A 59999-nucleotide genomic window follows, 5' to 3' on the forward strand; every position below is an offset into this window, starting at 1 on the left:
ATAATTTTGCTTTAATTAACTAGTAATATGGTTTCTATAGTTATTTTAATGTAACCTGCGTGTAAAGTACGTGGACTTCTCAGAGCGAATCTACATCAGTAGGCTCAGCAATGACTGAATGTTTTTGCAAGATACGTTTCAAGCTTGATTTTGGCTGGCGAATTATTTAATGATGATGATGATGATGTCATTGACCAATCTGACCTACAACCCGTATAGTCGAGGAAAGATACGCAAAAATAAAGAAATTTTTGCGTCCTGGACGGATCGGAATGCGGTTTTTTGCATTCGCCTGCAAAAATTATTTGTAAAAAAGTTACCATATTTTCATTTGGGAGAAACCTTTAGTTGCACCAGGTGTTCGGAGGGTCGTTTTCGACGTGGAATTGTGATTTAGCGCCTCAAAAAACACGCCTCCGATAATTTTCGGGTTGTTTTTGTCGATATTGTCAAGAAAGTTCTAGGGGATGACGTCCAGGTCCAGGTTCTGGTGCACCAGGTGTCCGGGGGAGGTTCGCCGATGCCATATTTGAATTCAGCGACCCAAAAAACCCCCGGATGCCGCTTGTTTTTCCTTTCCCGCATGAACTCTGGGACAGTTCCACGGAGATGACGTTCGACGGTGTTCCTGAGCCCCAAGTGGTCCGGGTGTCAATTTGAACATCATAATCGTGATCAGCGACCTCAAAAAACCCCGAGTACCCGTTCCGGGCCAGTTCTGACTCTTTTCTACAAAGTTATTACGTTTTCCAAAGGGCGTCTCAGAAATTGCATTTTCCGAGTGCATTTTGGCCTGCAGCAATGCAACTAAAGGTTTCTCCCAAATGAAAATATGGTAACTTTTTTACAAATAATTTTTGCAAGCGAATGCAAAAAACCGCATTCCGATCCGTCCAGGACGCAAAAATTTCTTTATTATGGCCTTTTTTCGCGTATCTTTCCTCGACTAGTAATAGTATTCGGAACGAATCCTGTTTGTAAGTCGAGACACCTTTGGTACAAAATGTTATAATAATGCGTGAAAAAATATGGTATTTTTGTGGGAAAACCCGAAGGATTTTGAAAAAATTACCTACTGCAGGAAAAAAACCATACAAGAAGGAGGGTATTAATTCTTTTTTCCCTTTCTCCTTCTTTTTCTTTTCAACCCTAAGGTTGCCATCCGACTTTCTTTATTCGATGGCCGATCTCTTTAAATAATTTTATCTGCCCCCAGATAAATTCTCCTGTGAGTATTCTTTTCTTGGTCCACCTCTTTCAACACGTCTCAGTACTAATCCTTCTATTCACGTCACTCGGAGCGGCATTGAAGCTGACCAAATATTGTGTTTATTTTTTTTGCTAATCGAGTTTTTCAGTGTTTTTGCCCTCCACAATTTTCATTTGTAATTCCACGTTGGTAATCTCTTTCCGAGATATTTTTAATGATCTTCTCCAGCACCACTTTTCAAAGGTCTCCAGCATTTTTTCTCTGCTTTTCTCAGAGCCCAAATTTCTGAGCCATAGGTGCATTCTGCGAAGGCACATTCTGCGAACAAATGTTCCAATAAATTCTTTCCGGGTAAGAAAAGAAATATTTTTTGAGGTTAAGAGAGCTTTTTTCTTCACAAAAGCTTGTTTATCTTGTGCCATACTATTTTTCAAATCCTCGGTGAACCTTTGAACCTACCATCAGATGTGATACAGCTGACTAGATACTTAAATGCTGTAATTAGCAGGAGTTTTTCTCCATCTAGATATTCCCCGGCTTCCTCCAGTCCAACTACATGAATTAATTTCAGTTATTTACTGAGTGTGGGATATAATCAGGGGGCGTGGCAATCTATTTGCCGGAGCGCTTGACTCCAAATGAAAACAGTAAAAAAATTAAAACCACGCGAAGCCCATGTGCAAGCCCGAGGAGTATTTCAGACGCGGTAACACGATGGGCATTACTTAGTCATGTAATCAACTTATCTGCGAAAGGGTTGAGGCCGTAAAAAAAATTAATTTAGTGGAATAAAATCTCCATAATCCGGCAATGCGATAATCCGACATGTCCAGTAATCTGGCGTTCGCGGCTGGTGTCCTCCCTTCGACCAATATAATTTCGTATTTAAAAAAAATAATTGAATGTATAGTACTTATCTTTTTTTATTTTGCATTTATGTGCCGTGACTCACTCCCTAAGAATTAAGGCCTGGTCACACGATACATTAACACGTACGGGTTAACGTGTAAATGTATGAACGCGAGAATGAACGCCAAAATACACCGTGTAACCACCCAACTTGTGCGAATGCATGAACGGAAAATAGAACCTGTTCTAATTTGGTTCATGCATTCGTACATGTTCCGTTCCGGTCCACCAAAATCATTCACGCAAACGTACATTAACTTGTACGTGTTAATGTACCGTGTAACCAGGCCTTTAGGGAGTGTTTGAATCATTATTAATTTAATTATTAATTATTATTATATTAATTTAATTGCGAAATTATACCTTAAAAGTTTTATGTGCATTGTTTTTGTTTCCTGTAAGTTTCCAATAATCCGACGTTTTCGATAATCCCGCCATACCATTCTTATTATTCTATCGTACGGCGTACTACATATGAAAATTGAACTGCACAAAAATGTTCTAATCTTAAATACACCGCGATAATTCGAAGTAATGACAAGTATAGCCAAAAGCTTCTATGGTGGAAGTTGGTATGTTTTTACAAAAAAAGATGGTGAACCTACGAAAACTGATTTACTATTTTCTTTTCTACTGGTTCACAGTCGGACGATAATATTTTAGGCAATGTAAAAATATGCAAGAAATACTTAACGCAGGAAATGATTTTCGAAGATTCTTGCAGTTCTACTCGGCGAACACGTGAGGCGAAGGTTTCTACAATCGGAAAGACATGCAGAGCTTCTTACTTCTTACTTCCTTTAATCACCGGAATCGTGGGTGCAAGGCATCATGGTTTGCTAATAGATGACTACGATGATTTTGCAGACGGACCACTTACATACAAAAATGCTCATGTCAATGAGATAAATTTCCACTGTTATGGAAGAGGTATAAATGCACTTCACCTTGACGATGACTGCGTGCTATACTTTTGTTTCTTAAGCAAAATAATAACGTGCCTGATAAAGGCATTTGTATGAGTTACAAATTCAAGGTTACCAATAACATTTGATACCGCAACGGACGAGTTTTTTCTGTGAAGCAAAAGTTTTTGCTATATTTAATGATAGATTTTTCTCGACAACAAGTGTTGAGGCAAAAATACGTATTTGTACGAAGAACAAATAAATTTCTTTCCGTGCACGGAAGTGTCGTATTACCGAGATTGTACAGTATTCTTTGTGCTAATTTCCAAGTCCAATTATATTGAAAATCCTAAACTTTTTTCGTCTCCCTTTACCGTTCTTTAAAAGAACCGGTTCTTCGAAGAAACGGATCTTTTATAAAAATGAACCGACTCTCGTGCGAATCGGCTCTCAGCACCCGCTCAAGTACTCCGCAGCGGCGAACCAAATTCGATAGCGGGGTTGACCCTGATCGCGGAGGGGAAGCGGGTTCTTGTCTCGTGTTTGTTTTCCGTCTCCCTCCTCTCGTAGCCTTCGGCGTCCGCCCGCGAGTGATGCAACAGACCGCTCGTATCTCGACAGGCAATTGTCTGAGGAGTGCGGACGTGACGGAAGAGATTGGTTCGACCATCCATTCCCGCCCTTGGATTCGCATCCACTACCACTGCTCCATCGAAAAGCGGCTCCAAGCGCAAGACACGGAATTTTGATTTGGGAATCCACATCTACACACTCTCCATACATTGTTATACTCCTTGCGCCACAGTTACGGCATTGATTAGTTACCCTAACCATATCTCTCATAACTCTCTCTCCATAACCATATCTCTATCATAAGTGATTTTTTGTTCTAAACAGAGTTAGGTACAGCAATTAGGTAAATAAAACGAACATATCTACTAGGTATTTAGTGGTGAATTTTATTTGCCACTCGGTGTCAGCACAAAACCAAAGGGACAGCAAATAGGAACAGCCCAATCCCGTCCCACTGAAGGTTGATATCTGTTGGCACTTCGGTCGATTTTAATCTGCCTTCAAAAATGTCCGCAGCCTGGTGATAAGTGCAACGCGGTCTACTTTTTCAAATATTTTTCAATAAAAAGTTTTTAACTCTGAAGAATAGCATTGAAGAGTTGTGAATTTTATAAATAACATAATCATGAATGTAAATTTCTGTTGAACCCCTTTTTATACCTTATTTCCCCTCCAAACTCGAGTCAATGTGCCCACGGCTTCGTACAGACTGGTCCTCTAAGTGTCTCGAATCACGAATATTACAAAAGAGGATTCTCAAGTAGTCATCTAAATGTGTTGCCACCCACAGAGAATTTAAATGGGTTTATAAAGTCGCCGCTAGCGTCGCTGACGGACAAAGTGATCCGAGTTTCACATGGAAATACGGTGTAATTACGTTTGTTCACCGAAATTTATGTACATGATGATGTGATCTATCAAATTCATTAATATTCAATGCTATTCCTCGTCACGACAAAAATTATACTGCAAAATATTGGAAAAAGTGGATCGCGTTGCACTCTTCGCCGCATCTCGACATCTTTGAAAATCGAATAAAATAGGGCTAGCAGACTAGGAATGGGGCTGGCAGACTCTTTATGCATATCACAAACCCTGTTCCTTTCCTCCCCACTAACCTTAAATATTGCCCACTATATGGGATATCAGCATAATTAATGCATTCTACAGATAAAGGTAGGATTGTATGGAGCAATTGAGAATCTATCCGGCCAATCCCCTTTCATCATGGACCTCTTTCTTTAATTCATAAATAGGACAATTACCTTTCATTCCTTCTATTAATCCTATTCTCTTACTCTTCATAGCCCGCCTACCTAGAATTTTTCCCTCTTAACACTTTTCAATATCCCCTCACCGCTAAGTCTCCTCCGTACCTCACCTCTTCCCACCCACCATGTCCAGCACTATGTCGATCCTCCTACTCTCCGTGTACTTCACCTTTTCCATTCATTTCCACACCCGCATCTCGAACGCCTCCAGCCTTCTCTTATTCTCCTTCATAAGTTTCCACGTTTCCGCACCGTAGAGCGCTACTCTACAGATCAGACTTCACTGACCTTTTCGTTAAGCACCTACACAGCGATCCTCTAATGAGCTCCCTCCTATTCATGAACGCCTCCTTTTCGAGCGCAATTCTCTACCAGATTTCCGTGCTACCATAAGCAAGACAAATTTAGTTAATCGATTTCGGCCATGGGCGTACCCAGGAGGGGGATGCTGCCCCCCCCCCTGGAAGAAGAACTTAATTTATTTCAAACTGAAATTTTTGAGCAAATTTCATTTAAATCCGAGAAAATTACTATGAATACAAAGCATGTAATCAAAATAAATATTTTTTTTTTCGACCAAATACTTTTAAAACCCAATTAAGCGCTGTTATAATGTTTTTGAAATGTTGGTTTCGTAACCTTTTCTGTGTTATAACTTGAACGACCACGGCTTACCCCCCTCTAGTTTTATCCTAGGTATGCCCTTGATTTCGGCACTCAAGGTTTACTGATCTTAATCTCTTATGCGTACCATGCTTAGCAATAACTTACGAAATATTATTTTAAAGTAATCAACCGATTGAGGTAAGTTTGCATGAATTATTTAAGAAGTTTGCCTGCAGTCTCCGCTCCCTTCATGGACTTCCCTCTTCAATTCATAGTAAGGCCTAGTTCTTTTCATTCAATCTAAAAATCCTATTCTCTTCCTTCCTCTCTTTCATTTACCCAACATTCTACAATCCAACAAAGTTTTCAAAATACCCTCCCCGCTAAGTACTCGCTCGATATACTTCCTTCTGTCTCCTCCGTTCCTCACCTAGAAGCTGCCTCTCCTCAACCACCATGTCCAGCACTTCGTTGTTCCTCCTCCTATCCGTCCAGTTCACCTTCTCCATTCTTCGCATCACCCACATCCAGAATACGTCCAGTCTTTTATCGCCCTCCTACTAAGTGTCCAAGTTTCCGCATCGTAAAGACATGTACTTCAGAAAATAATCTCATTTAGTCATTCCTTTATCTATTCTCTCAATTGCTGTTTCCTATTTATGATTAATTATAAACAATAAATCTCAAACATATAACTTCACCAAGTACCATGGTTTTGACACTACGTCATTTTCATATTTAAGGTGGTCTATAGTGGCCTACAGTGGAATTTACCATTTGTTTTTTATGTTTTATGATAGATATATCGCATTTCCACAACGTCAAGCCTAAAAGCTTTCATATTTTCTTCACAATTCATAAACGACTACCCTGAATAAAGCTTTTCTCTTCTTTGTAGTCTTTAATTCGCCAATTCCTACCCATATGCTAGCCAAAAAGTCGAACAATTCCATGAGTTCCTGTTTGTAATCGCTCTCTTATATTTTTATCATAGCGTTCCTGGTTCTCAAAGATGAACTTAGTGCGTGACATTGGTCTTCTTTCGATTAATCTTCATGCCATGATTAGTCATCAGAAACTCAAATAGAGTGGATAGCCTTGAGATTGGAGATGGCGCAGAGGGTAAGGACAGACATGCCGGTCCCCTAAATAGCTTATCTTTTCGAGCGCCTTATCTGTACACCATTATCATTATTTACCTTACGCACATTTCTGGTGATATGATTAAACCGCTCGAAAATCCCCAGTTAATTACCGAGATAGTTTACCATTTTCAGTCGTTTAAATGCTGGCCGCTATATTTTGGAAGGGGGTCCTGCGTCGCGTTCCGCCATAAAATATCAATTTATAAAATTGGAGGGGAAAATATAAAAGCGATATAATTTCAAAAATGGCCGTATATACTGCATGATTAGTATTCAAGACGAAATTTCATTTAAAACATCGTACTGATGATCATGCTTACGAGCCATACTTTTTATCACTACTCGCAGAATAATTGAACGACGATGTGCTGGACATGATGGGTGAGGAAAGAGCAGCTTTTGGATGAGATACGGAGGAGGCAGAGAGTATGAATGGAGCGAGTACTTAGCGGGGGGGGGAGATGTTGAGAACAGTTTTAGAGGGCGGAATGCTGGGAAAAAAGAAAAAGAGGAAGGAAAAGAATAGGATTTTTAGATAGAATGAAAGGGAGTAGGCCTTATTATAAATTGAAGGAAGTTCATGAAAGGATGGGAGACTGCCAGAATATTTCTTAAATACTTTATGCAAACCTACCCTAATCGATAGAATAATTCAATAATAATACCGAACAATTACACCGTTGAACTCCTCTTGAAGAGGTCATTTTATGAAATTCCCTTCAACATAACTGTCACACTTAAATCAGTATCTATTACAGATTCATCACAATTTAAATTATTTTTATATCTCCTCACTCAAAATGTCGAAAAGAGTAATAGCTGTTAGCTATATCTATTGGGTTACCCATATTACAACTCATCTCAACCACATATTTCATACATGTGTTCAAATTTTTGTGACCCATCATTTACAATAAAATTATACTTCTTTTTATTTATAATATTTTTTATACAATTTTATACAATTAAATTTTACTTTATTTATATTTCATTGATCACGAATGCATTTATTTGGGTAAGTATTAATATTATTTTTTGGCAAGGGGAATGTTTTTTTCAACTCGATACTAATTCTGTTTTATTAACGTACTAGTGTACTTAAGACCTAATTTTTGCAATTTATATCGTAAAATATATCGTCTTCGGACTCTTTTATAAGCTGGGAGATATAATATTCCATGGTCTAATTTTTTTTAAATTCTGTGTTAACTAGGCAACGAAACTAGTATTTGATATGTTTTTGTTATGGTGAAAAAGAGATAGGAGTAAATTTTTCCGTTGGACTAAAAGAAAGCTAATGTTTCTCCCCAATAGATATGTTGATTTCACACGGAATTCACGTTTTGAATTTCTATGTACTCGTAAAAAGTAACCCTCAAAAATTTCCTTCACATGTAAACCTTCGCGCTTATTCATCGCGAGGCATATATAATACGATAAAGCACTTGATTCCTCTGAAACAAGGAGAACCACATCGTCATAGTCCTTCACTAAAAGACAAAATAATTTTTAAGTTCTGTTTCCTACATCATAGTTTGAAGCCCAAATGAAACTGTAATTACTGCATATGTTCCCATGAGCCTCACAGCTTTACAGTACGAAAAAAACAGATTTATTCAAAACCTAACACATCTTCATTATACGTCAATATGCTTGTTACCTAATGTATCACCGTGTTAAAAGGTTCTATGAAGCCTACTTTTACGCATGGAAAATAGTAAATTATTTTAAAGTTATGTCCCATAGTTTTATGGAGCTCATAAACTTAAAAAATGTTCCTGTATCTCATTTTTGTGTTTATCGTGAGCTAAGAGCCTCATAATCTTATCTATCTATCATTCTTGCAACCGGCCATTGTGCTGTGCCAGTACGTGGAAACGTATACTTAAGTTGATAATTGAGGAACAAAAACTTGTAAAACTTGTCCGCGTTCAAGACGTTCGATACGACTATCATTTACCGTTAGTTGCGATATCAGGGTCACATTACTTCCCACGTGGGATAAACGGTTATCCAGCACCCATATCCATCAAAGTATTCTACCGATTAAGGTAGGTTTCCATTGAGCGCTTATGAAAAATTCTGGCAGGTTGCCCTTCCTCCATGTACTTCCCTCTTCAATTCACAATATAGCCTACTCCCTTTCATTCTATCCAAAAATCCTATTCTCTTCCTTCCTCTCCCTCGTTTACCCAACATTCTTCCCTCCAACACTGTTTTCAACATCCCCTCCCCTCTAAGTATTCGCTCAATCCATACCTTCTGTCTCCTCCGTATCTAATGTAGAAGCTGCCTTCCTCACCCCCCATGTCCAACACTTCGTCGTTTCTTTTCCTCTCCGTCCACTTCACCTTCCCCATCCTTTTCCACATCTCGAATGAGCTGAAAGGAGATTATGAAGCGAAATAAAACACTTTTTTGCCTAAAAAATATACTTTCTTCGAAAAGTTATATCAAACCACCCTCACAATAATGCATTCTACCGATTAAGGTAGGTTTGCATGTAGAATTTGAGAAACTATCCGGCCTATTCCCCTCCCATCAGAGACTTTCTCCCTCTTTAGTTCATAACTAGGCCAATTTCCTTTCATTCTACCTATAAATCGTATTCTCTATAGCCCGTGTACCAAGAATTTTTCTCTCTACCATGGTTCTTAATATCCCCTTCCCGCTCAATACTCGCTTCATCCGTACCATCTGTCGCATCCGTATCTCATGTAGAAGCTGCCTTCCTCACACACCATGTGTAGCACTTCGTCGTTTCTCCTCCTCTCCGTCCACTACACCTTCTCCTTTCTTTTTTACATGTCGAATGTATCCAGTCTTCTCTCGTACTCCCTCATAAGTGCTCATGTTTCCGCAACGTCGAGCGCTACACTCCAGAACAGAATCTTCGCTAACCTTGTCTTTAAACTCTTACATAACGATCCTCTCATTAGCTCCTTGCTGTTCATGAACGCCTGCTAACGCGATTCTCTTTCGGATGTCCTTACTGCTATATCTGTTTTCATCTGATGTGCTGAGCCGCCAGAAAACATCTGGGCGCTGGGGACTATTTTGCGAAGATAGTCAATAGGATCGTTATCTGAAACCCAAAATCGCAAATATTTTTTTAAATCTTAAGATGGAAAGGAGTAACATGTTATCATGAAAAATATTTTCCCCCATACATTCGCTCGTAAGTGTAAAATGCGAAAACGCGAAAGTTATCGCCCACTTATCAGGAGTTGTTGACGTCATTAAGAGTTTTGGTTTATTTGCCTTTCATCGGGGGATGAAATCGCTCGCAAAATTGTAATAAATAACATCGAACCACTTGAGGACGGTGCGCAAGGCATGTGTGTAACAGGGATGCGGAGCTGCCCTCGGCATGAGCTCGTGACGTCATCAACTTTTCTGCGGAAGGTTTAAGACCGCCGTATTTTGACGTGAATAGCTTGCAAAGTGGGCGAAAAATGTCAGAACGGAAAAATACGTGTCTCCTTGATTCTCAAAATCTACCACAATCGACAATGAAATAAAATGGGCCAACGAGTCGAGTTCACTTGCATGAAAGTTACCAACATTCACTTGCATGACTATCGTGGCACATTATATTTCATATAAGCATAGAAAAAGTGAGTTGTTACAAAAAATTTGGATTTGATACTTTTAACAAGCCCATTCCCATCAAAGAGTGTAGGTACCTTTTTGTGGCTATTCCCGTTCCCATATTTTACGATTAAGGAAGTAAGTTTGCCACAGCGGGACTTAAAACAGATCCCTTTCGATTAATTTCTTTACGAAAATAATTATTAAGATGACTAGGAAGATGTTATGATAAAAGTTAAGATGTTTATAGAAAGAAAAAAAATAAGATAAAGGAAGTAAGTTTGCGACTGCGCGACTTAAAACAAATGCTTTTCAATTCATTTCTTTAAAAAAATATCTTGCCATCACAGAGATGACATCAATCGCTGTTAAAAATCAAAATAAGGATTAAGATAATGAGGATAATTTATTGCTTAAATTTATAACTTAACACTTTTTTCTACCATTTGAGCATATGGAAGCTCCATTTCATTTTAATTGAGTGATTTTTGAATTTCATGACAGTATACATTTGCTTTTAACCCAAAAAGCAGTCTGGTGACTAGTATGGGATGTTCACTTTCCATTTAATGTCGATTATTAAGCCATTTAAAGCAATATATCATTTTTTGCCATGACGATACACATTATCTTCATTAAAAAATAATTTTGCATGCTTCTACCAGGGTAACCATGAAAACCTGTGTAAAAATGGAGATTTCCGAATGCATATTCCAGAATATATCGCACGGAAAGACTATTCTTTAGTCAGTGGATGAGATACAATTACAAGTGCTCATATTAAACATCTTCGTGAAAATTACCTACGTTTATCGGACCAACCTTCTTTACAATCGTGGAAAAAAGTGTGGAACTCCTAAAACTAAAGACCTGATTACACCCTCTTCCCGATGCGGCCAAGTCAGGAGCCTGGTATCTTCCAAAAATACACATGTCACACCAGTGGTGTAACTAGGAATATGCCTTGTGGGAGGGGAGGGGAATGGGATGACGACCCCCCAGGCAAAATCTGGTAAAATTTTTGAAAAATGATATACCAGGAAATGCATTTTACATAATTTTCGCACTAAAAATTTAACTTTAAGCAGATGAAGTTATTACATGTCAGAACTAGACAATAGTTTTAAATATTTTTTCATATCTCTGAGGCTTTTGGGGGGTTTCTTTCCCCTCATCCCCCCACCATAGTTACGCCACTGTATCACACGATAGCATATCTCATAAAATAAACCACTAGTAAGCTGTATTTCAATCAATTCTTGCCATGTTAACATCACTAAATCATGTTAAGAATAATTGATTCCATAAAATGGTACATAAAAAGCTAATAAATTATTCTAAAAACTTTCGATCGAAAGAATAAACAGTAAATGCACAAATACATCTACTCATCCACAAAGTTTACTGTACAATGGTGAACAGTGATACTTTTTTAACATCCTATGAATTTCGCTGTGTATACCCATTCCAATGGTGCCTAGTTACTAAATAACACCCAGTAGCACACCCACTGATTAAATGTGGAACAGAAATTTGAAAAAAATGAAATGATGAAAACTAAACGCAGTCAATTTTAATAAGCTACTAGCAATTATAATTAATTTTTCTCGCAACAAATCAGGTAGAGTAACTAAGGTAACATATTGTCTACATATGTCCACCACAAATAAGACCGAAATGAGAGAGGAATGGGAATTATGGAATTCTCCCCGCCGAAGTTATGGGTATCTACAGGCTTGGGAATGTCCTCTCCATTCTCCAAAAGAACCCCCTGATGTACATTTATCCCTTCAAAAACCTCTCGAAATCATTTTTCTTGCTACGGATTTAACCAGACACTCTTGAAAGTTCATGGGCCAAGATTGCCTTCATCCTGAGCGTAATGAAAAGACTTCACATATTTCAAAAGTAATATTATGATCCCTCATTCTATCTGAATTTTTAAACTAATTACGGCAAGAATGAAGAAAGGTGGTGTCCATTTGACAAAATTAAATTCTATATACATAGGTGAAAGAGGCAGTACATTTAAATTTCGGGAAAAAGAACACAAAAAGCAGAGAATTACAGCAATAATGGTGTATAAAAGTGGTCCATGATAAATTAAAAAAACAAATGGTAATTTCCATATTTTAATATATAACCTACTAACCAAGTCACCTAGGCAATGGAATAGTGTTGAAACCATGGTCGGTAGTGGAGTTATATATTAAACTGCCGGAATTACCATTCGTTGTCTATATTTTATCATGGACTAGCTGGCCCGGCAAAAGTTGTTTTGTCATATAAATTATTTCTAGGGATTATTTTGGTGGTCAAATAAAAAATAACTGATTTATTATAAGTGTGTGGGAATTTAGTATATGACTTAAAGAGGAATGGAGCGCTATGAACGATGACGACCTGTAAAAATAACCATTGCATAGCCGTGGTGGATTCAAATTACGAAGCAAAATAACTGGAGATCCAATCTTCAGTTGTAAACGGTGCGATGACGTACCTGGAAAATCCAATGAGTTAAAAAACTCTGCTAGATAATTTTATAGCTTCGCTGGCATCGGAAACTGTATCGATAGAAGAGATGTCAAACTACATCAACAATAATGACGGTCGTTAAGGGGACAGTAAGCCAAAAACGCTAAAATTTCTGCTTTTTTTGGATGTTTTTTTTCTAAATTCAACTTAAATTAGGAGGAAATCGAAATTAAATTGCAAAAATGAGAATGAGAATTTTTTTCCTATGGTATTTGTTTCAACTTAATGTGATCATTATTACTAATTTTAATATGCAAAAGAAAAAAGGTCTGCAGTCATTAAAAACGAACTTTACATGTATTTCTTATGGAAATTACTCAGGGCCCAAGCTATTTTTTACCTCGTGGGCCCTGGAGAAGAATGGGAAATAGTTTACAACATATTCTCAGTCCTACTGAATATGCACACCAAATTTCATAGGAATCGGTCCAGCCGTTTCGGAGGAATTTGGAAACAAAAAACCGTGACACGAAAATTTTATATATTAGAGATATATCGCATTTCCACGACGTTAAGCCGGAAACGATGTAAAACGTACAAAAGTCGTGCCTATTTGTTAAAATATGCTTTGAAAAATTAAATTACACGTTCGTTGGTGGAAAATGGATTTGATTTCCTTTAATTTGTGGGAAAAAGAGCACAAGAACAAAACAATATAATTGGAGAGAAAATCGTGATTTTCATTTAATACACTGGGTAAGGAGAATTTGACTAATTTTACACGTGTAAAAATACACTGTGACATGACAGATCTAATTTAAATTGGATTAATTGGAGAGCTATGAAAATAATAGACTGGAAGATTCGCTAAGAATATTTTTCCTGTCAACCGGTTTGCATCCAATGTTCGCAAGGTTTATATCAATGTTCGTATCGCCACCTCAGGATGATACGAACGGATTATCAATTTTCCTAAAAAACATTTTTGACTTCGACAGGTTACGATGCAGGCCGTATCATCTTCCGGTTTGTATCACGTTTGTAATACTGTTTTTAAACCTGTTGAAAATAATTTTTTTGAGAAAAATTGGCACTTTTAATTTTTTGAATACGAAACAAATCCGGCAGAATAAACACAAAACCATTCTCTCCAGTGGCGTAGCTAGGAATTTCGTTCGGTGGGGTCCAAAACCAGGGGGGAAATTTATTTAAATACAGGGTACTAAGTAATGGATTTTTAACTTATTTTAACACTTTTTATGATCCAAAAAAATCTTCATTTTTCAAAGATATATTTTGTAAATTCATGATTGTTCAATATTTTGCTTTCTTTATGATGAAAATAATTGTCATTTTTTTATATTTAGGGGCTACGCCACTGATTCTCTTCATTATTAAATTTGCTATTATGACGTTTTCGACCAGTGTTTCCAAAACTGGATATATCGTGTTTGAAAAATGCGATTCTCAATTTGGTGACTGTTCTTCATCACCGTAATTGATTTTTCCCAAATCATGTGGTCCATATATCACTAGGTCCCAATGATACCTTCTGCACTCTGACCCTCACGATTCTGACTAGTTCGTGTCTCATAAATACCAATTACGTAAACATATTCTTCAACTCTTGGCAACGAAAACTTGCGCTTTGAAAGTTATCGAGGGTTTTTTTAAAAAAAGGCGGAAAATACAAAAAATATAATTGTTTAATTTTAATTTATTTCTCACACATGATTACGTCTCAGTGATGTCACAAACACACAGTATAACTTATTGCATTTCACTAGTTGCCAGCACAATATTTTTCGACTTTTCTTTCACAAAAATATACTTTTTATGATATGTAAGTCTCACTTATGTCTTCAACGGAACATTCCAAATCGAAATAGGAGATAAAATCACAAAAACCTCTATTTATTTTTCGCTCATGCACCGGTTAAAACTTTTACCTACACACAAGTCATATCAATCTCAAGTTTAGACCCACATTTATATTCACCATTGAAGGCACACAATCGTTCACGGCAGGTAGGGCGAAGTATCCACCGAACCGTCAGGGAAAACTACATCCACAAACTCCTGTACCACATCCTGAACATGGGACAAGTATGTGGGGTCACTCGCAAGTTTCTTCCGGACAGCTTTCACATTACCGAAGTTGATCAATTCCTCGTATTTCTCCGGCGTCATATCCTCCGCGTTGTCCGGAGTGAACTCTTCCTCCAACAACATGCAAGGGCTATACACTGCGGCGAGGTAGACAGCGCAGACGATGTAAATCTCTTTCAATTCCCTAGAGAACTCCTCAAGCGTAAAAGGCGGTGGTCCAAAATCGACCGTTTCCAAGGTTTCCTCCAGAGAACTGAAGTACTCCGCGATTACGTCATCGTAGTACTTGTTCCTGAAGCTCTTCCTCGTGCTGAGGTGAATGAGATACAGGAGATCAATACTGGGATGGCAGTACTTGACGTTCTGCATGTCGATGAACTTCAGATTGACCGGTATTTTCGTGCCCTGGTCGTTGACCTCGTACCGAAACATTACGTTGTTTACCCAGCAGTCGCCGTGGCTGAGGACGTTGTGACCAGCCTGGTTCGGCTGTAACAGTTTACACACGATGGGCCAAATTCGATCTATAATGCACTGGAGCTTCCCCGTATCTGCTGCTTCCTTAGCCACTCCGGTCATCGTCTTGGCGACCTCGACCACGATTTCGTTCCCCGTATCCGCGAGTCCCTTGAACGGGACCAGGGGATCTCCGGGTTTCTGTTCGTAGTACAAGGGCTCCTCGCCAAAGACGGAGAAGGCATCGGACCAGCTCTTCTTGCCCTCTGGCAGGAACTTCTCCGCTGCGATCCCCAGGGCGTGGAAGAGTCCCATCTTCTTGGCAAGAAGTCTGGCGTGTTCCCAGTCCAAGCCCTTGGCGACTTGCCGTTTCCCCACAGTGGTATAATCAGACTCGGCCAAGTCTTCCAGGTATATGGTATCCGCGGTGCCCCCATAACTGGCGTGGTAGCAGCGTGGGATGGACACGTCCACCTTACCGGCGGCGGCTTTGTTCAACAACGGCAGGGCTTTGTCGTAGAAGACACCCTCCCTCACGAAGACATTGGTCATCTTCACTATGTTCAGCTGGAACTCATCTTTAGGAAGACACTTGACGAACATGGTTTTGCTCCGGATTTCAGGGTCATCGCCGACCTTGTAGGATGCTCTGACGCGAAGGACCAATGACAGGAAGCCTTCCACGCCGGCCGTTGCCCTCTTTACCTCGACATCTTCCAAAAGCTGGATGTCGGTCCTTCCCTCCACGGTTTCGATCGCGTGGAGCAAGTGTTCTCTTTGAATCAACGAGGAAGGGGAATCCATATCGCGAAAATTCGAATACCACTCAAAACAAACAGGCTTGAGGAGGGCGGGACCTCACAGCGCATGCGATCACCAGCAGGTTCTCCGCTGCACTGACAAGACCAACCGGGAAGGCCTTGAGAATCGCGTCACGTTATTTCCCGTCTCCGCCCGCGGAATCGGCGGTAGAAGCGGCTCATGTCTGCCAGGCAATCGCTATGCATCCGCGGCGAAATATCGGCGTTCGCTTCCTGAAGGGCGGTTACACGCCGCGGGATTATGTTTGATATTTGTCAAGGGGGGAGAGGAAATTGGACATCCCGCTTGACACGAGATATATGTCATAGGGGGTTGTGGGTGGAGCCAATCACGATAGAGGATTCTTCAGTCGGCCTCCAGGTCACCGCGCATTCAAATTTATTCGCCACTCGCGTCTCTGATGGCAGAGCGATACGAAGTTCACAAGAAAATAAGGTGTAATTGATCCATGATAAAAACTGCAAATGATAATTTGCGCACTTAGATTCACAACTCAACTACCGACCATGGTTTCAACAAAGTATGTCATTTTCAAGGTATCATAAAGCATATTATGTTATTATCATGGATATATCGAACTTCCATCAATTCAGGAAACGACTTCATAGTTGTAATTGATACTACCCACCGAAAATTATAAATTTGATGATATAATCTATAAAAAGATTTTTTTCTCCTTTTCCTAACATCTGTATTTAATAACACATTTTAATCTTGGAGTGTACGTTTAAAGTTGAAATGCAAGTTTTGCCGACGTTTCGGTTTATAATACTTTATTTTATAATAATTTGCGCCCGATGAAGATGCTGTATTTAATAAAAAGGAAGTATTATAAGTGATAGTATTTTCCTTCCAAGAAACCGTCAAATGGAATACCACACAGTTAAAAATGAGTTAGTGAATTTTATTTATGCATCATCATTATCAAGGTTTGAAATTCATAGCTTCTCGATTATTTTTCTCCCGAATTCTAACATTCTATTTCACATATTGAGAATAAAGGTATCATTTTTCAGTCATTACCACGCTACAGAAATGTTGTGAGTCAGTGAAAATGTATCCCAAGTGGTTAAATGCATCCTCTTTACATCAACAACATGCTTCTACTGAACCTTCTAGTACTTCCTTTTTACTAGCTCCTTGGGTAAACTTTTTGAAGAGTTTCTCTAAGGCGCGGAAAAAACTTATGGGGGGACGATATAATTTAATTCATGAATAAAAGTTACATATTTTCCAAAATTATACAGCTATTAGTACTGTTTTTTTTGTTTCTGCAAAGTAAGCGGTCGTCAGTGCCTCTCTCTTTCAAAATAACATTAAAATATCTTTGACGAGCAGGTGGTAGCCATTTACATCCAAATAGGGACAAAATTAGAATAAAATATTGTTAACGAAATTAATGCACTGTCCGCACAATAATCATTTAAAATAATTTAACTTGGTTTTTAAATTTTTTTTTAAATTCAGGCGTGGCTACGCCTGAATTCAACGCTCAATTTCCATGGCTGAAATAGAAAAAATTGAATGATTTTGGATCTATAAATGCATGCTGTTATGAAATAGAAAAGGAATCATTCGGAAAAACTGATCAAAAAACATCAAAAACAGCATTCATTTACCCCGTAATGATATAAATTTCCACCAAAAATTTCGAGTGCATTAACCAAAAAAAATGCAAGAGTAAAAAGGTCTCCACGGAAATTCATGCTTTTACATTGAGAGTAAAATTTTTTACATTATTGGGGGAAAAAATATCCCCAAAAATTTTTTTCTGAAAAAATCTGTTAAATACCTGCGTCGTCATAAAACGCGCGACCCACCACGGCGAGGTTGGAAATAGAAAAGGGTAACGGTAGTTGCATTTCGGGAAAACATTTTGTTTTTCTCTCTCTTTAGCATGCCAACTCAATATTTTAACCCAAATTCAATACCCGAAGCATGTTTCTTATACGTGGAATGGTTCCGACAAATATCCAATCCCAAGCATTTCCACTCGAGTAACGCGTTAAATGGTCAATTCGGTCGATCCAAAATCCTTGCTAATGTCATCAATATAGTGTTTTAGGTCATTAATGACTAGGTTCTGTGCTTAAAATGACGATTTTCAAGAATAAAGTTTCGAAAAACTTGAAACATCGACCTCGGTTACCGAGCCTCAGGGTCCCGCGGCGTGTAGCTCAGCCTTGACTCGCGATCGAAAAATCGCTCTCATTACCTTCGTCGCAGATTTTTTTCCAAGATTTCTGCTTAGTATTCTTAAGAAATCTCTACTTTACACCGTGATGTGAATTTCCTGAGTTATATATTTCGTAAACGAAAGATAATGTCTACTTTATGTCAAATTTCACGTGAAAAACGGGTCCGCCATTTTGCGTTGTAAAACCAGTCACATGAGAACCAAAATCTTCAAAATTCATGGAAAGTATAGGCAAAACATCAATTCATAGGAATATTGCGTTTTTTATTCCATAAAAATCATGCCAATGCAACACCACCTGCTTAAATTCAAAGGTTTCTGAAGAAAAACGAGACCGCGCGTGTTTTTAAAAAGTTGGTCATGTTTGGGCCACTGTATCTCAGTAACGGATCGTATTGATGTAAAATGGCACATATATCTATAGTTGGTAATCATTTATACGTATTTAAGCCAAGTTTGAAGTCTCTATCTCAAAAAACGTCATTTTGGACTTTTGTCCAGCTTTTTTCGATTTCAGCCCACTGTGCAGCGCCTAACCATCGTAAAGTGGCAACATTCGGAACTACGTGAACTATTTTCAGGACATGCATTCACTCTGCTAGTTCGGCCAACTATCGTTAGGACGATCGCTCGGACAATCGTAATCTGATCGAGGTATAGTCATTCTCCACAACAATCCCCCCTCTTCTTCCATCAACAACTCCTTGGCAACATCAACATCAGTAATTAAATAGAGCCAGTAGCCCATACTTAGGACAGGTATCTAAAACCTGAATCACACGATCGTTTTTTTCGCCATTCTCCAATGATCACTCCAGCGATCACTCGAATCATCACTCTGAAATGATCGTCGCGTGCAATTGTTTTTCGCGAACACTCCAATGATGAGGATTCACATCATTTTTTTCATCACTCGTCCGGTCGCTTTTTCCGTCGCTGAAACCGTCACTGAAACCCCATATCAGCCAATCAGAACGCATGACCGTACGGAGCGATTGCACGCAACGCTTGACAATCGTGGGAACTACATAGGTAGGTAACGACATAGAGCTGTGATATCGGAAATGATGCGAGAAGCGATGGCCGTAGGGACCAGATTTGATTCAGAAAAATGATCACTCGAGCGATCACTTTTCCGGTCCCGAAAATCGATCACTCGAGTGATCACTACGAGGGACCAAACAAATGATCGCGTGATTCAGGTTTAACTTGGAACAAAAGGGGACTTTTTCAGGTTGGCTACCATGATCTGAACAATGAGGGTGCTCGGAGTGGTATCATATTGTTGCGTAATCATTCTGTCTTCAGGGAGTAGTGTTGATTTTTTAATAAGTTCATGTTTTTTTATGCAGGTATGTTTTTTTTACTGCTAAATGTAAATAATAAACCTAATTCAGTGTCCTAATTTTAGGGTATTATAGTTTTAATGATACAGGAATTAGAGAGCACAGGTTTCCTAAGTAATTGGAGTACTTGACACAACCCAAAAAAACAAAATGAAATAGAATGGTGGATTAACAATTCCTTATTTTCAAACTTCGAGGGCTCTTCTGAGTTTAGGTCAACAATTACAGTATGTGGTTATTTCCTACAGTATTTTTTTAAATGTTAGAACATAAAATCTGTCCCATGAATGGGCTATTTACTGTATCAAACTTTAAAAGAGGAAAATCTTTATTCATCTCACAGCGTGGGTTCTGTTTTTATTCGTGAGATTAGGAACTAGAAATAACAAAAGATAAATGAAGTGAAATAAGGTAAAGGCTATTGAAATAAACAAATAACAGAAAATCAGCTGTACATTGTACGATAAATTAAAAAATGATAATATGTATTATAAATGTAATCAATTTCATTAGGACATAAAAATGATGATTCCACACAGCAGATGAACTTGTGAAAACTGGCACCCGCTGGCAAGTCCTTACGGACTTAAGGAGGACCAAAATTGTAAGTCCTACATACATAATAGATACATAATTTATAACATAAGAAATTCCTTTTTTTATACATTATCTTTGTAATATGTTAAACTGCATTGATCATGTATAACTTGAATCGAAACTTGAAGCTAATACGTGGTTGAAGGGCTCCATATTAGCAGTGAAAAACACTTCGTTACTTCCGGAATTTATCTAAAAATGACTGAATGAATGAATCTATCGGCTGTGGCTTCATTGTCAAGTGCATAAAACTCTTTTTTATTTTATTTTTTTATTTAAGAATTTTTAAGTGTTTTTATTCAATTAAAAAAAAAAGATTTTAAAAATTAAATGTGAAAGCAACGAAGTGTTTTTCATCGCTAATATATATAATTTGATCTGAAACGTATGCTTTCGCGGGGAGATTCTTTAGTATCAAATTCTCTAGGGAGAAGCTGCGTATTGCGCTTTGTCACGCTATACCATGAATTATTTGACGTTTAATGTCAAGTGTCGATTTTCATTATAACACTGGCGCCCGGGGCGGATTGAACATGTCATGGGGCCCAATCGGACCGCAGTTTGCCCATCGCTGTCATAAAAAAAAATATCGTCCGCCTCAACTCGAGGGACTTGCCCCCCACGCTCTTCCTGTGTACCACGTGACCCCGAGGAATTGAATGATCGCTCCTCCAATTACTGGGGTCATGCGTTTCTCGCGTATAAATTAAGTGCAGTATTTTGGACTCGCTTTCTTCCAACGCGCCAACAGAGGAAAGAATTCCGACTCGCGACCCAGTTAGGCCGCCAACTGCTTTGATGGGAAGTTTACGAGCACTTGCTGATAAAAGAATTATACTGTTTAAAGTTTCTGGAATAACTTTGTGGGACCACGCAATGGGAAAAGAAAATTCACTTCGCGTGTATTGTGGGTATCGAATATTCGCGAATAGTCGCACGATGTATGACAGCGCCGCAAGCCCGAACATAGAAATGTTCCGGTGGGTCCTTTTTCACCTCAATCAGTCAGATTGAAATTTACGATAAAATTGACTTTGCGAATATGTGCTGTTGACGCCTGTAGTGTTGTTTGCGTAAAAATGAAACCAAAAACCTAATTGAATGACAAGTTTGGTAAACATAGACACTTTTTAGGTGCCGCAACTAAAAAGTCACCCGTGCGCGGAGCCACAGTCAATGCCGTGTGTTTCATTTGTACTTTCACAAAGCGACTGGATAGTTGCTTTGCAGAAGTTGTCAGGGCCCTCACTGTAAATGAAGTCAATTTTTAATTCTATAGTAATTGAAGATCTGAATGCAACAACCAGATAACGAACATATTCTGCAAATAGAAGATTTCTACGAACACACTAATCCCATCCCTCCTTCTACCAGAAGACATTGTTATTTACAACAATAAGTTCCAAATAAGTTTAGAAGACTTTGTTGCAAACTCGCGTTCTACCCTGAGCACGAGATTCATATTTTTCATTTTTCCCGAAACTTCGGTTAATAACTGTTTATTGCACTCATTTCTTCAATTTTCGAAATCATGGTTTATAATCAATTGCAAGTTCAGAAAGTAGAAATCAAATTTTCTTTCCGAATGCCAAAATTTTGAGTTTTCCTTTGCAGGAAAAACAGATGTATTATTGAAGTAAAGGCCGTATTGTTTATTAAGTCCAAAACGACAGAATAACGAGCGTAATTGATCATGAAAAAATAAGGAGGAAAATGAAAATAATTTGGCTCTTTATTTTTGGTATCCCATTTAACTAATTTCTTATCCTTTCCTGCGACTAACTATGAGAATTCCCATGGCCAACGTTAAACAGGCCGGAACATGGAATTTTGGCAACGCTGTGCCGGGGTCCTATCGTGTTTGTTTGAGAGCATGGCGACTTATGCGTGAAGAGTATCCGTGTAACCAAAGAAGCATTAAATCTCTTGTTAAAAAGGCAGAACTGGACTTCTTTTGTGGATATCATATTGGCTAAAGGTACGTACAATAGTTTTAAGATAATTTTTGGGAGCTGAAGGAGGAAAATCACGTTTATTACTTCAAAAGTGTTGCGGTCACATGCCGGCCGGCCATTAATGGTGGGGAATTGAGAGTGCAACAATACTGGTTTAAAAGGGGGAACAAGAATTATTTTTCTTTACTTTGTTTTGCCGTACGGTAAGTAAAATAGTTTAAAGATATTCTCAGTGAATGGTGAGTGGATATTCAGCAGTATTTCATCCAAAGCATAGCGTCTGTTGGCGGCCGGCCACGAAGTAACCTTGAGAGTACACAAATGAAACGAGGCGTATTTGTCGGGATATAAATGCTGCGTTGTTTTTACAATATTATTATTCTCGGGTTAACAGTGATTGCTATATTTGGTGTGCCTTATGAATAACTATGTGTAGTTGTGTTTATAATAACGCCGTATATTATTGAACGACGAATGGCTTCTCGTTAACTCTGTTAATATATGTCTCCAGGTACTGATGTTATTCATATTTTCCAAACTTATCATGAATGCACTGCTTTTTTTCTGTGATCAGCGAAACTACCTTTATTAATGCAACTTTCCATTGTTTTCATTAAAGGGGCCCAAGCGTTGTTGTGTGCATATTGCAGAAGCAACTACCTATCCACCAAAAACAAGGGGTATGTGACTGTGTTCCAGTTCACCAAAGATGAACGCAGTAGACAGAAGTGGCTGAAGAATATCCCTCGGAAGGATTGGAATCTTTCTTCAAGCGCAATAGTTTGCGTCAAGCATTTTGCTGAGCGGGATATCCTACACCGAGTAACTTACATGAATAAGAACGGTGAAGTGAAAAGTTACGAGTTAGATCGCCTAAAGTTGTCCCCTGGTGCTACTCCCACAGTGTTTCAGGCCCTCTCCTCTTCTTAAAACTTCTTATTGTGATCAGTGAACCATGAAAATCTGTGAACATAAGTAGATGAGTTGTACTTCTAAGAAATGAAATCAGGAAATATTGTATGAATCAGTGGAACATGAAAAGACTGCTGATGAAATGACAATATATATCTTTATTTCCGAAAGACATGCTAATTTGACATCTGGCCGCCTTCTAATACTGAAGGTACATTGGAAAATCAATTGCTACTAATTGTAAGTGATATGGAACATATAAGTGGTATTTTGAACTAATTCATCTTTCCCTTCCAGGTAAAACTTCTTGTTGTGATCAGTGAACTATGAAAACCTGTGAACATAAGTAGATAAGATCTTGCAAATGAGATCAACAAATATTTTATGAATCAGTGGAACATGAAAGAACATTGATGAAATGTCAATATTTGTTCTCGTATCGATAAGGGTACCTTAATTGATATTTATCTGCCGTACTATACTCTAGGTATGTTGAAAATCCAAGGGTACTGAGTGATATCATATATGCGTGGTATTTTTGAACTAATCCATCTTTCTATTGCAGGTAAAACTCCTTATTGTGATCAGTGAAGCATGAAAATCTGTGGAAATAATTAAAGATGAATTATTTCTTGGAGATGAAATGAACGAATATTGTATGAATTAGTGAGAACATGAAAGAACTACTGAGGAAATGTCGATATAAGTTCTCATATTGAAAAGACTTAGTAAATTGACGTCTAGCCGCCTTCCAATGCAGTAGGTATATTCGAAAATCCATGAGTGCTGAGTGAAATTATGTATATATGTGGTATTTAGAACAACATAATAATTTTCTCTGCAGCTAAAACTTCCTTTAGAGTGAACTTTGAAGATTTGGTCTTATAATCAATTATTAAGAACCTGGTGTGGCTACCATTATCGAGATTAATTCAATAATTTCCTTTCGTTTGTAAAATTTGATTTGATTTTAATCAGTATTGAGTTATACGGTAGTATAATGTTATTTGTTGAGACATTTCTCCAATTCGGAAGTCATTATTATTTCATTATACTGGTCTTGGTGTTTGGAAATATTAGATTGACAATATATTTATCTTCCTTATGGCTTCATATTTTTTACACATTTTTGTCTAATATATAGAATGTTAAGACTAGTTTTTTTGTTATATCACATAAAGTTTTCTAATTAGCCCTTACATTTGTACTGATCATGTTTTTTTCATCAAATTTTTCCATCAGATAATGTGGTGCCTGTGAAACTGATAGCTGTTGCTGGTGACGGTTCATCGGTGAACTTCAAATGGCACGATATATGGAGGTTGTTTCCGGCTGAAATTGAAATTAAGAACCTGTGGCAGCTTTTATTTATTCCACTTTCTGGAGTAATATTTATGCTTTGATGGCCATGCCTTGTGACATTGTGAGGTTGTTTGATATGTTGTTTGACCTCGTCAATATGAAATGTTTACCGGAAAATGTATATATCTGATTTTTATTTTAAATAAATGTTGTTAAACGTCATACATTTTTTTCTCTCCTGAAATACCGTGGCGAAAGGTGCTATAAAATAACGCATTACTTTTTAACATGTTAATTTATTAGGTTATTCAGGGAGGTGAAATGATGTTTATTTTAAAGCCGCTCTTTATTTCTAAGTCAATAAATTTTATAGGGTGCTATTCTATATAAACAACCAATGGGTTAAGCGGTATTTCCTTCTTGGTCTGAATTTCTGGGTCGTCGATCGCGGTACTTAAATATATTTCCGTGCATAATCTCGTATCCCTTGCCTTGTTATTAGTTCCCACGATTACTTTTAATAAACAGCTGTTGTAATACGAAATACAACCACTCGAATAACTCAACCCTACCGTAGTTTTTATCTTAACTTTAGGGAGGGTGAACGGAGGTCCATCCGTATTTACATCACACAACGTCAACAGCTGAGAGGCCGATCCACCGGACCCCAGGCAGTAGGACCCCTGACGTCACGTAAAGCGCTGTCGCCAAATTGCATGTTCCGGCCTGTATTAGAGTTGGCCATGGAATTCCCCAATGTTTGTATCCAGTCAGCACACCTGCTACCTGAGCATGGAATAATTAAAAATTTCATCACCTCATTTCAATGAATATTCTCTACCATAACATTAAGTCCATTTACACGTAACGCAGACACGTAATTGATGCCCTAAAAGGAAACAGCTTCCAGGAAATATAAGAGCAGCCACAGATAAAAACAGCATGATTAGACATGACTCTCACTTATTTCGAAACATTAGCATTCGTAACTATCGAACAATTTTCCTCCAGGATAATTTTTCATGAGTACTTTCCTTCTAAAATACCTGTCTTAAAAAGAGTTGCGTGAATATGAAGGTTCTTTGAGAATTTACTTCTCCCTCCCATACTCATTTCACGTCCGATAATTTGCATCGTTATAAGAATAGAACTCTCACGATGATTTTCCAGAAACTTTAAATGCCTTAGCGACGATTGATGACTGCAATTTCCTGTCGGAACGGCTAGAGGATCAAGGATAGAGGTCGAATGGTGAGATGCCTTCACCAGGAGGAATAGGATTTTTATTCAATGCTTACCACAATTATTAGTTGGAATACGCTGCTAGTTTATTGTAAGCGTATGAAAAAGGAATAGATTCGGGCATAAATAGAATACAAAGACGAGCAGCAAGATTTGTTAACAATTGCTACGATAAACAAAGTGCTGAAAGATGAATCAGTTAGGAATAGGGTGGTTTCCTATAATTTTTCATCGGAAGATTATTACTACTGGAGTACGTATTTCACGCTTTTAGATTTTTAAATGACGATATCTATTTTTCGCGATTAAATGAAAAGTGCAAAAATTTCAAGTGCACGAAAACGCGACGGCTATGTATGAATGATGGGAAAAGCCCGTATAACGTCATTCTGGTTCCCCCTGCCGCTGTGAGAGGCCACCTTGGTGCGAGGCTATGAGCACCACTATGATTCAGGCAGCTAGCAGGTAGCAGAGCACCCTACTAGCAGATAGAGCTTGGCTTAAATAAGGATTATCAATACCCTATCAAACGAAGGAAGCTTTCCGACCTTAGGCAAATTTAATAGGTGATTATTAAGAGATTTTCCCTGAGCTGTGTGCCTCATGCATGCATTGGTAATCTCAGACGATGTAAAACTCCCGACTACTCGTATAGCATCTAGGTCCCAGTGACGTCACGTGGAGTGTCATCGCATGGGCGCCAGTCTGGTCTTTTACAAATGAGGTTTAAATTGACCATTAACATTCGTCTAAACTGGGATTTCTAAAACCAAATAATTTATATATTATGAATACAGTAATGGTGGATAACGAATCGCAATCAATGCCTTTCGTTTTCTTTGATGAGGGAAATACCTTATTGTAAGCCATGGGCATATCCATTCTATGATCCATAATCTATAAAAAAAATTGATATTTGTGAATGTTAATAACTTCTATTAATGCCATGTTGCCAAACAGGGCCGCGGCGGGCCAGTGCTGATTACCGGGAAGCAAAGCTTCGCGCAAGACGTGGCAACGTAGCATTCATTCGCTCCCGCCCATATTTAATCTATACCACATAAAAATAATATGTTTTCGGATCATCGAAAAATTTTCAAATAAATTAAGAAGTGTTTCTATTAATTTTATTTTTTCTTTCGTCGTAAACTGTAGGAACAGATAATGTTTAAACGTTTTCGTTATTTTACACCAAAAGATGCGTTTTAAAAGTATGCAAAAGCCATTTTATTCATCTTAATTAATTTTTGCAACTTATTGTGGAAGATGAATGTTGTAGACGTAGTAATTGTTCCTAGGTTGAGTTACAAAGTTCATGAAGTTGACAAAACGGCTAATTTTATGCCGCGCGGAGTTATGTAATGCACTCGCCTGTCGACATTTTTAAAATTTTCATTAAAAAATTAAAATCAGGATAAAATTTCCTGTAAAATGACGTATTTTGACGTATATCGGACGTAAATGACTTATATCATTGGATTCCTGAATCCCTGAAGGGTGTGTCATCACTCTGATCACTGTGATCATTGGATTCCTGAATCCCTGAAGACGATGGGCGAGTTGTTCATCGAAACGTTGGAAGGAGAAATGGAGGACCTGACCCGGTGTGAAACCCGAGAAAACTTCACTGCATATATTGGAATGTATGCGGAATAATCTACATCAATTACTTGGAAACGGGAAAAATGATGACAATAATGTGTTATTCATCATTATTGGGGCGTTCGTTGCTATAAATCAAGAATAGCGTCCTAATTTGAAACAGGAAATGTTTTTCCTTCATCAAGACAATGCACGGTTGCACACCAGTTCAGTTGCAGTGGCCAAAATTACGGAATTAAAGTTTCAAACATTAAAAAGTTCAACACATTCACCAGATTTGGCCTCCAGTGATTCTTTCTCATTTCAAAACTTGAAGAAATGGCTTGATGGACTAAGGTTTTCGTCTAAGGAGGAGATCATCACCAAAAACTAATGCTTATTTTTGAGGAAATCCCGAAATTATACTTTTTTAACGGCTTAATATGCTTGGAAAAATGCTTACCAAACTTTTTAGACAGTGAAAAGTATTTTAAAAATTGACCCAATATCATTTTTTAAATATATTTTTCTGAAGACTTATCGAACGACCCTCGAACAACTAACTGTTTGCATGATTTTTTTTTGGAAAGCTGGCAAATCTTTCATGAATCACATACTACTAGGTATATCCGAGTACTTGAAAATTCGAGTTTAGTCGTTGGTACTCTACTCGAATGCTTCGAGTACAGCCCAGCCGGCGAGAGTTGTCCGATGGAAGTCAAAAAGAGGGGGAGGAGAACCTTGCGCCAGCACGGTTTGCAGCCAATCGCTGTCCCCCAAAACGCACCTCACACCCTCGCCTAGTCCTACAACGTTGCCACATGCATATGAAGCAGTGAAACAAGCCTGAGCCACCAAAACAAGCCTTCTCTTCGAATCAGATTCTTCCTTTGGGTCTTTCACGCTCGTCGTCCCTTCTGGCTGCTTTCTTCACGGAACACTTTTGTTTACATGTGAGGTGGGCGTTTCCCTTTCTTACCTGGCAACCTTGCCCCCTACCCCGAACTAGACCCTTCTAAAAGTCATCGGACAACTCTCGGCGGCCGGACTGTAGGAAAATCTTCTCCGGTGTTGACACTCTCGTGCTCCTACACAGTGGAACAAAACAATACTCGTTCCACTTTTTTTTTAGCGTTGCTGGAATTACCGACTTCTTCCATTGCAATGCAATTAATAAAGTAACAGAAATCGCAAACAATTATATGCGCAGGAATAATAGTAAGAGCCTCGGCCGAACGCCAAGACCACTCCGTCACACTATATCCACATTAACAACTTGTCCACTATGGGGGATGAAGTCAAAGCTCAGTAAACATGGCGGACCAATGTTTCGGCGCAATAATAATTTAATAGATTTTATTAGTTAATAAAAAATTAACGAAAAGTCTCTCGAACGTAAGAATGAAAATTTAGTGCCTGAAGTATCGAAAGATTTTTTAAATGTAACTTCCAAAAAGTATGCAAATACTCTATTACGAATGACGAATCGAGTCGAGTAGTTACAGAGCTGTCGAGGCCAGTAAGTTCAGAAATCTGCTGACAGGAGGCGCTACCATGAAACTCATATAATAATATTGCTTTTAAAGCCGATAAGTCGTTCTAATGTCTTGGCCTAGGAGTTTCATCTTTTGTATACGTAGCAATCAATCATTATAGTAGTCGAGTAGACCGAATACCTTTCGTCAGCCGCGTCGGTCGACCGTCTTCCGACCTGGCGGCCCAATCGGAGTGGACCGCTGCATCGCGCATACTTTCTTATGCGATGCTTTTATATCCTACCATACTTTCTTTACTCAAACGCCGAGAGTATGTTCAAATTGTTGGCATTTCTATGGAAAAAGGCAAATTTTATGTTTTACCGAACAATCCCGGTTTGTTCCCGGTATTTGCAAGTATTTGACGTCACAAGTGGTGCCATCTATTAATCTTTCGATTAATACGTACGATCGACGTTTTCGTTTATTTCTTTGTATCGTTCAGTTTTTTACTAGAACTAACAAAAAAAAGAGTTGCTATGATATATTAAACGAAGTAAAAAAATATATTGTTTGGTCAACAAAGCTCATTTCTATAGTTCGTTCGCTTCGTCCACTTAAATTCCACTATGATTCAAGATCCCTCCTCGCCGCAGCTTGAACTCAGATTTTCCCGGAAATCAGATAAAATTTATCCTACCTATAAATAAAATCTTTCACCTAAGCATTGAATGATTTACTAATTTCAAGAGGTGTAACACAGGGTTTTTGAAGTTTGGGAGGAAAACAAATGCTTCAACACAAATAAACTTTATTTAATACAAAAATATAAAAATGCAGAAAAAATAAATTTTAGCGTGCAAAAGCCCAAAAGCCGTTTTCCGAAGTACAATTTAGAAGCCACCAAAACTTTCATAGAAAATTCCTCTTTGAAAATCTCCCAGTAGTAAGTTTTAAAAACATATTGGAAAAACGGATTGCGGGCTACTACACATACAGTTTCCACCTCTCTGTGTTTAATACATGGTTTATTCAAAGTTAAAATTTAGAACAAAGGAAGACATATTCGCGAACCAGATGAAGACATACGAAAGAACTTGATAACAACCAAAGATTCCATTTGAGAAGAAATATAAAAAAATAATGGTTTGAGAGTAGAACATATGGCTCAGAGAGTGGAACGTAAAGTTTCAACGATGTCTCCTGAACTTATCTGGAACTTATTTTGAAAAATAACAATGCCTGCTGGGTAAGAGGAGGGTGGACCAAATGTATTTCAGGAAATCTCATTTGCGAAAAAAATAATGTCGTTATCTTGTTCTCGCACTCAGGCCTTCAAATATTCTGGTGACATCTGGAATCACAAGCTAGCCGATTGGCGACCTAGTTCCAAAGCAATACTTTCATAGAAAATTCCTCTTAGAAAATATCTCACTAGGAAGTACGAAAAGCGTATTAGAAAAAGGTTTGCGGGCTGCCACACACTGTTGCCATCTCACAATGTAAAATACAAATTTTATTTGAAGTAAAAGTTTAAAGCAAATGAATATACATGACTTCAAGAAACATAACAAACAGAGGTGAAATTTTATGACATATAAAAAAAAACGAATGATCGCAGACTTTCCCGGCGTATAGAATTGTGGAAGGCTTCTCGGGATTTCTACAGGGTCAGGTTCTCCAACTCCATCTCGGCCGACGCGACGTTTCGATGAACGAGTTGATGAGAACAACGCCCTGATGACGATGGACAACTCGTTCAACGAAACGTCGGCCGAGATGGAGTTGGAGATCCTTACCCGGAGGAAATCCCGAGTGACCTTCCACAAATAAAACAAATACTGATTCTTGCACTCAGAGAGCAGAGCGTGAGTTTTCAACAATGTCTGCTGAACTTATTTGGAACCGTGTGTTTCTTATGTTGCCACTTACAATGTTAGCGTCAGCATGTTAGTTAGCATTACTAGACGCATAGCTTTATTTAAACGATTATTTCTACAAATTCGTAATCAATGAATTGAACTATCACTCAAAACTTCAAGACTAAAAGTTTCAAGGAATCATAAAACTCTTATTCTCTTCAGACCCAATGCATACACACACACACGTTCACCTCCTCGTTTTTATTATTGTAATCCTTAAAATGAGAATTATTGTCGCTTAAACTCGCCGCTTTGTACCTTGTAGTACACGATTCTGCCACTACATGCCACCAGGCGGTCTGGCAAGGTCGGCTGGTCGGCAATCGCCGAGGGCCCCGAGCACAGGGGGGGGGGAGGGGCAAAAACGCTCGTATATATCGTGAAGCTTATATTAATGGCGTAATAAAAAAGACTGATTATTTGAACCAAAGTTTTCTTTGCAGTTATAAAATACTACGTTTTCATCAGTAGCTTTAAACTGTGTGCAAACTCAGAGTGATAAGATAATATAAAATAATGAAACAAAATCGTCATAAGGTAAAAAATATCATAATGCTTTTTTGAAAGGGCTATTCGAAAAAGGTTACTTTCATTTTTTTTCAAATTTCTGTGCAGTTGCAAGGTAAGATTTACTGAACAAAAGAACCATCACACATTAATAAATTTTATAAGCTGTGAAATTTTCATAGTATTTTTTCCTTAACGATATTGCTATTTTTCATTAACTTTTATCTGTTTTTTAAGAGCCAGAAAAATGTAAAACCTCAAATTTAAGTAAATTTCTTCACTTCGGTGTCCGGTTAATTTCTTTTTTAATCGTTTGAATGCACCAAATTTAATTTTTTTCATTGCTCTCATGAGTCAATAAATACCCTAAATTTATGAAGTGTCGTGGTTGGCCGGGTTACATGAAGTGTTGAGGTTACATGGTATTTTTGGGCACGCAATTTCCTAAAATTTTCCGGAGGACCCCCGAATCCCTATGGTAACGGGGTCCCCATCATGAGCCCCACCAACGGCAAGCAAGATGAGAGTGCGCCGTGCAGTGCTTCTATTAAGCTATGTAATCAGTTGTTTAAAACTAATAAGTAATGTTGAATAAAAACTTTTGGGCTATATCGCCGCGTCAATTCTTTGGGTGGCCCCAACGTTTCCCGACCGATGCTGGTCGCTTTTTCAAGGGATTATGAAGAGTTGGGAATTTAAATTCTTCTATATAGGTGTCAGTGTCAGGTGGTGGGGGGAGGGGAGCGGGAGGTAGGATGAGTGGGTTGTTGATTGTTTTTTCTTACTACAGGTTGCCAAGTATGGCTAATTTTTAACAATTTCAGCAGGGAAACCGGCATTAAAACCCAAGAAGTGACGCGGCGACATAGCCCAAAAGTTTTTATTCGACATGACGAGTACCCGCGAAAGTTTTAACGAAGAATTGATAAGTAATGCTTATAAAGATTATATCAATTGAAAATAATGAATGATCATTATTATTCTTGATGAGAATAATTTCTTTGTATTATCGTAGTGCACAAGGGCGTACGCAGGATCAAAACTAGGGGGGGGGGGGGCAAGCCATGGTTGTTCAAGTTGTAGGTAAGATTAAAGCATGGAAAAGGTGATTGAAACCAACAGTTTAAGGAAACTGAAAGAGCTCTTTATTAGTTCTTAAAATTATTGGCTTGAAAAAATATTATTTGCCTTAAAGAGATTTGCGATTTTTGCTTCTAGGGGGGGGTGGCACTGCCCCCTCCTGCCCCTCGCTGGGTACGCCCATGGTAGTGCATAAAAATATTAAGGTAGGTAACCATTCTGTAAAATATTCGTTAAAAAAAACATTTCTTTCAAATTTCACAGTGATTTTAATTTTTCCGTCAACTCTGATTATGAATGGAGCCTCAAACATAAAGAAAACAGCTCAGAGACTGGGTCTGAAGAGGTTATGATAACCCTGTGCATAATATAAAATGATGGACCCCATTTTTTATTGCGCAATTTCGTGGATTGTCATGATGGTATTTCACACATTTTTAATTGTTTGTGATGCCTTAGCAAGAGCTGTCATTTTCATAGAATGTGAACCTTGTTTTTGAAATTGCATGCACTGGACGGATGTATGGGCGATTCGTGCATCTATTGAATGCCCCTATGAGATTTTGTACCCCCCTAGTACATTTGTTTTTGTTCATATTTGTTCATAAATGTATTTTAAACAGGAAATAAATATTTTTCATCTCCATCTCAAGAAATAACTGAATTACGTTCTTCGTGTTTTTCGGCACTTTACAAAATACCAAATTCGTAAAACTCAGTTGAGGCTAAGCCCAATACTGATTGACATGTCCAAGATCCCCACAAGGGAAAATTACTTCAGTCAGTTCTCGCACGTTTTCTTCCATGAACGATCTGAACTCTGGGTCGCGATTGAACTGAAGTATTGCTGCCGAAGAATTGCCATCTCTGACAAAAGCCTCGAAGGCGTCCTGTGATACATTGTCTTCCGTTTCTACCTTCAGATAAGGAGCAAAAAAAGTTCCAATGATCACACCAAAAGGTTCATACTGTCCACGGAGATCCGCTTTCAGATCTTCCAAAGAAATGGATATTGGGGAGAGGGTAAATCGAGTTTCCAGAAAGGACTCGTAATACTTGGAAACCAAAAGATCAAAGTGAAGCTCTCTGAAGGACCTGTGCGTGGAGGTGTACAGAAAAATCAGAATGTCTATGGCCGGAGGACAGTACCTTGAGCACTGGAAGTCTATGAGTATCGTATCCACAGGCTTCACACAGTCCTCGTCGTACTTGAACAGCATGTTGTTTATCCAGCAATCGCCGTGGTTAATGACGTTCCAGCCAGATCGCGAGGCACTCGCGGACCTGATGAGAATGGACCATACCTTTTCCAGTTCCCTCCCGAGAAAACCCGACTCTGCCGCCTTCCTAGGCAGACCACCCAAACGCCTCGCGATGTACAGCACTACCTCCGCCCTTCTCCTCACCACATCGAGGAATATGGACGGTTCCTCTTCGCGTTCGCTGGGGTAGAATAATGCATCCCTCCCGAGTTCTGGGATGTTCCGCGGGATTCCTCTGGATGCTTTGACGAGGCTCGAAGGAAAGAGGTTCTCGATCCACGAGGCCGCTCCGTAAAGCCACCTGTGCCTTTTGAGACATCGTATGGTACGATACAAGGCATCCATGCATGAGTAGACCAACGGGCTGAAGTCCAAGGAAAGGAACCGAAAGAGCGGCCGGCTGTCAAAAAAGCCTCCTACTCCTTCCGCCAGGGCGTGAAATCTGCCGAGACCTCTAACAGCAATCAGGCAGTGATCAAGATCAAGGCCCTGGACCTGCGGACACAAGTAAAACAATCACAAAATGCTGCAATAATCACAGAAAACAGCAAGCAGGTAGGGGTCAAGACCCTGGACCTGCGGACACAAAGAAACATTATCACAACAAACTGCTATAATTACAACTAACAGTAATCAGGCAGTTATTAAGATCAAGGCCCTGGACCTGCGGACACAAGTAAAACATAATCACAACAAACTGCAATAATCACAGAAAATAGCAAACAGGCAGGGGTCAAGACCCTGGACCTGCGGAAACAGGAAAAAACATAGTCACAATTAACAGCAATAATCACAACTGAAAGCAATCAGGCAGTGATCAAGATCAAGGCCCTGGACCTGCGGATACAAGTTAAACAATCACAAAATGCTGCAATAATAACAGAAAACAGCAAGCAGGTAGGGGTCAAGACCCTGGAACTGTGGACACAAAGAAACAGTATCACAATAAACAGCAGTAATCACAACTAACAGCAATCAGGCAGTGATCAAGATCAAGGCCCTGGACCTACGGACACAGTTAAAGGTTAGTCACAACAAACTAACTGTAATCACCCGCAAGGCACAAATGTGCGAATATCCACAGTAGAAAAAGAATTCGCATTGCCCGGAATTCGAACCCGGATCCCACGATTTATGGCCGGGTGCTTTAGACAGTTAAGCTACTGAGGCTCCAATTTCTGCCGAGGTAATTTGTGGATTAACGGAACAAGATTGTCTGGACTGCTAAGCATGTAATGCGACCAGCAGTACAAATCGTGCGACACTGCGCCGCAGCCGGAGACCTAAGCCCAGACTTTGAACACTAGAGGCGCTCGCTCTTGACTTTACGGAAATCGAGGGGTCCAGATTCGAATCCCGGACAAGGCAAATGATTTTCACTCTGGAGAATTTCTCACTTTTTCATTTCAAAATGCACCTGCAAATTTCATAGATTTTGGTATTCTTTTCAAATTATGGATGTATTCCTTCCTTACGTCGTGACTTATCTTTCCATTCCATTTGTCAAATGCTTGTTTTCAAATTGCAATATCGTGACTGAATGAACAACCTGCTTCAGTCAGATTAGAGTAAATATAATTGCGAATGAGAGGCAGGCCCAATTCTTTTGGGGCCAAAATGCAAAAGGCGGAGCCTATCCTCCGGAAAATTCAATCGCATTCAGACCTACGTGGTGTACGATTCGTAAGTTACCCTTGTTGCCAAGACGGGAGAGAGTTTTTTATAGCCACGAATATTACGCAATTGGATTTTCAAGTCCGCCGTTAGAATTGTTGTCGCTCTGCGCGCATTAATATTAGATTTCAAAATCACCACTCGCGGCGCTAACGGCCACATATATCCACTTTTAACGAGGAATAGGGTAGTTTCCTTCACCAAATAAAACGAAAGGCATTGACAGCAATTCGTAACCCACCATTAGCGTATCTGTAATAAACAAGTTATTTGGTTTTAGAAATCCCAGGTTAGGCGAATGTAAGTGGTCAATTTTAACCTCATTTGAAAAAGGCCAGATTGGCGCCTATGCGACGCCACTCCACGTGACGTCAAAGTGACCTAGTTGGTATACGAGTAGTCATGAGTTTTACATCTTCTGAGACTACCAATCCATGCATGAGGCACAGAGCTCAGGGATACCTCTCTTAATAATCTATATACCATAAAGCCCCTTAACTACCACTCACTCACTCACTCACTCATTCATTCATTCACTCACTCATACAAATGTTTGGGGTGAACGAGACGAGATACGACAAAAAGTCTTATGAAGACCCCTCTAAAATTGTCTGAAACCCCAGGAAAAATTATGAAAACACTAAATTTCCAATTATTTATCTGTCTATTCAATTAAAATTGAGTATGGGGATTAGTTTAAAAAATGACCACCAAAATCCAATGGCGGCGCGGCGATCATAGAAAAAAATCATCATAGTAACACCTTTGTTTATGCAAGCAAGAGAATCTAAATTGGAAAATAAAACAAAGGAATTAAAACAAAAAACTGATTAAGATAAGGTGAGAAATTTAGAAAGTAATTTTTGAAATGTCTATTTCTTTACGTTTCCTTTCCACATGAACAAAAATTTGTTTACATCAAACCGTATTTAAATTAAAAGCGGAGAAATTCAAGGTAGGAAATTACTTATCGTTTTTGGTATATTACACCGAAAGTGTGGTTGTTATTAATTTCATAGTCAAAGAGTGCACATAATTCCATTTTAATAAGATGGTTCGTGCTGTTGACTGTACTTCGTGTCTTGTTGGCGATACTCAATTGTAGTAGAAAGACTTTTAAACAAGGCTTCCATAAAATATAGGCAGGTAAAAATGATTTAATTTTCATTTTTCTGATGGCAATAACTTTTTATTTTTGTTTACGTTCTTTTTCCCGTTAATGTCCTTTTTAATGTGCAATGTTGTCCTTAAGCTGGTGCATCAAAGGCAGTGAATAATACAATATGGAGGATTAATGCAATTAAAGGTATTTCATATTCAATTATTTGTCTTGCGAAAATCACGTTTCCTTAAGTGACTAAGTTATTCAATTGTAAGCATTATCGAAATCTTGACATTCACAATGTCTTGTTCACCAAAGGCTGTCTTCTGCTACTCACCAGATTTATTGCGCATTGCGTTTTATATTCAAGCTGTATATTTGTGAGCTAAGATATTCGTGTACCCCAATATATTAAAATTTTAAATTGAGGTATTTCTGAAGTGAAATCATTCGCGATCATGATAAATAATATTTCGATAAAATTCTTCATACTGGTCCCAATTCATTCTAAGGAACTCTATCTGGCGCATTTGCACTAGATATTGATATTCAGTTCCTACGTAATTCTATTGTGTGTACCAACTCTCTCTAAGGCTTACGAAGGGAAACATCTGTCAAATCTTATTCATATATCAAGAATTTGGTAAAGGTATGTGAAAAAATATTAATAAACGTGGTTTTCATTGCAATACGTAGAGTCGTTATGTTATGATATTACGTATGAATTGGGTGTTACAGTGGAACATGGTCTCAACGTTTTTTGTATTTGAATTGAATAATTTAGAGACTCAGTCAGACTCGTAGAAATTTACTTTACTTTTTTAGCCCCTCATAAAAACGTTTCTCTTCTATAAATATTTATTTACATATTGTAGCCTACGTACCATGCGCTCGTTTTACGTGAAAGTGGAAGTATTGCTTATAAGCCAACTTGACAGAAAACGATCCTCAAGTAACAAGCGGCAAACAAAAAGTGTAAGACCTCCCACAGTGACCATAACAGGCCGCAGGCCTTTTTCGGGGAGACCTCGGGGGGCAGACCCCCCCAGCGGCAAAGCGAGTCACCTACTAAAATTGCCTATGGTCGGAAAGTTCCCTTCTTTAAATTGGGTATTAATACTCCTTATTTAAGCCAAGCATTACCTGCTAGCAGGGTACTCTGATACCTGCTAGCTGCCTGGATCGTAGCGGCGCTCATAGCCTCGTGCCAAGGTGGCCTCACACTGCGGCAGCCGGAACCAGAATGACGTCACGCGGGCTTTTCCCAGCATTCATACTTAGCCGTCGCGTTTTCCCGGGCTTGAAATTTTTCACTTTTTACTTAATCGCGAAAAATAAATTTCGTCATTTAAAAATCTAAAAGCGTGAAATACGTTGTCCAGGAGTAATAATCTCTCCATTTAGGCAGGAAAAAAATAATAGGAAACCACCCTATTACTCCGAAGTAATACCCAGTTGAACCAATAAAGCATATGAACCACGGATTTAACGCATTAAAGACGATTGTTAACTAAAAAAGACAACTTCCACAACGGTTAATGGCGAAAGTCGCACTGAACGAGATACAAATCCCATTTGACGCCGCCGAATAAAATGCGCGCGACACGGCCACATGATTAACGCTAAACCGCTTCGTTCTTAGGTCTCCTTTAATGGAGTCCCCGTGGCCAGGGATGGCAAGTGAAGCGAAACGAAATTCAAAACCTGTAAAATTTTAATAGTTTCATTCCCGGGAGCGATATGTAGTAACGAAACGAAATGGATTCTTAACCCGCGGAGCTAAACTCTGGGTCGAAACGGAATCGGAGTCAAAACTACTTCGGGTCGAAACTAAACTAAACTAAAACTATAGGACGAAACGAACCGCGGATATTGTTTCGCAACGGAGGGACCACGTGCTCCACCTTCAAAGAGTTTAGTTTCGACCCGAACAACGAGTACGAAGTGTGGTTGAATGAAGTAGAGGTTCTGCCTACCGCCATTAGATGCCGGGGGCACTCATATTTTTACCACATACAACAGAACGGTGAACGCAAACAGGCCGTTCGATTTTTAAGTTCGATTTATTAACCTCTCTAAATTCTGTCGTGAAATGGGTCGAAACTGCTCCCTCTTATCCCCCTCCACTCAACTTTTGCGATCGAAACTTAATGATAGCAGCGGAGTTCCGATTTATTTAGTTTCGTTATTAGGTTTCGTCCCGGGTCGAAACTGAACTCCTTGGTGATTTTGATTTCGTGCGGGAATAAAACTAAACCCAGCAGGGGCTTTCTCTAACTCGATAGCAAGTCTTATCGACGTTGCTGCGTCGTTAGCGTATCGAAAATCTTCACTAACGACAATTGGTTTTCTCTACGCTCGCTTAACGATATTTTCTCGATAGCACTAACGAAAAATGCCGATAGCTTATCCGGGGACTCGGGAGCCCGTCTTAAGCTTATCGACGCCCGCTATAATGTTTTTAGGTATCGGTTGCTCAGTGCGTGGCAAAGTTATAATTCTGCTACCACAAAGCGATAAAGGTATTTTTACTTGAAAAATTATAGATACACTTTTGCAAAGGAGATGGAAAGCATTAAAACGTTTTGCAGCAATCAATGATTATATAAAAGTGGCAACAGAGACATTAGTTTTTGCGGGGGAGTGAACATGCTGTTTGAAGTAGATTTAAGAAAGTTATTTACCTTGTGAAAATAATATTTACACATACCAATTATAGTGCTCCGATTATTTTCAGTCGGTGGTTTATTTAGGCTCGATTGATGGGTCTTAACTTTTTAGGTAGGGATCTAACCACATCTTGAAGAGAGAGCAAATGTAATTTAGCATCTAGTGCAGAGAAGACGACTTAGGAATGTTCAGAATACTAATTTTCGCCGGATTTTTAATTCAAAACAACCTTTTGAATAACCCCCAATGTGGCCGTAACACTGACGGATTTTTTGACGCCTTTTTTTGGCTGGCTAAAGCCACCGTTCACGAAAATAATTACGGTTTCCCTCATTTACTCTGAACTCATTAGTCGTCACTTTTAACTTTTGCAATGCTGTTAAACTAAGTCCCAACGAAAAATTTGCCTGTGTTTTGATGGGTTAATGCATACACTTATTTTAGTATCATTTTCAGCTGCTGATTGCAGTGATTTCCTATGCCTAATTGTGGCTACCAACGATTAACCTATGCTACGTTTTGCTTTTGTGTGAGTTTAATCAGTAATTCGATGCCTCAACATGGTGAGTGACTATGAAAATATTATATTACTTCCTTAAATGCGCATTTTTTTCTATGTTTACCTTATTGTGTTTATCTTCGCTTTGCGTAGAATATAATTATAAGTAACAACAACACCAACAACATTAACACTTCCGTAATCTTTACTCAAGAAATTGACACTAAAAAACGTTAAGTTTGTGACACGAGTTCACAATCACAACACTCGCGATGATTCCTTCCATGACATCCGCGTAATCTTGGTATTTTTTTTATCAACGAATTGATTTCAAACATCCCAAAATATGATGAAAGCGTCAATAAGTTTTTCTAATTGAATAACTACCACTGTGGAAGTTGTGGACTTATAGCGGAAATAAGGCAAACGATGTAAACAAGCCGTGGCTGAAGATGCACTCCGAAATTTACATCGTTACAATACTATTAATAAAAATAATTTTGTCACTACTATAACCACGAGAGTAAAATTATTATAGGCGTAGGTGAACGAGTAAGTAGCAGACAAAGTCCTCTTCAAGATAATTATACTTGAAAATTACGATACATAATGCACCAAAAGTTGCCGATATTCTTCCATCGACAACTGTTGAATCCTTGAATATACACGCTTACTTACACTAATTTCCCCCTAATTTTATTTTGTTCTTCATGGAAATATATTACGACACATTATAAAAACAGTAAATTAATCCACTACTAAAATGATACTCATCAGTTTTCTCCATCATTTATTATTCTTTTCCAAATCGACCGGTGCGTTCTTTAGCAGCTTCTTGTTTATTTGTGGTGACTATTTATCATTTATTAGTTACCATAGTTAGGCACTGCTTCTTAATGCTACCGAACGAATAAATCTAGGCATGTGATTGGTTGAAAATTCTAGCCTCACTCGCAGGCGCCGACGGTGTATTGTTTGCTATCGACGAGCCGTGGTCTTGTTTTGCAACGACGAGCTGTCGTTAAGGTGAGATACAGAAACACACTTTCGATAAGAGGGTGTCGTTGCAAGAGAGGACTTTCGTTAACAACCCGTTAACAACAAAACGTTAACGAGTTAGAGAAAGCTCCTACAGGCCTCGTATTTTCGTTTCGCTCCGGGTCGAAACGAAACATTTTCCTCTCGTTTCACGAGCCATCCCTACCCTTGGCACGAATGTTTCAAAAGATGATCCTCAAATATGCGGTCACCTACCGCGCATTTTTATGGGTTTACAGAAGTTGGCCCTCACTGTCACTGACGGCCAAAGTGACCCGAATTTCACGGGGAAATAATTGTATGTATTGAAATAATGATATGTATAATTGGGGATAATATCCAAGGGCGTACCCAACGAAGGGCAGGAGGGGCAGCTGACCCCCCCCCCCAGAAGCAAAAATCACAAAACTTTTTAATGAAAATAATACTTTTTCAAGCAAATAATTTGAAAAACTAAGAAAGAGCTGTTACTGTTTCCTTAAAATATTGATTTCATTCACCATTTCCATGCTTTAATCTTACCTACAACTTGAACAACCATGGATTGCCCCCCCCTCCTCTAGTTTTGATCCTCGGTACGCCCTTGATATTAACCGAAATGTATACACATGATGATATGGTCAATTTAATTCATTACTTTTCATTGCCATTCCTAGCATTTATAAACATTATACTGTCCAATACTGGGAAAAAATGGATCGCATTTCACTCATCACAGCGCCGAGGGGATATTTCGAACCAATGAAGATGCGACCGAAGTGGCGACAGAAATCAGCCTTCTATGGGATGGAATTAGGCCTCATCTATGCAGTCTCCTTTCCCTTGGATACAGTCCTTCGTTTTAATTCACTGACAAAGTGTTTTGAGAAAACATGGTATGGCACGCGTCTTTCTCCCTCATCCCACATCTCCAGCATCGCAGGTCCCACCACCTGCCGCGAAGATGCTCGAAACATTCCGAACTTACACGACTGGGCCAGTTGCAAAAATATTTGAAAAGGATCATAATTGTTGCACTTAAGTGAACCGAAGCATATTTACCTTCGACTCGCAACGCGGCAAGCGGTATCCTCTGGCACCAAGATCATCAAGGATGATGAATTCGCTCGATCCACCATCCCCTTTATTTGGGAACAGAAACTCGGGTATTATCCCGCGAAGATTTTCCACCCTCTTGTCGTCGATCGTCATTATACCAACAATTTTATCGACTACTGGGGAAAATACTCTGTAGAAAGCAATTTCCCTCTCGAAAGCCCGACAAGATTTGACGATGCGTGACTGAAAGCCATCTCCCGGTACTCTCTTAACGATGAAGGACCCTCGGTGTTCCTCAGTATCTCCGTCGCACTTGTAGGAAACGTCCACTCTGGTCACCAAGCTGAGGAAACTCCTCAGGTCCTCCGATTCTTCGTCCAACTTTACCTCCAACAATTGGATATCACGTAGTCTGTACGTCTTATAGAAGACGAAATTCCGGACGCCCTCAGCCAAAGCTGATTTCTCAGATTCACTAATCATCCTCGCACCTTCAGCCATAATTTTCGCAGATTCTCTTCTGTTCCCCCTCCTTGAAAGCCTTTTAGTTCAAATCATGGGATGTCCCATGTACATCGGGCAGCGCTCATTGGCAGACCTGAATATAGAAATAAAAGAGCAACTTCAATCAACCCATAAGAACATTTCAAAGATGCAAAATGGTAACGTGTTTGAAATAACGAACATCATAAAGAAACTACCCCGAAAGCCGCATTGCTAGACGTGACGGGAGGTATGAAGAAAAAACAAAAGGAAGTTTAAAAAAATTAAATATTCGTACAGACAAGTGAATTCCCCCGTATTAATCCTTAATTGTTCGCGGTAAGACGAGTTCCTATACCAATCCGTTCGGCAATATATTTCTCTTCATTTCACGTTTTTGTCGAACGTAGAACGTATTGGAAATAAAGGAGTAACACTTTGTCAGGTTCACTACTATATTAATATGGGCACGACCCGGGTTTCGTAACGTTGTTACATCTTCAGGTGACGGACTGATGTAACTACGTTACGAAACCCGTGTCGTAACCATACTAATATAACAGTGAACCTGACAAAGTTTTACTCCTTTATTTTCAATATGGAGAGGTTTCACATAGTCAGCCTGAAGTTATCAGTTATATTTCTAGAACGTGTTGTTAGGATAGTAATTTTTCTATATCCATCCATCTAAACTTCTAATGAGATTCATCAAGCAGAAGAGAAGCCCAGTTTGGAGTCCCAATAATATCAAATGTCTTTTAAGTTGCGGGGGCATCTCCATTTTTTATGGCAATATGTGATGAAAAAATCCCAAAAATATTTCCAGTTCAATCAAACGTATAATAAGGTGTCAAGGGCGTACCGAGGATCATAACTAGGGGGGGGGGGGCAAGCCATGGTCTAGGGGGAGGAAAGCCATTGTTCGAGATATGTGATTCATGTGATTATTTCCTAGAAAAAATAGTTTTATTTTAGTTACACATCTTATACTAATATGCATCGTTTTTCGTGGATTTAAACAAATTTTGTTGAATACTTTCGTTTCAATTCAGTTCTGATTTTGCTCAAAGACTTATGCGATTTTTGCTTTTAGGGGGGGAGCTGCCACGCCCCCACCCTGCCCCTCGCTGGGTACGCCCATGCAAGGTGACTTTCCAATTTCCTTCCTCTGAGGCACCCTCTGCCCCTAATAAATACGACCTTGAGACTGCTAGATAAGGGATCCACTATTCTGAATAAAAACTCTACAACTTCATCCAAGCCACAGTGCAAAATATACACACTCTTTCAATGCAGCTTGATTTGAATTTGAAAAAATACTTTTTTTCAAGGAACATCGTAATAATTTTATATTGGGAAAGAATCACATATCTCGAATATGATTATATTAATTAATTGAACATTGAATGAAAATGCGTTTATAAATCGTAATCTATTAGCTAATCCAGCCTCAGCCCTTAAAATTTTAGTAGAGCTTAAAAGTTTTCACAAAACAGGCGGTTATCGGTATAAAATGCCAATGGATACCAAGTCATGATTATTACGGACATTTCAGCAGAAATAAACAATGAATTTAACTTTATGGATTTTATAAAAGGAATTTTCAGTTTATTTGATAAAATATATGGATTTACTAAGCATACGATTTATACATTTGGTAAATTACTAATGTTGTTTTTGGAAATGAAAAGAAAAGTGTGTGAAGGAGGGCGAAATAAAATTTCACCCGCAAACATTTCGTGGTAATTCATATTTCTCGCAGTCTACATAAGTTCTCTACGACCTTTTTACTTTATTTATTTCATCTGAGAAGTATTTATCGGTATAGCAGTGTAGGCAACCAGTATGGCACCTCAGCCGTTCCCGAAGCAAATTTCTAGTTACTTGCCTGAGCGACCGTATGTTGTTAAGGATGTGATTTTCCAGGTGTTCTTGTCTCAAAGGGAATGCATACATGATCGCGCATTAGCTTCTACACATGAGGGAAAGGTGTCTAAACCACGTGATCCCCCCACTCCGGCAGAAGAAGCTCATTGGTTGTTTGTTAGAGATTTTTACGATTTGTTTTTTTTACTGCGCTGAGCAACGAGCAATTGTTTGCGATCACGAATATTGCAATCTAGGATATGATATTCGATCAATGCGGCGCGCCGTTTGTTTTAGGAGGAATCTGCAATGCTTCAGGAGGTGGTAGGGGAGATAATTTTAAGCAATTTTTGCACCTAATCATGGCGTCGCAATTCCTCAGATACTGAGCTATGGTAATGCAAACATTTTTTTTGATAAACTTTTCATCAACCATGAAAACTGTTTCACTTGGTTATCCTTTTCGACATTTTATTTAAGGGCATTTTTAACGGCATAAATAATTAAGGTTGCACGAAAGTGCGATGATAATTGTCGAAAACAATTGAGAGGGTGAGAAACCAGGGGGTAAAAGTGAAAATTTTCCAAGCATAGTTAGATAAAGTTAAATGTCAGAAGAAATACACAAAAACTTGGTTGCCACGGGATACGAGTATGTCTCTGTTCTGTGCTGACATCGAGTGGAGAATTAAATGCGCTCCTAAATATCTAATTGATCTGGATTGTTTTCTTTACCTAATTTCTGTACCTAGCACTGCATAGAAAAAAGAAATCGCTTTTACCCCTTGGCTTCTCACCCACTCAATTAATCTTTGAGTTTAATCAAACGAGGGCTTAGAGCGAATATCAACGATACATTTGCGTAATCTTATCCGTTTTGAGATTAATTGGGCCACTAATCAACCCTAATGCGGGCAACATATTTTTCTGACGTAATCGGGCAAGGTGAGTCCAATGGACTCTTTTAACTTATGCTTTTAATTTGAACTATTAAACAGTGAAAAATATTACTTTTCACATAAATTTGTAGATATTGTGCACTATATAATCATTTAACATAAAATTGATTATTTTTTGTTTAACAAAAGTTTTACATTACTTAATTATTTCAAACATAGTCAAACAGCGAGTTCAGTGGACTCTTATGAATAATTCTTTCTGTTTTCAGTACATAAAACACCAAATATTTATCGTTACATGTACATTGTGATAATTTTACATTATTTTGACAATTCAAACCAAATGCACATTAATTTTTACATTTCGTGCAAAACAGACTCACCTTGCCCGGATTTGTGGGAATTCAGGGAAAAAAATTATTATTAGTTACTTTAATTCCGAAAGAAGTTTGAATTACTCTAACTTATAGGAAATATACAATTAGATGAAGTAAAAAATTTACAACATGCTGACATTTCAATAGCATAATAAAATTATCAAGAATGTGATGCGATGAGTCCAAGAGACTCACCTTGCCCGTATTAGGGTTAATGTGTCCACTCCTTCTTCTGTGCCTCCATCTTATTTTAGGGCACCACGCATTATTCTCAATAATCAAGTCTTCAACTTTTATTGGTCCGCCCTTCGAGGTCGGTTCAAATATGACGGTCATTTTATCTCGCGCGATACCCCCCGCGGTTCGGGCTAAATCTTAAATGGACGTTGTTATCCTTTCAAGAGGCAACCCCAAACGTTCAGCACATTCTCTTGTATGAACCTTGACTCGCACTATCTATCTTGTGCATTAAATAAGCACATACATAAAATAACAAAAGACTTTTCCTTTTATATTGCAGCAAAGGTATTGTAATTTACGCTTTAAAAAATCCTTAATTTACGCCGACTTTCGTGCGATCCCTGACTCCTTTTTGAACTAAACCATTTTGGCGCTCTGTCATGTGTGGTTGCATACGCTGTAAGGATGCCTGCCGGTGGAGCGGAAGCTTGGCAACACTGTTTTCCATAAGGTCTGTATTGTCAACTAAATGCGGAACGCTCTATAGCAAGATTTTCACTCGCTGAAAATTGCCTACTTGGGCTCGCACCGGACCTACTGCAGTTTAGAGTGACACAACATGGTTCGAATTCACCGCGATAGCCTTGGATGAATCAACAGCCGAATCCACAGGCGTAGTTAAGGTCATCGATACCTCCTCAATAATAACTTGCTCTCCGGAGTCCCCTATCTTTGGCGCTTGCCCTTCTACACCAGTGGCATAACTAGGTATATGCATTTGGGGGGGATGATCTGGAGTGGCGAGCCCCCCCCCCCCCCCCCCCACGCGCAAAATCTGGGAAAATTTTTAAAAATTGACATGCCAGGAAATACATTTTACATAATTCATTTTACATCATTTTAGCTCTAAAATTTGAACTTTAAGCAGATGCAGTTATTATATGTCAAAACTAATCAATAGTTTTAAATATTTTTTTATTTCTCTGATGCTTTGGGGGGGGGATCCATACTCCTCATCCCCCCCATTGTTACGCCACTGTTCTAAACCTTCTATAGCATTTCCTTTAGCCTCATCCTGCTCACGGGTCGTAGAATGTAGCAAGGAATGGTGTTTAAATGGGCAGTGTTGACTAGATTGTTGTCCGTTTTTACTGATTGGCCACTCTGCAAACACCCTATGCAAAGGCGCTTCTCCTTCGCCACCCGAAACATTTCTTTCGGTGACAAACTGGCGAAGTTCCGGAACGAGGGCGCTACCGAGGTGTTACCATCCACACTGAAGCGGGAACACGATATGCATCCGTGCTCGTCAGTAACGCACTCGTCCTGGTCCCACACGATTTAACCCTTTTATCGTTATGGATCGCCGATGTTCTTGGGCTAGGTGAACCACCTTATGAGGGTCCACATTAAACAACCTCCAATACCCGCGCCTCCTGCTCCAAAAATGCAATATATTCTTTAACAGATCTCGACCCCCCTTTCTCCCACTTTTCTCTCAGGTCTGTACTCAACTTTTTCCGGGAACAATAGGAGAACCGCCCACTCTTCGATACGATACCCCAGCGCCCCCAATGCACCTGTGTGTTCGATCAATAACGTAGGAAGTGTCTCGGAACGCTCGACAGTTTTTAAAGTATATCGGGGCTAGCCGCGGTGATAACTTATACGGGAGTCACCCGCAATGCACAATCGTGCGAAGATCCACAGAGAAAAAAATCATCCGCCTTTACTGGGATTCGGACCCGAATCTCCCGATTTCCGGTCGAGTGCTTTAGCCAGTTAAGCTACCGAGGCATCATTCTTCCCTGTGGATATTTTTGGACACTACCGGACAAGGTGTTGCTGGACTGCTGAGCATACGATGCCACAAGCAGTCCAAATCGTGCGCACAGCGCCACAGCCGGAGAGCAGGCCCGCACATAGAACACATAGAGGTGTTCGCTCTTGACTAGAACTGAAGTCCGGTAGTGTCCAAAAATATTCACAGGGAAGAATGACGCCTCGGTATGTGAAGAATGATCGTAGGCTTTCCGGTGTATAGAATTGTGGAAGGTTACACGGGATTTCCACCGGGTCAGGTTCTCCAACTCCATCTCGGCCGACGTTTCGATGGGCGAGTTGTCCATCTTCTTCAGGGCATGTCGAGTCTTGAAAATCGTCCTCCTTATATATGGATGATACCGCCGTCATCCATATTTAAGGAGGACGATTTTCAAGACTCGACATGCCCTGAAGACGATGGACAACTCGCCCATCGAAACGTCTGCCGAGATGGAGTTGGAGAACCTGACCCGTTGGAAATCCCGTGTAACCTTCCACGACGCCTCGGTAGCTTAACTGGCTAAAGCACTCGACCGGAAATCGGGAGATCCTGGTTCGAATCCCGGTCAAGGCGGATGTTTTTTTCTCTGTGGATATTCGCACCCTCGACAGTTTGTTTAACGCCGCGAATTTCCGCCGACGTATAGCAATAATTTGTCAAAATAAATTCCATGATAGTCGTGGCATCAATTTCAGGTGTACTATTCGAGCGAGCGGCAACGCTATCATCCATTTTTCTGATAACTGAAATATACGAGGTAAAACGCTTATATTTCATCATGTAGCAGTCTGAGCCACGGCCGTTGAAGGCTTATTAAGGAAAGGTTGAAGGAAACCATAACTTTATAGAATCACACCCTCGCCCACACGGGCGCACAACAAACTAAAAAACAAGCGAGTGATGGTTTTAGCATAGGACTCCTTATTCAGCGAACCGCTCGAAAGGTTTGAAACCCAATAATGCCTCCAAATACGCATTCATCAACAATGACGGTTCGTAGTAGCGTGAGTGTAAAGAATCCCATGCCACCGCATAATTGGCAATATTAATAGGCAAAGACGACACCAACGGCAGTGCTTCCCCTTTAAGGCATGACCATAACAGGGGCGCAGCTAGGAATTAAGGCTAGGGGGGGTTTCAGGCGCAACTAATACGGGGCTCGGAGGTGTTGCATACCCGCCAGGGTAAGCGGGAAGTGCGGAGGCCCTCGGCCGGAAAAATTAAGATAAATGGTTCAAAATGGTGATTTTTACGGCCTTGTGGGGGATATTTTGTTAATCCTCACACTATTCTGTAAGCAATATTTATCCAATTAAGTTAAATTGATTTAATTAAAAAATTTCTATGAGCTCTGAGGGGGGTTTTATCCCCCCCTCGCTGCCATAAAAACCATAAATACATCAATTTCTCAACATCCGATAATTCGGTCGAATTATTAATGACCGCCACAAAGGTGTCGTGAAAACTCTGCCATGGTTTAAGATCTCCATTAAATTCTACCAAAATCAACTTGGGAAACGCAATTCTTGACATCCCAGCTCCGGTTATGGGGGTCACTGAGGCGGAACCTACTGCTTTCGACCCCGATCCTTAGGCATGAAGTGCCGTTGCCATTATCGCTCTAATAATGTTGCAGTACATAATCTCGAACTGCGCCATATTGGCCTGAAAACTAACGTATCAAAGCGATTTAACACAAGGAAAATATCACTTGACACACTGTATTTTTTTCTTTTCTTAATATACATTCACTTCAAGATGGCTTTCACACTAACCAATAATTTATTTATATCTCATCACCATAGCCACCACCACCATCAAATCAGCAAAAAGAAATCAAAATAAAAACAAACATGCTCACAGGCAAATAAAACAAACAACAAATGAACTCAAGAAAAGAAAACAAACTAAACATATACAAAAGTGATTTCAGTCATAAATACAAATACATCAAAAATCGCAGCTTGGTCAACATCTTTTTTCTTATAATGCAAGACGATTTTCGTTATTATTTCAGGATAGTTAGAACCAAGTTCATCAAATCCCTCCTTCATTGCCTTGAATCTTTCGCGTCACCCGGATCCCTTTCGATCCTAACAGCGAACTCCTAGACACGAATAATTTTTTACCAATAAAGCTCTTCTTTAACTAGTAAATCCTCAATCCGAGCATTGATATACAAACGACAAGTTTAGCACTACGATTTGCCCAACTAAACTCGATACCAACTAAGCCGCCACTTCCTGAGAATCGAGACAAAAAAATATAACGACAGCGGGTTCAATATCCATGGGTATCCCGTCCGAAGGAACAAAAAACTGAACGCGATACGACACTAATAGAGTGGACTGTATTTTGTATATGCGTCGAGAGTCCCACACTCTCCAAATCACCACTCACCTGAGAGTCGGACTCTTGTCGATGCTTTTCTAAGGGCAACGGCTCGAGACGACGACACTTTAATACTACCGTTCACGACCAACAACAGCGAAAACAATAACTTTAAACAATCACACCCTCGCTCACACGGGCGCACAACAAAGCAAGCGAGTGGCGATTATAGCATAGGACACACCCTATGGCGCGAACACTCAGTGAACATTTATTGGTGAGTAAAGTTAAAAATATTTTTATATACTGCACTTCATTTTGATATGCTCGAAATTTTTCTTCCCGGGCTCAATGATGTGTAAAATGTCCACGTCATATGATGCATATGATGAGCAAATTTTTTAACCTCTTTACCTTCCTCCTACTAATCCTGATAAATCGCTACCTTGGTTTGACAAGGTTCTAACTGACAATCAGCTGGTTTTGAGATAAACCTTGTCAAAGTTTTAAACTGCTCTATTTCTATTATTAATAGGAATTTATTTTTGATTTTTGGCACATACACTAGTGATCCACTAGATACACTAGTAATTATTATTTTAAGAAAATATGTTATTTATTTTATTTTTTTACATGTTTATATGAGTAATAAAATAAGTAAAATGCAGTTAGAACCTTGTCACACCAAATATTAGTTTTTTCTCCTTGCAGTTGGAACTTTGTCACTGTTCTAAATCTGTTATTATTTTACATAGAGGAATAAAAACCGGTGCAACACATAGAGAAACATAAACTTAGTTATCTTGAGTGAAAACACCAAATTTTGCAAAAATGTCAGTTAGAACCTTGTCAAACCAAGGTAGCGAAATGTAGCAAAGCGATTGTAAGAACTTCAATATAAATCGAAACTGTGGTTTTTCTTTCTTCCTTACATCTCAAAATAGCTTCTGGATCAGTAATTCTTTGTTTTTATCCCCGTCCCTAAGGCGTCAACTCAACAAAAACACTAATTAATGAAATTTTAAATCAACCTCAAAGAATATAAAAATAGACCAAAAATTAACTTCAGAAAATGAAACAGATTGACACTTATATAAAAACATGTATAAATGATTGATTTATTGAAAGATTATGCATCAACATTTGCACAGAAACTGAAAGTGACATTGTTATGGAAACAGGAGAAAAGTTGGAAACTCAAAATGTATAACAGATACTGTTTTGAATCGTTTTTGGTTGGTTTTTCCCGATAGGGTAGTTTCCTTCATCAAAAAAACGAAAGGCATTGATTGTGACTCGTTATCCAACGTTACTGTATTCATAATATACAAATTATTTGGTTTTAGAAATCCCGGTTTAGACGAATGTTAATGGTCATGTTTAACCTCATTTGAAAAAGCCCAGATTGGCGGCCATGCGATGCCACTCCACGTCATGTCACAGGGACCCAAATGCTGAACCAGTAATCAGGAGGATTACATCGTTTGACATCACCAATGCATGCATGTGGCACAGAGCTCAGGGAAACATCTCTTAATAATTGCTTATTTAAATTGCCTATGATCGGTAAGTTTCCTTCGATTGATAGGGTATTAATAATCCTTATTTAAGCCAAGCGCTACCTGCTAACAGCCTGCATCGTAGCGGCGCTCATAGCCTAAGCACCAAAATGGCCTCAAACGGCGGCAGCCAGAACCAGAATGACGTCATACGGGATTTTCCCAGCATTCATACTTAGCCGTCGCGTTTTCGCGCGCTTGAAAATTTTCACTTTTCATTTAATGCGAAAAATAAATGTCATCATTTAAAAATCTAAAACTTGAAATACGTTATCCTGGAGTAATAATCTTTCCATTTAGGCAAGAAAAAAATAATAGGAAACCACCCTATTAAATACTGCAATGTAATTTCGATTTTAGTTGAAAAAAACGAGCTTTTCGATTCGATTAAAATTCGATTGCTGGAAAAATCGATTTCGACAGACATTTTCCCATCACTATACGAAAATACGATACATCACTATACGATGGAGCGAAGGCCTCCTCGGTGCGATGATAATGAAGGCTGCATTTTTCCAATACGATTTTTTTGTTCGAAAAGTCGAGCTTTTCGCAGGAATAGAAGGATCAACAACTTTGCTATTTCCACATAATATTTTACTAACACCGACCATGGTTTCGTTACAGAGTAACATTATCAAGGTGAAAATTCAGGATCAACAACTTTGCTATTTCCACATAATAAAATATTTTGTGGAAATAGCTAAGTTGTTGATCCTTCTATTCCTGCGATTACGGATTTCCACCAAGTTACGCACTCTACAATTAATTAGTCTAGCTTTTCGTTTCGATTAACAATCGATTGCTAGAAAAATCGACATCGACATTTTTCCATCTTTATGCGGATTATGCGGTGGATATTAAGCTACATCTAAATTCGTGTGGCACAGCCGAACGCTTCCAAACGAGCCGCGCTTGAGAAACCAAAAATACACCGAGAACTACCTTTGGAGAAATCCGAGTGATTTCCAGTGGAGCCACCGCTTGGCCGCTTTCTCCTCGCGAGGGTTGACGGTGTAGGAAAGTAGCGCCCTCGGTTGGAACCAGTCGTGCACTGAGCAAGAAGCGAAGCGGAAGTCTTCCCTAAGTCAGTCTCCGCCGTCATATGGATTCCTCCACGAATCACAGGTTGATAGAAAAGACCTGACCGATGATTTCAAAGCGATGACGCCCTCGCTGGACATGCCACTCCCTTCGAAGATACGCCGCCGTCGCTGCGATGCCACTCCACGTCATGTCACAGGGACCCAAATGCTGAACCAGTAATCAGGAGGATTACATCGTTTGACATCACCAATGCATGCATGTGGCACAGAGCTCAGGGAAACATCTCTTAATAATTGCTTATTTAAATTGCCTATGATCGGTAAGTTTCCTTCGATTGATAGGGTATTAATAATCCTTATTTAAGCCAAGCGCTACCTGCTAACAGCCTGCATCGTAGCGGCGCTCATAGCCTAAGCACCAAAATGGCCTCAAACGGCGGCAGCCAGAACCAGAATGACGTCATACGGGATTTTCCCAGCATTCATACTTAGCCGTCGCGTTTTCGCGCGCTTGAAAATTTTCACTTTTCATTTAATGCGAAAAATAAATGTCATCATTTAAAAATCTAAAACTTGAAATACGTTATCCTGGAGTAATAATCTTTCCATTTAGGCAAGAAAAAAATAATAGGAAACCACCCTATTAAATACTGCAATGTAATTTCGATTTTAGTTGAAAAAAACGAGCTTTTCGATTCGATTAAAATTCGATTGCTGGAAAAATCGATTTCGACAGACATTTTCCCATCACTATACGAAAATACGATACATCACTATACGATGGAGCGAAGGCCTCCTCGGTGCGATGATAATGAAGGCTGCATTTTTCCAATACGATTTTTTTGTTCGAAAAGTCGAGCTTTTCGCAGGAATAGAAGGATCAACAACTTTGCTATTTCCACATAATATTTTACTAACACCGACCATGGTTTCGTTAAAGAGTAACATTATCAAGGTGAAAATTCAGGATCAACAACTTTGCTATTTCCACATAATAAAATATTTTGTGGAAATAGCTAAGTTGTTGATCCTTCTATTCCTGCGATTACGGATTTCCACCAAGTTACGCACTCTACAATTAATTAGTCTAGCTTTTCGTTTCGATTAACAATCGATTGCTAGAAAAATCGACATCGACATTTTTCCATCTTTATGCGGATTATGCGGTGGATATTAAGCTACATCTAAATTCGTGTGGCACAGCCGAACGCTTCCAAACGAGCCGCGCTTGAGAAACCAAAAATACACCGAGAACTACCTTTGGAGAAATCCGAGTGATTTCCAGTGGAGCCACCGCTTGGCCGCTTTCTCCTCGCGAGGGTTGACGGTGTAGGAAAGTAGCGCCCTCGGTTGGAACCAGTCGTGCACTGAGCAAGAAGCGAAGCGGAAGTCTTCCCTAAGTCAGTCTCCGCCGTCATATGGATTCCTCCACGAATCACAGGTTGATAGAAAAGACCTGACCGATGATTTCAAAGCGATGACGCCCTCGCTGGACATGCCACTCCCTTCGAAGATACGCCGCCGTCGCTGCGACAGAGATAGGGCACATCCGGATACTTAAAATATCTGGTGGACACAACACATCGCAGATCACCAGATGAAGTACCGTGATTACCTCTCGTGGCACGCAGCGGACGGGACCTTGATAATCGGAGTCAAGCGAGGCAAATTCCAGTCCCATGCTGATGAGAGAACTAATCCTGATAAGGGAGAGGAAAAAGATAAGTCAAACAATACTCAATAATTAATCGTGACATCGTCATGTGAATAAGTTTTACAGCACCTAGTCAACACGTCATTCAGAGAAAAGAAGTACGACGAATTTTCGAGTCAATATACCAACCATGATATCCTGCCCACAAAGCTTTGGTGAGATGTCCTCCGCAAATAAACGTTTCCAGAGTAAAGACAACAGGAAATACAGAAGAATTTCCACTCACGGATCGATATTCATTGAAAAACGCGGTGCAAATACTATCGCATACCCGTGATCCACACGCGAGCACTATTACGCAAGCATTTACGTCTGATTATGCAGGCGCATGACACGATGACATTGAGCAAGAATGTGCGAAGCTTTCATGCACAACTCGCTGCTTCTCAGCCGTTGGGATTGATGCTGCAAAACGGTGCCAATTCCACAACATACGGCTCGGAAGCGGGTTTCTGGCATGAGACACGAAAAGAACAACAGCATATAGCACACTGAGCGGCGGAAGCAGTATAAGGCAGTGGCGCAGCGAGGGGGAGTCTTGGGGGATAAACGCCCCCTCAGAGAACTTTTTAAGTTTAATCCCTTTTACCTAATTGGATTGATATTACCAATAGAACAGTGTAAGGATTAATAAAATATCCCTCAGAAAGCCGTAAAACTCACCGTTTTGAACCATTCACCTTAAAATTCCGCAATTTATTAATCTCGCACATACCGCTTATCCTGGTGAGTATTCCGTACCCCCACACACCTCGGTATTTAGTTGCACCTAAACCCCCCCAGCCTTAATTCCTAGCTGCGCCCCGGGTATAAGGGCTACCATCGAAACCAATTCAGCGCTGCATACGAGGCGGGTGGACAGACAATTATGAAAACTTGAAAGTCTGGAATGTCATTTCATGACGCACAATCATTTAATAGTGGCACTCATGGGCGTACCCAGAATCAAACCCGGGGGGTGGGGAGGAGGGAACTAGCTGAGGTCGTTCATGTTGTAGCACTGGAAGGGTTAATCAAACCAAAATTTTAAGGAAATTATGACAGCAATTTATTAGTTTTTATTATTATTTGCTAGAAAAAATAATGATTTTTATTTCAGGTCCATGTCTTATAATAACATAATTTTTCTTCAAAAGGAAAATTTGTACATAAATTTTGTTTTGAACTAAATTTATTTTTGCTTCCAGGGGGGTGCAGTTGCCCCCCTGCTCCTGACACTTCGAAATTTTCTTTTATAACTCCTTGGGCAAGCAATGCTATTTCCTATGGCCCGTGTTATGACGGCCTCCCAGGCAGGCCAAAATATTTCGACCTTTAGGCCATAGCTACCGCCCGACTTATGGTCTTTCGCTCAGAGTAGGAACGCGCTAAGCCATACGTAAGTCCCGAGGCCGTATCTATGGTAGATTTCGACTTAAGGCCCGGCCATACGATTGGTGGAATAACCCTGTAGGACGATTCACCATGACGAGGAGTCGCTGAGAAGCGGTGAACTGCTCGGCATGACCTCTCGACGTCATCGACTTGTCAGCGAAAGGGTTAAGCCCGTAGGTGTTCATCGAGAATAGCTTGAGAGGTAAGTGACGCACAGTCGGCTGAAATCAGAAAAATGTGGAAAAAAACACGAAAAGACGTTTTTCGAGGTAATAACCTGAAACTTTGCAACAATATTAAAAATTGTTGGAAATCAATGAAGCTGACATCAATTGCCATGTAAATTCGTCGTTGCCTAGAATAAGTCCTTCCAACGTGACTAGACTTACGGCATTTTTCTGCTTTCACGGAAAATCTTGCAGATCAAGTTCCTGCCGACGCGATTGGAATACCTTAATTTGATAATAAATGTTATAATACATTAATTTGATATATTTTCTATATTTTTACTTAGTACGAGAGATTTTAATATATTCTCTATTCACTTACGTTACCAAATGACGCTTTTTTACTTTAATTGAAAAAATAAAAACATGTGCGTCGGGAAATCCATTCAAGAAGATTCGCTGATATTTTGCGGTGACATAGTTATACATATTATATTACAATAATAGATATTATTGGATATATTTTTATATAATATAATATTTTCATCAAATGATCCATTGTTTGACCTTTTACAGTATTTATTGATAGTTATAGGCCGAACAGAGTGGTAATATTCTGAATATTGCGCCGAACCAATGAAACATTAAGCAAATTTTGCCGTCTCTTTGCACATTTTCCAGAAACACTTCAAACTTCACTTTAACCCCGTATAATCGGCATTTTTTTTTAATAAAAAAATATATTAAAGATCTTGATGAGGATTTGTTTGTATTTTATGCGCATTGATACCAGTTTCTTACGTCCTATAGGGTCGCGCTGAATAGAGCATTTTACGGAATCTTTGACAATGTTGAACGGCAATTTCAGTTCATACAATTTTTATTTTCTTTCTTCTTCTATGTCCATACATCATTCTCTGTATGAAAATACGTCCTGTATAATTATAACTGAACCCTCGTCCGAATTTGATGCATGAAATGTATGATGAAGAAGTGAGAAAAAACTGAATCGTCGGCTATTCCTCAAGAAATAGGTACTATCAGCCACCAAATCATCACATGTATCGTCCTTTCTCCTCCAAACATTGTATTTTCACTGAAATTGAGTATTTAAAATCGTTGTGACATGCTATGTCGATGGTTTTTAATACTTTCAATAAAATATTTTTGCAATACGAGTATATTTACATTATGAACACCGTAATTCTGGGGCCCGTTATGTAATTCAAACTAGCGAAATCTTTGCTTGGAAGCATATTCTTTATTGAAATCCCTTCAATGTCTTTATTCCTATTTTCAGTGGTAGTATAAAGAGATAATGTTTGTCTAGTAATTTGGTTAGAGCCAACTGTAAAAGAAATCATAAACAATAAATACCACAAATCCTCGGGAGTCAAAAGGGCGACTCCGAGGAGAACTAACGCTACAAGACAGAGGAACAAAGAACTCCGCTGTCCATAGCGATGATTCAGTTTCCAGCGCACGAGTTAAAACTCGCGTCTATTTTTAGCTTCATCTAGAAGCATGCTCGTGAAGTCCAGACACTAACGTCAGCCACCATTCACCGATGACCTTCGCAAGATGATTCTTCGTTAAAATGTTCGCGGGTGGTCGTAATGGTAACTGAAATTTTTTTGGGCTATGTCGCTGCGTCAACTTTTGGTTGGCTCCAACGTGTCCATACCGATGCTGGCCGTTTTATTAGGGTAATGTAGCGAGGTAGGAAATTTAATTCTTCAATATAGGGTATCTGTGTCAGGGAGGTGGGAGGAGTCGGTTGTTGAGGTGAATGTTTTTTTTATGATTACGGGTAGCCAAGTAAGGCTTATTTTGCAGTCGGTATTTATTTTAAAACTGTCCTTCTCTTCTTTTTTTATTTCTATGGCTCCTCTGACGAGTCTGTTTTAAAACCTTTCACTTTGACTAAATTTACGGGAAAATCAGCGAGAGGTTATGTCGATTTTGAATTGTTGCGTATATTTCCATGAGAACCGCCACAAATAAGGTTGACATTGTTGTCTCTTCGGTGGTTTGTCAACCGGTTTTCAAAAATGTCCGCGGCGCGGCGATTTTTTCCAATATTTTGCAGTCTTAGTATAAGTAATGGTAAAATTATTTGTAATTGCGAAGAATAGCATTTAAAAGTTAGGATAAAGTATAAAGTTTTTTAAGCTAGGACCGCTAGGATTTATATGTACCGAATCATCATGAATATATATTTTTGCTAACAGCCTCTATAATACGTTTTATTTTTTCGGATCGTTTCACCCTCCAGCGACGCACAGTGGGCTGAAATCGAAAAAATCTGGCCAAAAATCAAAATGTCGACTTTTTCATTTCGAACCGGGAATACTACATTATCATTTTAAAAGATCCGGGGCATGTAAAACTGAAGTTAATTTTCTGTCAAAAGTTTTTGTTTAATTTTTATAGCTCGCAAAAAATCAATAAAAATCTATGAAATCGTGAGTGCGCGATTTATACGTTAAAGTTCAACGGTTGCTCCCCATGCAATGGAATACAGTTATTAATTCGGAAATTTTGAGGATATTTATTGATAGTACTACTCTTTCAGTTAATTAAGAGCGAATTTGTTTTAATTAATTGTTATTTATTAACTTTATGAATTGTTAAAAATATCACTGTTTTTCGTTAATGTTTTACCTAATGCTAGGATAAAAATATTTACCGCCGCTTGCCGCTCCTAAGAAGACCAGGAGTTAGACTGAAGTCCATATTATTGGACGGAAAAGAAAAATCTTGCTCCAACTGGCTCCCCTCCAATTTTTACGAGGTAAAGCAAAATGATGTCGGGAGGTTGTCGCGCCGCATGACCCGCAATACACGGCACGCTGCGGCGTAGGCACTCGAGAACTTAGGGTGACATGTGTCGTAGTCCGTTTGAGAGACTGAATTTTCCCTTAATTGTGAGTGCATTATACTCAACTACTTGTTATTTGCTGCTATTTTTGGTTTGTACCCTCTTCTGACAATTATACCCCTGGGTCTTTCCGCGGGAGCCGCGTGCGGATGGTAAAAAAACCTAACGGTTCGCGCACTCTCCGAGCCCTTTGTCCTCGGCGGCTACCCTTCATGCACCCAGATTTGTTCTTTTACTACGAACACGTGCAAGTTTTTCCATTCTACAAATTAAGTTTTCTCAAAATATGCCGCCTATGCGATTGGCACGCTCATTTCTAGCCGAGTGCTCAGCATCAGTCTCCCTTCAGTATTCCTTGCTGAAGTGTGTGCCGAAGGACGTTCACAGTTTAGTTCCCCAGTTATGGATACAGCATTAGTGACTCGCCAAAATTTACATAGTGTGATATTGGCAAATAGAAAGCGCACCATCAAGCAGAAAAAATCGTTAGTACTGGAGTTTTTACACTAAAAACGTTTTTGGGAGGAGATGAGAAATTAAAAACTTTGCTTGCGGCCTTCATTCAAAAAGTGTTTTTTCATCAGTATTTTCAAAATGCGTGATGATACTTTCAAAATTCGTGAACTCTGATGCGTGCACCAGTGTGAATAGTAGATTTCTGAAGTTGAGTCATATTTTGTTAAAACAGCCAATAACACTTCCTGACGCTGTGTTCAAATGTCTCCCATGTTCGTCTCCTTCAGGTGAATACTAATGTTTACGGATAAATGATAGTATGTACTACACGCACATACAACTGCGCAAGTATTTCATTCCTTGTTGCCCTAGTCCGTGAATTGTAATTATTTCGTTATTTATCATTGTTTTATGCTCAACTGAAAGCACTCCTCGTGGAAGACCGTCAAGAAGGTCTAAACGTAGAAAAGTGATAAAACAGAAGTTCTACTTCGCTGGAGGAATTAAATGTAGCAACTTCCATGGAGGTCGCGAAAAACACACCAGGAAATTTTCTAGAATGCCAAAAATATGACCTTTTCCACAGGCTTCTGCTTAAGTCCGTCATATCCTTTCATTTCTTGTTCTGGGGGGGTTCCCCGTAAAGTAAAAATAATTACTAGAGGAAGTGAAAACTCTTATAGTGAACAGCGAAAATATTTTAGAACATGAGGATTCTTTATCCTCTGACTCAGAATAGAATATAATGTGGCACACCTTTGGTTTGAGAAATTTGCAATAAAAAATATTTGTCAATGGTATTCATTTTTAGTGGTACTCTTCAATGACCAAAATTTCAGGTTTAAAAGGCTCAATAGCAATTTTCAATCATCACATACCTTATGAGAAGGTACTAGATAGCTTATACATAGTTGAAAATGGAAGAAATTCTATTCCCTTGATATTTCCATACAAAAATTTCGACGTGCCCCTGGTAACTATGGTTCCCGCATAACTTTACCCTATTTTTAAATTTTATTGCCTTCCCAAACAATGTTCTGGGCTAAATCATCCTGAATAAGTTTCATTGTGTCCATAAAATACCCAATTCGCAAAAAGTTTCATTCATTTAGCAATAATTAAGACTACAGCTAAAATTGGCCAGCTTTTTTCGATTTCAGCCCACTGTGCGACGCCTGTAGCGACTTACGTAAACCCATTTGAATGTGGGGCGGGTGACTACACATCACTGGCCAACATACATTGGATACGCGATTTTCTGAGAGAAAGTAAATAGAAAATCTGTTACTGACAGTATTGTCATGCATTGTGCATTCGCCTAGACGAGCCATATGCATTACGTATAGACGAGCCATTAGTGGCTGCAT

General features: G+C 39.1%; 1 protein-coding gene across 1 annotated transcript; it reads right to left on the bottom strand.

Annotated features, from left to right (window-relative positions):
• Positions 1-14376: 14376 nt before the first annotated feature.
• LOC124167634 lies at positions 14377-52203 on the bottom strand. The gene is made up of 5 exons (XM_046545614.1): positions 51940-52203; positions 41478-42072; positions 32918-33948; positions 29423-29475; positions 14377-16110 (listed from the first exon to the last, which is right to left on the bottom strand). The coding sequence occupies exons 2-5, from the start codon at positions 41973-41975 to the stop codon at positions 14708-14710; spliced, it is 2985 nt and encodes a 994-aa protein (XP_046401570.1). The 5' UTR covers positions 41976-42072; positions 51940-52203; the 3' UTR covers positions 14377-14707.
• Between the last annotated feature and the right edge of the window lie 7796 nt (positions 52204-59999).

Source organism: Ischnura elegans, chromosome 11 (assembly GCF_921293095.1).
Source record: "Ischnura elegans chromosome 11, ioIscEleg1.1, whole genome shotgun sequence".
Classification (NCBI taxonomy): Eukaryota; Metazoa; Arthropoda; class Insecta; order Odonata; family Coenagrionidae; genus Ischnura; species Ischnura elegans.

Excerpts from the sequence above, each read along its gene's own strand:
- LOC124167634 (XM_046545614.1), bottom strand. The coding sequence starts at position 41,975 with ATGGCTGAAGGTGCGAGGATGATTAGTGAATCTGAGAAATCAGCTTTG. Across the intron at positions 33,949-41,477 it reads TGCCGCGTTGCGAGTCGAAG|GTCCAGGGCCTTGATCTTGA; the intron begins GTAAATATGCTT and ends TTGTGTCCGCAG. Across the intron at positions 16,111-29,422 it reads TGTTACACCTCTTGAAATTA|GTCCCGCCCTCCTCAAGCCT; the intron begins GTAAATCATTCA and ends ATGCGCTGTGAG.